We start from the raw sequence: 72089 nt of genomic DNA, 5'->3' as shown, positions 1-72089 counted from the left end.
ACATGGCACAAGTATACATATGTAGCAAACCTGCACGTTGTGCACATGTACCCTACAACTTGAAGTTTAATAATAATAAATAAATTAAAAAAAAAAAAAAAAAAAAAAAAGAAGGAAATTCTGACACGTGCTACAACATGGTGAACCTTGAGGACACTATGCAAAGTGATATAAGCCAGTCACAAAAAGACAAACACCATGATTCCCACTCACATGAGGAGCCTACAGTAGTCAGATTTACAGAAACAGAAAGTAGAATAGTGCTTGCCAGGGGCTGGGGCAGGAGAATGGAGGGTGAGTATTTAATGGAGACAGAGTTTCCATTTTACAAGATGAAAAAGTTCTTGAGATGGATGGTGGTGATGGTTGCACAACAACACAGATGTTCTTAATATTATTGTACACTTAACATGGTTAAAATGGCAAGTTTTATGTTATGTGTTTTTTACCACAATTTAAAACTTGAAAAAAAAAAAAAAGAAAAAGAAACTGCCCATATGTTTGGCAATAACAGAACTATTAGATGACTCAGGTAATCTATGATATACTTTTGCTCTGCTGGGGGTGATTCTGATGCAAAGTGCACCTGCAGAATCAGCCAGGTCACATGGCACCTACACTTACTCTGCTATGGAACAGACATTTCCTGAGGCAGAATGGATGAACACACACAATTTGAATAATTTTATCTAATTCTCCAATACATGCTACTTCATATCCTGTTTCTTTCACTTAGCATACTTTCATCATGTCATCAGAGCTCCATTTTAAGACCACATAGTGTCTTGGCCAATGGATGGAGTCCTGCCCTGCATGGGTCTTTTTCAAATTTCACTTCTCACTCCAACCCTATTCACCAAGTATCCTGTGAAAAAAGCCAATTTCTCACCCACACTGATTCATGGCCTTAGCTCTGAATTAACTCTCTCCCTTCTCCACATTATAATTGGTCTTGATTCTTTGGTTAGGACACATAGTCACCACATGTGGAATGAATGAGTGAACAGGCCAACATCACTGCTGTCCAAAGTTGGAATGAGCTTCTATTAGCTTCTGTTCAAGATGTTCAAGCACGGACTAATCAACTACTTGGAGAGGTGGGGCATACAAAAATCACAAAACCATAACAGATCATATGAGCCTCTTAGACTTTAGGTATCATCTAATTCAAATATGTATAAACAGGTAATCAAACTATGGTCCCAAAGTAAAATGACTTGATCAAATGCTATCAAGCAATTGCAAAGCTGACAACAACAGAATTATGTCCCCCAATTTCCAACTCAGGGCAGTCTCCCACCTTTACAATACACAGCAGACTCTCACAATGCTGGGGAGGACAGACTACATGCTGTAAGGAGCTGCTCATCCTAAAGATGCTAAGAGTCCAGTAAGGGGTGACAGGGGTGACATTAGTATGTGGAGATGGTATCTCTTGTAAAAAAAAAAAAAAAAAAAAAAAAAAAAAAACTTAGCCAAATTAAATTTAATAGTTAATTTAACAGAGTTTAATTGAGTAAAGAATAAGTCATGAATCGGGCAGCCTCCTGAGCCACAGTAGGCTCACAGACTCCAGCACAGCCACGTGGGGGAAGATTAGGAGGAAGAAGATTTATAGGCAGAAAAAGGAAAGTGACCTACAGAAAAAAGAAGTGAGGTACAGAAGCAGCCAAATTGGTTACAGCTTGGCATTTACCTTATTTGAACATGGTTTGAACAGTTGGCCCCCTTTGATTGCCCAAAGCTTGGTGATTGCCACAAGGGTAGATTATAGTCTGTTTATATCACCATTTAGGTTACAGTTTACTATGTACAGAGAAACCTTTAGGCTGAACTTAAAATATGTAAGAAGGCACCTTCAGGTTAAACTTGACTTAACACTTCCTACCGTCTCTGAAATTAGAACTTGTTTTCATTCATCCTATGTACATGGCTGCTGTGTTAGTTTTAGTTGCTGTGTAGCAAATCACCACAAACTCAGTAGCTCAAGACACTCCCACTTTTAACTCATAGTTCTGTAGGTGAGAAGTCCAGGCAAATGTAACTGGGTTCTCTTCACAGGGTCTCAAAGGCTGAAATCAAGGTGTCACCTATGCTGGGCTGGGCTCTCCTCTGGAGGTTCCACTGGGGAAGAATCCACATCTGTCCTCATTCATGTTGGCAGATCTAAGTTCCTCATGGCTGTGCAACCACAGTCCCTATTTCTTTGCAGGTGTCAGCCAGGGACTGTCCTCCACTGCAAGAGGCAGCCTACATGCTCTGCCACATGGTCCCCTCAATAATCCAGCAACAGAGACTCTCTCTCATGTGTAATCTCTCCCATGTCTCAATTCTCTAACTTCCTTTGTCTCTGACCTCTAGAACCAAATTACAATGGTCATGTACTAGGTCAGGTCATCTCTCCTTCTTAAAGTCAACTGTGCTGTGTAACCTCCTAATTGTGGGGGTAAAATCCATTATTCACACAGTCTCATACTAAGCAGGGTGTGTACACAAGGGCGGGATCTTGGGGTCATCTTATGATCCCGCCTATCACACTGCCCCAAAGCAGCCCCAAAAAACCTAAAGCCTGGTCCACAGACAGCACCACACCGTCATAGCTGTGCTTAGTGTTGAAAAGGTCCTCAGAAGTCAGGGAAGAGAGTTCCCTAGATCTCCAGGTAACGGGGAATTTGACCTTGATTCTGGTTAGGGGTAAGCAGCTGTAGTTCAATGAAAGCATAACCACTTCCCTGCTCTGCCTTATTGGTTAGACTCAAGTTTTCAGCATTCCCAGATCTTTCCTCCACCTGCAAGAACCCTGTGGAAATTATGTCTAATGGTCCATGAAAAGATCAAGGACCAACCAAACTCAGATGTCTTCAGCTGCCATGTTATAATTTATTGGCAATATGTTGAGTAATGTTTTCCTGATTATTTCCTGGTTAAGTTGTTTTACCAGATGAAAAATGGCCAAAGACAGTTATTAATTAAATGAGAATGCAGCAACCAAATGTGAAGAGCTCAAACTCTTTCATTCTGAAGCATCTTTTTTAAAAGAAATGGTGGGTAGAACAGAAATGTGTCATACCTTATAGCTTATAAATTTACTTTCAACATCCATATGCAACTAACTTATGGTTTCGCTTCCTATCAAACGATTCTTTGAACTTGTTTTCCTTCTAAAATCATCCCAATAAACTCATATTAACTACTAGTGAGTCAGACTGCTTTTGTTAAAGAAAAATGGTGGAAAGAAAATTGAATCCATCTCCAAATTTGAAGAGGAAACAGCAGTGAAAGAATAATTTATAAAATGTACTGCACTGCTAATTGGCAATGTTTGTCTGTTTTAGACAATGCTCTAAAATCCTAGCATTTTAGAGACATAAAGAAAGCAGAGGATGCTCTGATAAAATCTCTTTGTTTGACAGATAAAAAATTGAGACAGAGAGATGAAATGACTTTCTCAAAGTCTCATGGCTTGTTAGTGGCTGACCCTGAGGCTCTGGATTCGCAAGGACCCTTCCCACTGCCAGGTCATCTCTCTGACCCCTGGAATAGGGCAAAGGAACAATCCCAAGGAATCTCCAGCTCACTTATGGTTTCATGCAGAGGATGTTGCTAACAGAAATACAAAATGACGTAAATTAGGCAGACTTTCATGTGTTACTGTTTTGAACAAAGACAGAACATGTGTCTTCACTTTGCCCCTTGCAGGAGAATCTTCTGCATGAGCATGCTTTGCATCTACTCCAGTGATCTTTTGTAGAATGATCCAAGCAGAGAGAATGAGGTATCAAAGGGAGCTCACTGAGGGGGACCCCACTGCTGGGGGCCATGATCCCAGAGCCTTTCTTCCTGAATCTGTGGACTGTCATTTCCAGGAAGGTAGGGTAGATATCCACAATGACTTTCCAAGCATGCCATTCCTTTCCTTTTGTCCTTAAGATATACTGTCTCTGATAATTAAAGATTTGCACGTCTTTTAATAAGTTTTTCAAGGCTGTTTTTTTCTTATTAACAAAGAACATTTTGAAGCTTAATAATTATTGTAAGAAATCAATTTAAAAGTTATGTGTTGGCATAAAAGGCATTGATAGTACTTTTTCACAAACAGAAAAAATGATAAACAATTACAAAAGTATATGGGTTTTGTAAGTGAGAGCTTTTAAATACTTCTGTGTCTAAGCCAGGGTCTGTCAACATTGGCAATACTGACATTTGGGACCAGGTAAGTTCTTTGCTGTGCATGGCTGTCCTGTGCATGCAGGTTGTCTAGCAACATCCCTGTCCTCCACCCACTGGATGCCAGAGGCACAGCAATCCCCCACACTCCATTGTAACCATCAACAATGTCTCCAGACATTGCCAAATGTCCTCTAGCAGCCAAAACCACACAGGTAAGCATGTAGTTGGACATTGGCTGTGCATTTCAGATTTGAATGCAGACAGCACCTGCTGTCATCCAGAGCCAGGAAGACTTCAAAGATAGTTTTACAATAAATCCAACAATCAATATCACCAAATACACTTGCAAAGTTGTTTAAAGAAGAACCTCCTAACAGACAGAGCTGCCCAATGGAACTAGCTGCCTGAGGTGTGTGCAAGAGAAGAGTCAGAAACCACCAAGGACAGATTGATGTGGAGGTAGCAAAGCTGCCAGCAGCAGGTGGAAGAAGGGCTAGGAGGGCATGTAGTTATGCCTCAGGTCAGACGACTGGCATGGGCATGCAAAAAATGTTGCCTTTCCACAGAACATTTACTGCTGAAAGCCCTGCCTTCCATCACTTAACATTTCTATATTAATTATAGTCATAGTGTCACATTGTGGAAAATGTGGTAAGTTCATAAAAGTACAAAAAGACATAAAAACGATCTGCCCCAATCTTATCATCAAAGAAATTGCTCTTGACACACACAGAAATTTCTGTCCAGTTGATATTCTACACACATTTTGTCATTATTAAGAGGCCACTTGTTTTGCTTTAAAATTCTGTATTTCAGGAGCATTTCCCATCAAGAAAACCCTTCAGAAACAAAATGTATTCTAGTTTAAGTAACCATCCTCCTTTTGTTGAACATTTATAAAATTCACCAAGATGAAACAGTTTTGGCTCTTGATAGATATGCGTAATGCCAATAATGTACTTAGCTCAACACATAGTAAGTGCTCAGTAAGTCCGTCCTTGGCATTATTGCATTGTTAGATTGCTATCTTGAAAAGCTAAACTCCCACCAGCAGTAAGAGTGCTGATATCATAAACCTTCACCCACATTAAATACTATCAGTGCTTCATTTTTTGTAATTTAGTGGGTATAAAAAGTATTCCTTGTTGTCTTAAGTTAATTTGCAATTCTTGACTCAGTGAGGTCAAATAATTTGGTTGTTTATTAAACATTTTCTGCAATACATGCTCTGTCTGTGACCCTGTTTTGAATTTCTTGGGGACTCCTTTATCTACTTGCATGAGCCATTCTGTCAATGAAGACATTAGATATTAACCTTCATCTTTCACTGGTGTTGGTTCACAACTTTCCTTTTTCTTTAATTACAGAATTACACACAAATTTGCTCAAGGTCCTTAGTGCACTCCCAGGTAAGGTGAGCTTTTAAATAAAAAGTATAAAACACTTGACTAAAATCTATTGCAGTAAGGCACAGTTAATGGAACCAACTCATGGGAGTAGGAAGTTCAGAGGGAAATTAAAGTGTTTCTAGATTCCTATCTCCTTTATTAAAAGAATTCAGAGTACGTGAACAGTTAGAGGTGAACACTAAATGAACAGACAAAAAATGTTTAATTCTCAAATGGAAGAGCAGAGAAATAAAGAAAACTTTCAGTCTAGCAAAATCAGGAAAGAAAAAAGAAACAAGGAAAAATAATGATCAAAAAACAAAAAAATGCTAAAAATAAGTTCAAATGTATTAACAATCACAATAAATGTAAATGAATTAAATTTACCTTTCTTAAGGCACAGATTTTTTAACTACCACAGATACTAAAATTGAAGTTTTGAGTCCAATTTAAAGCTATGTAAAAATGCTAAACGAAGTGCCAGATTTACAAAGGAAATGGTTAAGAATCTGTCTCCTGCCTTTGAACCTGCACTCATTCAAGAAGATAGAATTACAAGAGTAGAGAGAGCATGAAATTGTGGAGGTGTCTTTGATGAAAGTGGTGCTTGTATCTCAAGCCCTCCAGAGAAGGAAGAGTGGGAGGGGCCAGACCTCCTTTACCTCAAGCAAATGGGTACAGCTCTATCCCTGGAAGAGCCTGATGTAACCTGTAATCCCAGCACTTTGGGAGGTTGAGGCGGGGGGATCACAAGGTCAGGAGTTTAAGACCAGCCTGGCCAATATAATGAAACCCTGTCTCTACTAACAATACAAAAAATTAGCTGGGCTTGGTGGTGGGCACCTGTAATCCCAGCTACTTGGGAGGCTGAGGCAAGAGAATAGCTTGAACCTAGGAGGTGGAGGCTGCAGTGAGCCGAGATCATGCCACTACACTCCAGCCCAGGTGACAGTGTGAGACTCCATCTCAAAAAAAAAAAAAAAAAAAAACCGAGTCTGATATCGATTTGATGCTGTGAGGTATCACTCTAGGCTGATGACTTCATCCTTCCCTAAAAAGAGGGGTTGGTTAGCTGCTTTGTCAGGTGTGGAAAAAGAGGGATGCCCCTTAGAGAATGCTACATAGAGATTGCTTTGGTCAGGCATGAGGATGCCAGAGAAGTTTTCCTGCACCAGATATGGGCCACATAAAAAAGATAGAATCAGAGGGTGGAAAAGAGACTGAGACAAGATACAGACAAGAAACAGATCACACACAAACATACAGAAAGACGTTTTAGGTCCTGCCCCAGAGGACCACCTGAATGGGAGAGCAGGTCCCTGAGATCCCGGCGCCGAGGCAGAGTAACCAGGGGAATGGACCCCCAAGGCACAGCCCAAGAGTACCTACAAGAGCACAAGCAACTCTGAAAGACTCCAAAGTGGCCCACGAGAAAGCCAGTTAAAAACATCTGCTAGGCCTGCGGGGCAGAAACACCCACCCATTCCTCTCTCCCCTTCACATCCAGCCCTGCGGGACCAGGACAGAAACCCTTATCAGCCAGCTGGGCTGGAGGTAGAGCCTCCCTGAGGGCTGTAGCCTCACCAGCCACAGGCTTAGCTAGTGTGGGAAGGAGATGGTAAATGAATAAAACGTTTCCATTAATGGTTCAGGCTACGCCCTATTTGATTTCTGAACTGAGATATGTTTAAGGATGTCAGGCGGTAATCTGGGATGAGGCTGGGACCTGGCCAAGCCCATAACTGAGCAAGATTACCACCGATGAACGGACTTTAAAGAGGCAGAGAACAGAAATTAAGTCATGCTTTAATTACAGCATGAATTGTGTTCACTCCACATACTAGTCATACAATACTCGGCTGTAGACACTTTATGAATAGAGATACACCCCAAACACAAGGAAAGAGCTACTGAAAGTAAAGAGACAGAAAAAGATATTGTCAATTGCTCAGCAAAAGAAAATTTAGATGGCTTTATGAATATTAAACAAAATAGGTTTTAAGGCAAAAAGTCTTAGTAGGAATGAAAAAGGCCATTTTTAATGATAAAAGCAATAACTCTCTAGGAAGATTAATAGTCCTCAACCTACACACATCTCCCAGTATAGCCTCAACACATACAAAGAAAAATTTAACACAACTATGAGAAGTTGAAATAGCCATAATCAGGGGAAGAAATTGTAGTTCACATCTCTTGCTAACAGACAAATTAAGCTTTCAAAATATCAAGAAGAAGAGAAAATATAAAAATACCATTTCATATATACATATACATATATCCCCAGGCTCCCACAAATACAGACTACATATTTGTTTCGAACACAGAATATTTTTCTAATTGGCCACATACATCATGGATCACAAAAGACGTCTTGAAAACATCCAAAGATTCAAAACCATGCGGCCCACAGTGAATTTAGAAATAAAATTTTAAAGTCAGCTAAAATTCACCCATACATTTGGAAACTAAATAACACTGTTAAATAATTCATGGGTCTGGAAGAAATTGTAATGGCAATTATAAGCACTGAGAACTGAAGGACAACAAAAGAACTATGCACAAAAGCTGTGGATTGTACATGAAGGGCATATTACAGGGAATTTAAAATAGTAAATATATGCAGGTATTAGAAAACAAAATGATTTTAAATTAATAAGCTAAAAATTCAATATAAGAAGTTAAAGTTAGATAAATAAATTAGTGTAAAGCCAAAGAAAAAAAAAAAAGAAAAATTTTTTCAAAAAAAATTTTTTAGACAAGGTCTTGCTGTCACTTAAACTGAACTGCAGTGGCATGATCATAGCTCACTGCAGCCTCAATCCCCCAGGATCAAGTGATTCTCCCACCTCAGCCTCCTGAGTAGTTGGGACTATAGGCAAGTACTACCTCACTTGCATAATTTTTATTTTTCATTTTTTGTAGAGATAGGGTTTTGCTTTGTTGCCCGGGCTGGTCTCAAACTCACATGCTCAAAGGATCCTCCTACCTCAACCTCCCACAGTGCTAAGGTTACATGTGTGAGCCACCATGCCTGGCAGAAAAGTTAAAATTATTGAGATAGTAAACAAAAAAGCAATAGTGAGAAATAAAAAAATCAAAAGTTGATTCTTTACAAAGAACTAATAAAAAAGACAAACTTCTTATTTTCTTGGTTTATCAAGAAAAAATACATGAATAAAGTATATTCAAAATTAAATAAAAATAATTACTTATAAGTAGTGATTAAGAAACAAAAATAAATGAACAATTTTGGACTAATATATTTGAAATTTACAATAAGTGATTTTCCTAAAAATTAAATTACTGAAGCTTCTATTTGATATTAAGTTCTAAAGACTAGAAAAGGAGGGGAAACTATCCCCTTTTTCCTATGGCATCCCTCTGGTAACAAAACAAGGTAAGGCAGGAAAAAAAAAAAGGAAAATTATAAGCACAGAGTCAAAAACCCTAAATTAAATACTAGCAAATAGAATCCCAAAATGCATGGGAAATAAATATAAGTCCAAGTTAAATGTATCCTAGGAATGCAAGGATGGCTTAATATTAGAAAATCTAGTAATGCAGTTTGCCATGAAAACAGATTTTTAAAATCATATGCTCATCTAAATGAATGCCAAAAAAACCTATAGAAAGGAATTCTTGCAACATAGGAATAGAAAGTAATTTTGTAGTTTATTAATAGATATCTAATGAAAACCTCCAAGAGATATTCTAATGGGGGCACAATAATGTGTTCTCTTTAAAAATACAAATTAAGAGTCACACCACAAAAAAAAATCACTGCCCTAGAGTCTTCGAAAAGATCCCAAATAAACAAAGAAAGAAGAAAGGGGTCTAGGGAACTATTTTCAATTAAAGGAGATTGAAGTATGACAACTAAATGCAATGTGTGATCCTTGACTGGATGCTAGTTGAAGAAAAAAAAACAGCTAATAAATAATTTTATTAGGACAGTTGATAAAATTTGAATACATATGGCATAATAAATAATAGTATTATCATTGTTAAATTTCTCAATCCTGTTTACATAGAAAAATGCCTTTTTTCTTGTCTATAATTACTGAAATATTTAGGATGAAATATCACAATGTCTGCAACTTATTCCTCAGTGGTTAAAAATAGTAAGAGAGAACAAAAAGTCAAATGTTAAAACTAGATTAATCTAGGTAAAACGTTTGTATGTGTTCCTTCTTTCACTTTTCTGAGGTTTTAAAAGTGGCTGAAAATTAGGAGATGTTTTCTTATCTTTAAATGAACAAGATAAGGAAATGCCTCCCGTGCATCTACTGAACAGTGTTCTGAGAGTAGGGCTAATCCAATAAGACAAGAAAAATAAATAAGATAAATGAGAGTTGTAAAAGAAAATATTTTTCACATGTAATATGATTCCATATGTGGTTTTATATATAGAAAAATCTAAGAATGCAAAACAAATACAAATTAACAGTTTCTTACGCATAAGCAGCAACCAATTAAAAGCTGCAAAAATCAAAGCATGCTATTCAAAATAGCAATAAAACTATAAAGAAAAAATCTGGCCGGGCGCGGTGGCTCAAGCCTGTAATCCCAGCACTTTGGGAGGCCGAGACGGGCGGATCACGAGGTCAGGAGATCGAGACCATCCTGGCTAACCTGGTGAAACCCCGTCTCTACTAAAAAAATACAAAAAACTAGCCGGGTGAGGTGGCGGGCGCCTGTAGTCCCAGCTACTTAGGAGGCTGAGGCAGGAGAATGGCGTGAACCCGGGAGGCGGAGCTTGCAGTGAGCCGAGATCCGGCCACTGCACTCCAGCCTGGGCGACAGAGCGAGACTCCGTCTCAAAAAAAAAAAAAAAAAAAGAAAAAGAAAAAATCTAACAAAATTGGTGCAAGATTTACACAAAGAAAAGTATAACATTTTACTGAAGGACACAGGAGGATTTAAATGAGTGTCACCATGTTCGTGAATAAGAAGACATGATATCACAAAGATACCAGTTTTCCAGAAATTAATCTGTACATTAAATGCACTTTCTGCCAAAATCCCAAAGAGTTTTTTTCCTAAAAATTTGCAGGTTGTTCCTGGAAAGTAACAAGGGCAAAGATGAACCAAAGTTCAAGAACAGCCATGACTATTTAAAAGAATAACGAAGAGAAGAGATATGTCCTGCCGGATCTCAGGGCTGATTTGGAAATACGGAGACTGTAGTATTAGTACCAGGATAGGTGAACTGATGTGAGGACAGAAGAGAAAAGCCAGAAACAGAACTTCCTATATCTGAAAACTTAGCATGAAGATATCATTTTCCTATCAATGGGGATAGAATAGGCTATTATTCAATGATGGTGATGGGAATATTGAAGGAAAACAATAGATCTCTTCCTTATACCACTCACCAAAGTATCATTATAATCCTGAAAAATATTACTTTCAAATGGATCAACAAACGACAAGTGAAACCAAAACTTTAAAAATTCTAGAACAAAATATGGAATATAATCTGGATTGTAGACCAGGGAAGATTTTCCAAACAAGCCATAAAATGCACAACACGTACAGGCAACTAGCCATCCAACCAGCGTTAGAACACACCCTCCTGTCCAGCTTCAGATTGATTTCAAGGAAACTGCCAATCTTTAGCTATTTTTTTAAACTACTGTTGTTGGGGACCAGCCTCAATATCTCCCGTAGGGAACCCAGAGTCTGGTGGCAACGAAGGAATGAGAAGAGACAGGTTAAGAGTGCATAAAGGTGGGAGCCAAGGGGCCAGTTGCACAATGGAGGCTGCAAAAGACCCAGAGCTCTGGTCTCCACACTATTTATTGAGTACAATCACTTAGACCTAAGAAGCAGAAGTTCAGGGCAAAACCGTGAAAGGGAAGCAGTGCGTCACACGCATAATCTATAGTAGTGGCAGTTTAAATGAATCTCCTTTGTGCTCAAACAGCGTATCTTTAACATATTGGAGAGTGGCTAGGGGGAGCGGGCTTAACTAGGAACCTGCATGTCTGGCCATATTCCAGTGCTTCAAAGGAGTGTCTTTCTCCTTGAACACAGTGTTTATGGATAAGAGAGCAGGCCTCGCTCAGAGCATGGGAATATAATGGCGATAAAAAGGCTTTCCTCCTCAGAGGCCTCTTGTGGCTTTCCACAACTTATTGCCCCATATTTTTATGGCTAGTTTATGCAGGCACCACACAAGCCCTTTTCCCAACAATTGTCTTCATTATTCAGAAGAGGGCACCACACCTCCTGAGGGCCAGAAGCAAGGGATGAAGCAAGTTCTCAAAGAAAGGGGTGATGTTTCAGCCCAGCACCCACGAGGAATGTGACCAGGATCAAGTCCCCAGTGGATGGACTGCAGCCAGGCCCAGAGGATGTGAGAAAACAGTGGTGGAGGCACCAGTCGGTCAAGCGAGGCTACTTTCTCCAACAGAACTCAGTTCTCCAAGCACGTCCACCATGAGAACGGCCAGGATTGACCTGGATGTGGATTCTCACCCACGCCTGGGAGAAGCCTTGGAATTAGGGAGCTAGTAAGAGAGTTTGAACTTGGGCATTGGGTGTGAAAGAAAGAAAGCTAGAAGGCAAGGAGGGTCTGGAGGCTGGCATGGAGGGGAGGGGACCTGGAGGTGATGGGGCTGTCAGGGTGGGGGCAGCTGGGGTAGGTGGTGAGGCCCAGTGTGTCCAGGAGAGCATGCTATGGAGGCCGCAGGAGGCACATGGAAGGCAGTCAACCCATGGGCTCCCTAACAACCTCCTTTCACAGGTGAGCTCAGAAAGTCTCCTCACCCTGTCCTAGCTAGTTTCTGTGGAGCTTTGAAAGGACAGACACTCGTCGGTAGTCAGCCAGCCTAGTTGGAGAACCATCCTAGGAGAGACTGCCTCAAGTGCAGCCTCTGCCATTTCCTGTGGTCAATCCTAAGCTTCATAAATTAGAACCCTGGATCTGGTCCTACCACTTAAATGGTGCCCTCCTCATTCCTGGGCCCCAGCTGTCTTGGGCACTTTTCCCTCCTGCGTAATCAGCACCTTTCTCTTCTTGTAACCCCTGCCTTCAACCCGCAGGAGACAAACAGAGCAAGCTGCCAGCCTGCTACGATAGATGCAAGCACTTCTGGGGTGCACATTCAAATGTTACAGTCTCCAGGGAGAAGAGGGCCCTGCCGCGGCACCCAAAGTTGTTTTAAATGTGAGACATGTTTCAGGTCCCCTTTGCAAGGACACAAAAAGTCACCGGAGCTCTCCGTGTGCCAGCTGTCCTGCAAAGAGAGTGACCGACCATCTGAATCTCCTACTGTGACCTATGTGGAAGCAACTAAGCCCAGAACAACACAGCAAAAGGAGAAGGGCACAAGCTGCCTCTCCAAGGCCCTGGCCATTTTGTCATCATCTCTCTCAGTCCCCCTCGCGTCATCGGAAGCACAAAGTGTCCCTTTAACTCTCGTCCCATTTACTCCGAGTCCTCCCCAGGCAGGGCTGTTGCATTGCACAAGTGGATGGGGCACCTGTGACCTGGCACACACAGTGACCGGGCTCCCTGGTGCTGTACAGAGCCTCTCCTGGCCTGTGTGGGCTGATGGAGGCTCAAGGTCTTCCCTGCAAAGGCTACTTGAAAGAGACCTAAAACTCTGAAAGTTCTAAGGCGTAACAATGGAGACAGTTCAGGCAGTGGGGTCATGCAGAGAGGAGATCCCCAAAGTGAGAACCCTGTTCCCATCCAGCCCACAGCCTCCCACCCGGGCCCTCTGCTGGAAGAGCTTCTGCCGATGTGATGCGAGTCTCTGTGCTCAGTGGGAAGAGCTCTGCTACAACAAGGAATTCAGAACACGGGGATGTCACAGGGCCAGAGATGGGGCGAAGAGATTTTGGCAAACACTCAGGAGGTTCCAGCTGAGCTGGCTGAAACCTGGAAGATGGAAAGACATATTTGTTTGCTCCAAATTATTAAGACCAAAGAGATTTATTCTCAAACTGTAAAATCCTTCCAGGGAAAGCCCCACATCTCACAGGCACGCATGGGATTCCTATTAGCATTCATAATCATTTTCTGCAACAGTCTGATGAGATGGCTCCTGTGAAACCTTAATCTCCTCCATGTGGCCTCCCACTTGGCCAACTTCTCAGCTAAAAATAAAATCTGTTCATCAACAAATACTTTAATATTGACTTTGTTGCCTGCGTGCATGCTGGTTACCAGATTACGTAACCATGTAGAGTGCAAGGCCATTTGTACTGAACTATTAAATCAAATGACACTTGGAGACATGTGCTTCTCTAGAACCTTTTTAAATGTGGGAAACATAACGGACTTTAATTGTGAAGCTCTCGCACCCTGAACAGAGAAGCAGACCTTCCCGCAGCAGACACGTCAGTGTTTCCCTCCCCACAGTGACCCACTCAGACCACAGTGCTGCATGGGTAGCCACAGGCCTGACAATGCATATTCCACACACACTAATAGAGAGGGATGACAGGAGAAAGTATGCGTCTTTGAAGAAAATGGACTTAAGATTTTATGGATTTTCATTTTGAGGGTTTGTCATGGAAAACCCAGCCAAACGCATTCTAATGATGAAGTCAAGTTAAGAAGGAGGCAAAGTTAAGACCCTCTCCTCACCTTTTGCCAACCCATCTATGACATTTCTCTCTTTCAAACTCCTTTCCATGAGTTTTGTGGAAAGTCTGTCCTCATTAGCCCTTGTCTGTTTCTGGATCTGTCCTGATTGGCTCTTGCGTGTCTCTGGGTCTGTGCTCATTGGCCCTTGTATGTCTCTGGGTCTGTCCTGATTGGCTTTTGGGTGTCTCTGGGTCTGTGCTTATTGGCTTTTATGTGTCTCTGACACCTTCAAGTTCATTCAAATTACATTCGTGGTGTACCCGCTCTGGGGCAGGCCCATACTGAGGGCTGGATCCCCAGGTACATAGTCTATGAGGTCTCTGCCCTTGAGGAGCTCTTGGTCTGGTTGGGGGTGGAGCAGGTGAACAGAGAGACAGGTTACAGGCAAAGACTGCAGGAACGCCAGGAGGGAGGAATTTGTACCCACAGGCTGGGAGATGGGGCCAGAGCAGGGCAGGCCCAGAGAACACAGCACTGGAGCTGGTCTCAATGGAGCCTTTTCACTACATTTTATTTGCACATCAAGGAATCATTCTAACTTTATTAAACATCCCATGTTCTTTGCTGGGTTATCAGTTTCTTTGTTTCAGCTTCCTATGTGATTGCATCATCACTCTAAAATGATTCTAAATCTTTGGGGCAGTAGTCTCAGCTGCCTTCAAAGCCCCAGCCACCATCAACACCCACATGAACGCTGCACAATCACTGTTGGTTGACTTAGCCACCCCTAGCAATGGGGAAAACCTAAAGCATTTGGCTTTTGTGTTTGACGAATTACATGAGCAAATGAATGTCCATTCTTGAGTTTGACTTTGGGGACGGAAACCAGTGGCACCCTCCTGATGCTGTTACCACTTGCCGTGCCCGCATGCCTGAGCGTTCCTGTTTTTAGTGCTGGAGGAGTTACAGAAGGCAACCCGTGGCTGCCTTACACTCCTCCTCTGAGGTCTTGTTTCTCCTCGCCATTCTCTGTGAGGCTGTGAGTCTTCCCCCACAACTGTAAACCCAGGTCCTCACAGGGAATGAAGCAGTTAAAGCACACCAACTTCACAGAATAGACAAAGAACAGGAGTGAGGTGCCAGGGTGTATAATGTAGTAGACAGTTGTCACACAGGAACTAGGAACTGGTCTACTGGTGACCTTCTCCAAGCGATTTAATCCCTGTGTGCCTCAGAGTCTCATCTGTTCAACGAATGAGCATGGCTAAGGATTCAGAGGTCATCTTTCGGTCTGGTTTTTAGGACTCTTGATAGGAGTTAGAAGCCAATGTGCCTCATAGAGTGCTTACATATTTCTAAAATATGCATTGCTGAAGCTGATTGGTGAGACCTCAAAATCCAGCTCTAGGCTTCTTGCACCTTATGGGTGTTGGGTGGAAAGTAATCTTGATGGCCATAGGCCCCCGTTGCCCCTTGAAGAGGGACAGTGCTAGAAACAAGCTGTTCAAACCTGAAGTCCTGATGGGCAGTAGGGAGTATCAGCTTCCCTGGAGGATGAGATGAGAGGGAACATGCAAACCGTGGCTGCTTCCCGGGGCAGGACCCAGCATGCCTGTCCCCACACGGGCACGGTGGAGAACAAGTGACTCGCTAGCTGGCCATGGCCTACAGCAGAGGGAACAGCCAAGCGCAGGGCCCTGCAGGTTGCTCTCAAGAAGTCCAGAGGCCCTGAGGAAGAGCAAACCCTCAATTAACTGGTCCTCAGGGGGGCTGCATTCTCATTATCTGAATGTTCTGACAAAAAGGTGAAACCAGTCCTCTTTTGTCTTGATCTTTGCTATTGGAAATCTTATAAAATTGTGTGATTCCTTTCCAAGCCTTGGTAAACATGGAAAAGAAGCCCAGTTGGAGCTTTCTTTGATGCCAGAGCATCCTGAATTGCCTCCAGATTTTCCTTCAGAATCTTTATCAGGAACTCCCTGGGCTGAGGGCAGGAGGGTGGGCTGTCCTGGGTTTACATTAGTGTTTCTGGCAGAGGGGCGGACCCTCATTCACCCTTGGTCTTCCTTTGGGGAAAACACTGTCTGGTCTGAACCAAGTCACTTGGGGGCTGGCATGGGAACAGGGGAGAGGCACAGGCCCAGGACCCCAGCAGGTGAGCCAGCGGAGGGCTCATATGTCACAGATGCCCCACCAGCTCGCCTTTGCTTCCAATGCGTTGCCACATCCTAACCCCCACGTGGTTCCTGGGGCCAAGAAATTGTTACTAAAAAATGTGAATGTTGACATTCAATTGGGAAACAATTTGAAAGTCAGCTTTCTTTCTCATGCATTTACTCATTTTTCTAAAGGTAAGGAAATGAACACAGTTTAATTAGATACGTCCACTCCTTTACCATAACCAAAACCCCAGGGCTGGGCAGCTTCCCTGCAGGCAGGACAGGGTGGCCAACAGAAAGGCAACTTTGGCTGCAAAGGGTGAGGGTTTGGGGAGTGTAATGGAGGCTGGTGGAGGTGGAAGAAGGGGCTGCTGAAAGGAAAGCTCAACTGTACCCTACATGTAAATCATTGGCCAGGGCATCAAGCCTGGGCAGTTTCATTTGGTTGTCAGAGGTTTTTGTAAAGTAAGTTTGATTACTTTACACCTTATTTCACAAGGAAAATGAAAAGAACAAAGCAACTGCGGATCAGAAGAGAAATAAAGTCCTTGATTGTAATCTTGTGGCAACACCGTGTGGAGAAGGCATTCGCTATTTAGCCAGCATCCCCCAGACACGAGCTGCCCCCACACCACACAGCTGTGTGGAACCCACAGAAGCCCCAGGCTGCGTGGAAGAAGAGCAGGCCAGAGCCATCGCCATCACTGCCTGGCAGAGCTCGAGCACCCAGTGCCATTATGGGTAGAGGGAGAGATTTGGAGACTGCCACGACCAGAGGTTCCCATCCTCCCCCCACCCACAGTCACCTGATGGGCTTGCTCCTTGCTTCGGGAGGTGCAGGACGGCCCTTTGAAGGTTTGCCTCTGCGGTGTGTCATCTGAGCAGACACAGGTGACCTCTCCAGTGCCCACAGACGAATCCAGACAGCACAAGTGCATCGGTGTCTTAAGGCTGCCGTGACAAATTCCTACTCTCTCACCAACTGCCTTACAGTTCCAGAGGTCGGAAGAGTGAGAGGGTCACTCGCATTGGGCTAAAATCTGGCTGTGTTCCTTCTGGAGACCCTAGGGGAAAATCTATTTCCTGTTCATTCAGGGGTTGACAGAAGTCAGCTCCAGGCAGGTGGAGGATTGAGGCCTGTCACCCTGCTGGCTGTCAGACGCCTGCTCCATGGATCTCAGAACAAGCAGCATGGCGTTGAAGCCTCCCACATCACATCATGTCACTTCTCTCTACTCTTCTCCCATTGCTCTCTCTCTCCAATTTCAAGGACCCTGGGATGACATTGGGTCACCTGAGTAACCCAGGATAATCTCTCATCTCAAGATCCTTAAGTGAATCACATCTGCAATCTCCCTTTGCCATGTCAAGTCACTGGTTCTGCAGTGGACCACAGGACCAGTGACACACCGTGGTCAGAGAGGCAGCCTGTGGCAGCGTGGGCCAGGACCAATGACGTGCCACAGCCACAGAGGCAGCCCATTTGACCACAGGACAAACCTGCCCATTCCCGGCAGGATGCTCTTCTGCATCCTGGGACCTGCAAGGACCATGAATGTGTAAATATGCCCCAAGCAGCTCGTTCTCTCCCCACAGGGTCTGCTCCTTCTGTACTCTTCCCCTCCCCCTTGATAGAAGACCTCCCCCTTCTATCAAGATTCACGTCTCAAAGATGACTTCTCTCCTCCCCACTGTTGCCACTGCCCAGCCTTTGGCCAGGTGAGAATCCCCACACCACTACTGCTGATTCAGTAACCCGGGAGACCCCATGATGTATCTCCCAAACTGGGCCACTTTTGAAAATGAAAAGGGCACCATCAATAATGACATCAGGACATCGGCATAAACCAGGACAGTCCTGGGCCAGGCAGACTGAAGGTCACTCTATCTTAACCTCTCAGCTTCCCTGCCCATGAATGGCGGCTGGTGACGGCCATCCGCCAGGGCTCAGGAAGTGAATTCCATTGTTTACATTGGTGGTGGTCTCCTGACTGCTCCCCTGCCTCTGGGCAACCCCCAGTCCCATCACAGAGGTTTCCCACGACTGAGCTGACTGTGTTGCTCTCCAGGCTCCCCACTACCCAGAAGGTAAAGCTGAGACTCCTTCATATGGCAGCTGTGCTGGTTCTTCTCCACTACAGGCTCTGTTCAGGTTAGACTCAACCACAGGGAGCCATGAGGAGAAGCAGAGGGGACCTGGCTCCCACAGGACTGCAGCTCTCCAAGGCAGAGTGCTCTCGCTAGTCCCTGGCCCTGTGCTGTAGCCCCAGGGTGGAAACGGCTCCCCACTGTTGCTAGTCAATGGTGTGCACCAGCCTGCGGTCCGGTAACACTGCCCACTCCTCTCCAGTGACTGTGTCGTCAGAGTCTCCTCGTTTGAACCCCTGGAGCCTGTGATGGTTTGGATATGGTTTGTTTGATTCCACTAAGTCTCAAGTGGAAATTTATCCCCAGTGCTGGAGGTGAGGCCTGGTGGGAGGTGTCTGGGTCGTGGAAGTGGAGCCCTCCTGAGTGGCTTAGTGCACTCCTTGTAGTGACAAGTGAGCTCCCACTTAGTTCTGGGGAGAACTGGTTGTTAGAAAGACCCCGGCCCCTCCTCTCCTCTTGTGTCCCGTCTTGTGATGTGATTTCTGCACTCGCTTACATCGTGGGCTTTCTGCCACGAGTACAGGTAGCCTGACAGCTCGCCAGGAGCAGATACTGGTGCCATGCTTCTGGCACAGCCTGCAGAAACGTGAGCCAAATAAACCTCTTTTCTTTATCAGCTGTCCAGCCTCAGGTGTCCCTTTGTAGCAACACAAAACAGACTACGGCAGAGATGAATTCTGATATCTTCTGGGAACTAGCTGGAAGCATCCAAAAATGGGCTTCTGGGGCCAGGCTACTCATATCCTTGATGAAGGCATAGATGACCCTTTACTAGGGAAAATAGGATCCAGGAAACCTGGGCAGGCAGTGGGGTCACAGTCACCTTAATTGTCATCAAGTTGGCATGGGATGGCGTGCAGGTGGTGGGCAAAGAGGGTGAAGCTGCCAGGCTTGATCCCTCCGACAATGGTGGGTTCACTAATGGGAGCTTCACCCCAGAGGTGAGGCAAGTCCAGTTATCATCAGGGATGGACGGGGGCAGGGACGGTGGGAGTTTCCCATGCTGGGTGCACACAACAAGGGAGTGGTTTTTTTGGCAGATAATTTAGAATAAGAATAAAACGGATGCAGTCTGCTTTGTACTATGGCCATGTGATGGCAGATCCACAACATAGCAGTGATAACACACTCCTCTGCCGGGCAGACCTCTCCTGGCACTGCCCACCCTCAGGGCACAACACATTGACCACAAGAGGCCACAAAGACATAAGGCCAAGACTGAACCTCATGAGGGGTCTGGGGCTGTGAGTGGCAGTCACAGGTTTCCAGGAGTGAGTGATGGAAGGAGGAAGCTATGATGATATATGTTGGCTTGACGACCAGCTATGGTAGGAGCTAGGAGAAGGCCAGCTATGGCAGGGGGTAAGGGGCTCCCCAGCTATCAGAGGAAGATGGCCAGCTATGGGGGTGGCTGGAGCGGACAGGCATGCATTTTTTTTCTTTCATCCTATTCTTTGCTGCATCCTACATGATGGGCACCAGTGGAACCAGGTGTCAGGTTCGGGCAGAGGATCAACTGCCTAACATCATCCCACAATGAGGGGTGGCCAGTGAGCCTTGGTGTCTCCTGGGAGGGGACCGGGAGTTTCTCCATCTGAACAAAGGACAGGAATGCATTCTGGGGTCCTGGGGTCCTGAGGACACTGCACATTCTTCAGCCGATGCCCCCACCCTCTTTGTCCCCCTTTCCCTTGGGGCTCTCGCCTTGGGTTGTGCTTGGGGAAGGCGTAGCAGGAGCAGAAGGGTGGACGGAGAGGTCAGTGTTTCTCTCATACCCTCCTGCTTTGGTGCTGCACCAACCTCCCCACCCAAGCTGCAGCTTCTGCCAGGAGGCCTCTCCTTGTGGGCCCGTTAGCCCTGGGGATACAGCAGCTCCCCACTGTTGCCAGCCCCTGGGTGCCTCAACTTCCCTGTGGGCCCCCTTAACCCTGCCCTTCCCACAGGAATCCTCGCTGGACCCTGGGTTGACCCCTGTTTCCTGCTCAGCCCCTAACTGATCCTGTGGGGTACAAGGCCTGGATACACTGGCCCCAGTGGCAGCCCAACGTCAGCCCCTGGAGCCCCTCAGCCAGCTGCCCGCTCCACCAGGACGTCGGAAGCTGTACACGGAGCCTGGCTCTGTTCCTCTCGAGGGAAGCTGGCCTGCCCTGGTCCCTTTGCCATCCATTCACACTGAACCACCACTCTTCAGACCTTCCCTGACTGCACACCCATGCCCACGGGCGGATTGGAGTTAAGAGTGGCCTGAGACCAGATGCAAGATGGCATGACTTCCAAACTAGAAGTCTATGCCCAACCACATTTTAATCACTTATGAGAACAGAGCAAAGAAACTTTCAGACATCAGAAAGTTCACTGCACGCGGACCCTTTCTTAGGTAATATTGAAGGACGTCTTCCATGGTCAAATAAGGGATTCAGCCTCAAAGAAAGAAGATAGGAAATCCAGAAAACAGAGAATCGCACCCAGTGGAAAAGCACAAGGAATTCCCAGGATGATGGTGAGGAGAAGCCCGGGGTCACCACTGTGCAGTGGCCTGGGGCACCCAGCCTGAGGCAGGAGCTGGAGGACACTAGGAGGGACGACCCCAAAACAGAAAGTCACAGAATGTGACATTGAAAGGGGTTTAGGTTTGTTGCAAAGTTTGAGGTGGAATTTAAAACAGGTAAATAGAAAAAAGTATTTTAAAAGAGGAAGGAAAGTTTCAGGAAAATCGGAGTTGACTTCCCAAAAAAGATTACATGTTTTTGGTACAATATGTGCCTTAACTGTGAAAAATATTTACATGATAGTAATAAAAAAACACCAAATATTGATTTAGCCAACAATTATGAAATGACTCCATGGGAAGTACTTAGTGGTGAAGGGATGTGTGGGCAGGTGGGCACAGGGCGTAATAGAAGGAGACCCATTCTCTTCCACAACAGGAAATCAGTCGAAGCCAGAAGAGAAAAGCCATGAGCATGTCACTTAGAAACATGCAGTCAGCACCGAAGAAAACAGCACAAAAACTTTTCAAACAGAAAAGATCCGCCCGCCTCAGCCTCCCAAAGTGCTTGTATTCCAGGCACGAGCCACCGCGCCAGGCCTTGTTTGACTTTCTAAACCAAGTATTTGCATATTTTAACTAGAAAGTGTTTTTTAAAATAAAAGAAAAAATCAAGCTACCTGAGACTTTTCCTAATTAATATCACTTAAATGCCTGAAATTTTAATTTCACCTATAAAATAACATAAAATATAACTTCCCATTTTCAGAAAATGTAAAAATATATACATTATTATATTCACAGAAACAAGACCAGAACAGATTCCCCAAAGTATTCACAGTTATCCTTGTAAATCTTTATAATCTTTCTGCAAAAAGAAAACAGCTCAAAACAGCCCAAAACCCAAAAACTCTGGGTGCAGGAATGAGAGATGGAAAAAGTAGAACAATCTTGTTTGACTTTTTTTTTTTTTTTTTGAGACAGAGTCTCACTCTGTTGCCCAGGCTGGAGTGCAGATCTCTGCTCACTGTAACCTCTGCTTCCCGGGTTCAAGCGATTCTCCTGCCTCAGCCTCCCGAGTAGCTGAGACTACAGGTACACACCACCACGCCTGGCTAATTTTTGTATTTTTAGTAGAGACAGGGTTTTGCCGTGTTGGCCAGGCTGGTCGTGAACTCCTGACCTCAGGTGATCCACCTGCCTCAGCTTCCCGAAGTGCTTGGATTACAGGTGTGAGCCACCACACCTGGCCGTGTTTGAGTTTTTAAACCAAGTATTTGCATATTTTAACTAGAAAGTGTTTTTCAAAAGAAAAGAAAAAATCAAGCTACCTGAGACTTTTCCTGACTAATATCACTTAAGTGCCTGAAATTTTTACACTCTCAGATTTTTTTAAAACCTTTGAGGGAAAAAATTGTGACCAGAGAATCTTTCCACCAAGTATGAGGATAGTATGAAGACACTTTTGGATATGGAGACTCAAAAACTATCTATACACACATATATATATGTACTCTAAAAATTACTTAAACATTTTCATAGTTGAATAAAAAAGATTCCATATTGAGAGTTCAAAAATGTGGAAAAGTTAAAAAATGGAGATCAATAAAAGCAGTTTTCAAAAATGGATGAGTTTAAATAAATACCATTAGAATATTTATTAGAAGTAATAAAATTATTGTAATTATTCTTGGAAAATAGGTTGCTTATGCTATGAAATTCGATAACATTTTTGGATATAAAAATCCCCGGATATAGCACTAAAGGTTGTAAGGAAAGAGGCATGTACAAAACCAACCAAATTATCTAAACATAAAGGATTAAATAATTAATTTTGGTAAATTCAGGTGATAGAACTGTATAGAATCATTTTTTTAATTTGATTTAGGAGAATATTTCAAATCATCATTAATGCTCAGAATAGATCTCTCAGTAAAAATGGCAGTCACCAAGAAACATAATGTAAATCTAAACATAACATAACCTAGAACATAAGATAAAATAAACATAAGATAAATAAACATAATAAACTAAAACATAACATAAAATATAACTTCTCATTTTCAGAAAATGTAAAAATATATGCATTATTATATTCACAGAAACAAAACCAGAAGAGATTCCCCAAAGTATTCATAGTTATCCTCGTAAATTTTTATAATCTTTCTGCATTTTCCAAGTCTTCTATAATGATTCTGCTTTACTCCTTTTAGACAACTAACAAGCAAAGCATGAGTCCGTGGCCACGCCCACAGGTCATACTAGACACACAAGTCCCCAGGTCAAGGTTGAGCGGCTTGGAGCCTGCTTTTTCTTCTCTTTTCGGGACATCTTTTCTTCTCCTTTAAAACATTGAAATAAAAAGTCCAACATGTACACTTTGTACTCAGTAGCAACTCGACTTTTGCCAAGATGGTGGTCTTGTGATGGCCTAAGTGGGGAGAGAGGGAATGGGGCCGAAGGGTACAAGATAGACGATGTACTCAAATTGGGCTTTGGAAAGCATTTTGAAATTGTCAGTCATGGCGTTGTGGAAGGACTGATGGACAAGAATCCAAGCAAGGGCACAGTCTAAACTATGAGAGCATCGTAGACCCTTCCAAGTCTTGGTGTCTATCCCTAAAGCAGAGATAATATGGTTCTCACCTGACTGGTGGAGATGTGGTAAGGCCATAAGGATATAGCAGGCATCTAGTGGAACCCTCTGCATACTTCAGGCTTCCAGACCTGGAGGCTCTCAGGCTTACTACCCGGCATGAGGGCTGCCAGCCCCACCTCCCTCTACCTGTCTCTTCCTGGACCCACCATTTTCACTCCCACCTCCCCGCTCCCCTCTCCCTCAATTGCTAAGATGAGCTCGTTTCACTTTCTTCCTTCCAAAGGCAGTTGCAAACTTTATAGTCCCATTGTTTGAAATTATTGAAGATGCTAATGTTTGATATGGAAGTTTAAGCCTGTCGGGAAATTTCACTTTCAAAGTCCTTCAGTTGGTTCAAAAATTCCTCACATGCGATGTCCTCTTGATGGTGTTTTCAAACCCCTTGGAGCCTGTCTGGAGTGAAATGGTCCACACTGAAGCCTCTCTTGGGGATATGACAGAACCCTAAAGATTGTTAGCACTGTCCATTTTTAACCATGGTCTGACATGCACATACTGTCTTAGGAGTGATTGTTAGTGCTGAACTCACCAGCGAGCGTTTCAGAGCTAAATAATCCAGAGGTTTCCTGCAAAAGTAAATATAGAGAGTGCTACAGCCTGTGCTTGTGACAAATGTCAAGGCTTGGCAGACCAGGCCTCTGCTGGGCTCTGGACTCAGGGCTCCAGCCTCCGACAACCAGAAATCCCACCAACACCAAAGAGACTGTACACAGAAAAGCTCGCCCAGAAATCCCATCGCTTTTGGACCATGGCAGAATATTTCCCTCTACAGAGGTTGAAACAGAGTGTGAGTCACTTCCAAAATTATTTTGCAAAAGAAAAGTTAACATGTTTCCTTTAAAAAGAAAAATCCTATCAACACAATGCAGATTGGTGGTTGCCAGGGTCTGTGGGGGTTGAGGAATAGGGAGAAACTGCTTAATGCATAACAGGTTTTGCTGTGGAGCGACGGGAATGTTTTAGAACCAGGTAGAGAGGGTAGCTGTGCAGCATTGTGACTGTACTCCCTGCCACTGAATTGCAAAAATTGTTAGTTTTATTTCATGTGAATTTCACCTCAATAAATTATTGTAAAAATCATTTCAAGTGATTTTTCTCCCCTCTGGCTGGCAAAGCTCATCATCTTTGGGTGAGGGTGGTGGCACCTACAGTGGATGGTATAGCAGACAAAGCACAAAATTGGCACCAGCCTGACTAGTGTGCCCACTGGATGACCTAGGGCACGTTGTTTACTTACACTGTGTGGTCAAATGAGGCCGGTGATCTAGCTGTTTATTAAATAATCTGTACATTTTTCTGATGAACAAAGCAATCCTGGTATATTATAAAACAGCGGTCCCCAAGCTTTTTTGGCAGCAGGGACAGGTTTTGTGGAAGACAATTTTTCCACAGACCTGGGGAAGGGGGTTGGTTTCAGGATGATTCAGGTGCATTGCATTTATTGTGCACTTTCTTCCTATTATTGTTACATTGTAATATACCATGAAATAATTATACAACTCGCCATAATGTAGATTCAGTGGGAGCTTGTTTCTTTTCAACTAGATGGTCCCATTTGGGAGTGATGGGAGACAGTGACAGATCATCAGGCATTAGATTCTCATAAGGAGCATGCAGCCTAGATCCCTCACATGCACGGTTCACAGTAGGGCTCATGCTCCTAAGAGAATCTAATGCTGTGGCTGATCTGACAGGAGGTAGAGCTCAGGTGAGAATGTGAGTGATGGGAAGTAGCTGTAAATACAGATGAAGCTTTACTCACGTGCGCAATACTCACTTCCTGCCGTGAGGCCCAGTGAGGCCCGGTTCCTAACAGGCCACAGACAGGTACCAGTGCCAGTCCATGGCCTGGGGGTTGGGGACCCCTGTTATAAATTTGATATAAAATAAGGCAAATAAAAATCATCCAGAACTTCACTACTCAGAGGTGACATTTTGCATTTTGTTGTCTAGCCGTCTAACCCTTTTCATATCCATGTATATTTTTAAGTATTTTAGATCTGCATGCTTTTCTTAGCCAGTCCTTTGTTCTTGGACTCTGCCTGTCCTGGGCCATGTCAGTAAGAAGCTTGCAGACACCTCCCTCCTTCATGCTTAGGGAGCATTTCCTGGGGTGGGAGTGGGAATTGGAAAGATGTTTGAATCGCCCACCATTGGGATTTGCTCTTTTAAATCTCTCAGTTTCTGTTCCTTCCTTTGTCTTCACAGTTTTTATTAAAACAATGCCAGTTTTCCATCTCCTCTGCGGCATCTGTTTATTCTCTTTGACTTTCAGAAAGCTTAACATATGACTCATTTGAGTGTGCGTGTGTGTGCGTCTTTGTGAAGCAATTCAGAGTAAAAGAGAAGTGAAGTCGGGAATAATTACTGAACCTGATTCTTCTGTGAATGTTTCAATGAGAAATAAATCTTGTTTACCATCACAGGAATTTGCAAGTTTGCTACAAGCCAAACAGAAAGACTGGTCCAGGGCTGTGAATGTGGTCAGAGCCCCTTCCAGTTGGAAGCAGCAGCTCTTTGCAGCCCTAGTAACAGGAAGTCCACGTGAGTGCGCTTGGGCCCTGCGGGACCTGACAGACCCAGGTACCTTTCACGCGGCAGGTGCGGAGCAGGTCAGCCCTGTCAGCCAATGGAGTCAGACATTCCCAGGCTCATCTCTCCTTCTAGGACTTACTGCCACCTCTCCAAGTCCCTCTCTTCAGCTTGCTGGTGCCCTCCTTACCCTCCTCCCAGCCATTAATATCCATCCATAGCCTCCTGTCACCAAGGGCAGCTGATAGCATCCGACTCACCACAGACAAGTGACTAACCCCCACGTGAAGGGTCGCTCCTCTCCAGCATGAGACAACAGAGTGACTAAAACAACTAGATCTCCAACAGTGGAGCCTAAGGCACCGGTGAGAGCTCAGTGAGGAGGAAGCCACCATTCTCCTTATCCAGTGAGTGAGGAGGCTGCTAAGTAGACTTCAGGAAGCACAGTCTGGGATGGTCCCTGGATATCTGTCTCCTGGAGTCACACTGGAGCCTGCTCTAGGACCTGGACCAAAGTCTCCTGCCTAGGTCTCTTCCCACCCCGCGCTACCTCTACCAGCGGATTTTCTACCTGGATTATTAACCACTCAGAGCAAACCCCACAGAGAAGGGAGTCTCCCTCCAGGGGCACTCAGAGGCCCAACGTGCCAAGCTTCCTGAGATGGACTGTCGCGTATTTGTCTCAGTCGACTTCATTTGTGGCTCTTTGTAGCTTTCAGTTTACCAAAAAAAAAAAAAAAAAAAAAAATCAATGAGCAAGTCCACATCATCACTGGCTTCTAAGAGTCCCCCCAAACCCCAGTGTAACCTTGCCTTCCACAGCAGCAGCCCTCATCCACAGTTTCACTTTCTGAGGTTTCTGTTACCCACAGTAAACCAAGGCCTGAAAATAGTAAATGGAAGATGCCAGAGATGGACAGTTCATGTGTTTTCAATGGTATTCCATTCTGAGCAGTGTCATGAAATCTCACACCGCCCACTCCATCCCCCAGACAGGAATTGTCCCTTCGCCCAGCTCATCCACACTCTGGATCCCACTTAGCAGGTGTCTCAGTGATCAGATTTTCAAGCCGCCCTTATTTTACTTAATAATAGCCCTAAAGCACAACAGTGATGGTGCTGGCAATTGTTATAATTATTCTATTTTATTATTAGATAATAATAAAATTATCTAATTGATAAATTAAGCTTATCGTAGGTATATATGCATATAGGAAAAAGCACAGTACAGGTAGGGTTTGGTACGCTCTGAGGTTTCGGGCATCCACAGGTATCTACAACTGTACATGGAATGAAAGTTCCGATTCTGAGAAGCAACCTGGAACAAGACAGGCCATCAGCACTTCCTGACTCCGGCCCTCAGTGGGGTGGCGCTCCCCACAAGCAGGGATCCCCGACACCACCTTGCCAGACACTGTGCATCTGGGAGGCTTCTCAGCGAGACAGACCCCGGAAGCAGGAGCAGTGGAAATGAGGCCCCCCAGTAGCGGCGTGGCTTTGGTGAAGCAGCCTTGGAAAAAGCGGCTCTGCTGGGGGCTTTCACAGAGTGGCTGCCTCTCCTCCTAAACCCAGATCCAGGCCTTGGTGTCCAGTCCTCCCTGCACAGGATGGTCTCACTGGAAAACTCCTAACTTAATGATATCTGCGTGCCCATGCTGGGAGCTTTCATAGAGTGGCTGTCTCTCCTCCTAAACCCAGATCCAGGCCTTGGTGTCCAGTCCTCCCTGCACAGGATGGTCTCACCGGAAAACTCCTAACTTAATGACATCTGCGTGCCCACCATGGGGCAGCAGCCCCATCACACCTTGGTGAAAAACTCTCTCTCCAGCGAGTAGAGGGACCATGTCTGGAGCCCAGGATGCTCTCTAGGATGTCTCTTAGCACTTCCACCCCCTGTAGCAAAGGGTGATATAAAATTACAGCAACCAAAGAAGAGGCAGCAGGATCAAAGATCCAGACACTTTATGAATGAATGTCAGGGTCACTACACTAGGCAAAGGACCGCACGAGTGGAGTTTCTAGCTAAAGCTGGGGAAATGCAGAACAAGTCATTGACAAACAAAGCCAAATATGTCAACTATGGCCTCATAACCAATACAGAAACAAGTAGTTTTGCACATTTTTTCTTCTCTGTGTGTTTTTATTTAGATGTCCTAACCATTTTCTTTTTCTCTCCTACCTGTATTTATTTATTTTTTTATTTATTTTATTTGTTTTTTTTTTTTTTTTTTGAGACAGTGTATGAGTCTGCCACCCAGACTAAAGTGCTATGGTGTGATCCCGGTTCACCACAACCTCTGCCTCCCAGGTTCAGGCGATTCTCCTGCCTGAGCCTCCAGAGTAGCTGGAGTTACAGGCGCCTGCCACCATGCCTGACTAATTTTGTATTTTTAGTAGAGAAGGGGTTTCGCCATGTTGGCCAGGCTGGTCTCGAACTCCTGACCTCAGGTGATCCACCCACATTGGCCTTCCAAACTGCTGAGATCACAGGTGTGAGCCACTGCACCTGGCCCCACCAATGTATTTTTACATGCAAGTTGATTTGGCCTCTAAGAACAGAATATGCAGTGGTCCTGGGCCACATCCTTTCCCAGGGGTACCTGGGGTGGGGTGCTTTTCCTCAGTGTGTTCCTTCCCCAGGGCCCTGCCTCAACCCTGGAGGCAGTACTTGCTCCCTGCACTGCTGTTCCGTGCATTCTTTATCCATTAGGAGCTCGTCTCTTTTCCGAGTTAATAATTAGAGTAAATGCTCCCTGGTCAGTTAACGGATGTGATTTTTCTCATGACTAGGCCTTCGTCTAATACAAATGGTATTGTATGAATGTCTTAGTATAAAGGCAAACTTTATAAAAAAATAAAATAAACCTCCTCAAATGCAAAAATACCTACTGAGAAATAGAGAAGACACAAATTACAAAGACTGAATAGGGAAAGACAATTTATACAGATAATCTGGTAGAACCGAGGGCACACATTAATCATCTTAATAAATGTCCATTTTCAATCACTCTGCATCCTGTAGCCATGCTGGGGACAGGGAAAACGCCAATGCTTCTTCCTTCTTCTTTGCTTTCTGACTCAAAGAGATTTTAGTACACCGTGGGATCCTGAATGTGGCCACAGTTGAAAGAAATAATGAGTTGCATAGTTGGATTTCAAAGTGCAAAAAGCCTGTAAGACAAATATTCCTTTTAAGCATTTTACAGATGAAGAAAATGACTTCCCAACATTTACAGTTGGTTAACAGCAGACCCAGAATTTAAAACTAGAACTTCTCTATAAATCCAAGTACAGAAGCTTGTCCTTGTACCTCAACCTTCCTCGAGAGGGAGAGTTGCTTGGCACTTTCCGCTCACCACAAATGGAATCATCTCATGGATTATTTTTATTGTAATGAGAATTATCATGAAATCAGAGAGAAATGACATTCATAAATTGTTTGTGACTTTGGCATTTTATTTCTCCATCTTCAAATCCCCAATTCCTCTAAAGTATAAGCCATATTTGTCTTGCAAATCCTAGCTCTGTAGGAAAAACAAACAAAACAAAACACAATCTTTGAAACATGTGTGTTGCCCTTAAAAACAAACAGCAATCATGGCTGCCTCAGTCATGGAAAGTCTGAATATCTTCACAATGCATAATTCAAACACATCAGAATATGTTTTGTTTTAAAATTTTTCCCCAAAGTTGTCTCCTACTGGTTTATATCTTCAACATGTGCATTCGTCTGATTTTTAGCAACTGGTGCTCAGTGTTACATATGCATCGGAGGAGGAGGATTTGAGGAGAATTAATTAATTTTCTAAGATGTTCCATGTGTTCTTGTTTGCTGAGAATTTCTTTAAGGGGCATATGTGTTGAAAAAAAAACTGTCTACTTTTTTACTCAGTACTTAGCACGACGTGACCTACCAGAAGCGGGATGACCACAAAGAGCAAGTTATGCTTCCTGGCTTTTAGGAAACAACTACCTTCGTGGCGTTTTGTCGGGATGTTGCATCTGGAAGGTGATCCGAGGGGCAGGCTCCTGGGATTCAGTAGTGCCTTTCCCCTGCACCCCATTCCAGGCAGGGCTCTAAGGACAGACCCATCCAGTTCTAAGCACCGAAACTGACCAGTCCAGTAAGGAAGCCAAGAGCATCCCATGCATCACTAGAGTGACCCCGGACGCCCAGGAAGACAATGAAAATCTTATTCCACATCCTTAGGCTCACGACTGCAAGCCAACCACAGATGGACAAATGTGCCAGAAATCACAGTGCCTGGGGACGTGCAGGTCACAGATTGATAGAATTTTCTGGAAAAGTGGAGCTACCCAGAAAACTTTTTTTTTCAACTTTCTCATTTAAAATATTTTAATTCACTTCTCTGCCTTGATTTGTAAAGGAAAGGATTTATTTTATAATCACATATCTTAAGTGGTCCCAGAGAACTAGGGAAAGAAACATTCTCACAGCACCAAACAGGTAGCTATAGAGATGTAGACATTGGACTAAATGTGTCAGAGTTTTCTTTCTTTTAATGAATCCTCAAGATAAATTTGATTCCTCATGCTTTTCTTCTTTCTCCTGAAAACAGAATGTACTGACTTTTGGCCTGGCACAGAGGCTCACGCCTGTAATCCCAACATTTTGGAAGACCAAGGCGGGTGGATTACCTGAGGTCAGGAGTTCGAGACCAGCCTGGCCAACATGGCGAAACCCCATCTCTACTAAAAATACAAAAAATTAGCCAGGTGTGGTGGTGGGTGCCTGTAATCCCAGCTACTCAGGAGGCTGAGGCAGGAGAATCGCTTGAACCTGGGACGCGGAGGTGGCAGTGAGCCAAGGTCGTGCCATTTCACTCCAGCCTGTGCAACAAGAGCTAAACTCTGTCTCAAAAAAAAACAAAAAAAAAACAAGAAAACAAAAACAAAAAAAAAGAATGTCCTCACTTTTTTCTTCCATTTCATTGAAGGCTTCCAACATTTGAATTCAAAGAGTTTCAAGGTCTCTTGCCTATAAATCGAGTTGTACATGTGGGCTAACATGAATCTTTCCACAAACATTAGATTCAAGGTGGAGATGGACCAAGAATTCTATTTTAATAACAACTGAAGCATTGGGAAAAGTTAATATTCAGAACCTGAGCTGTCAAGAGCTGCCAGGGAAAGTGCTCTGAAGACAAAGAGATGCTTTGTTCTTATTCTCAATTGCACCTCGAAGCTGAGCACATCTCATTCAGACAAACAGAAAACTGAAGAAAATTCACCTCTGAGTGAGATCAAGTAGAGCAAATTTGAGCCTCAAAGGGAAGATTTGCCAGAGGCCTCAGGCGAGGAAAAGCAGGTAATCCGAAGGCAGCTCTGAACTGTGCCTAATATGCTCAGAGCTTCTCAAAAGAATGGGAAGGCTGTCCTTCCAGTGGGGACGGAAATGTTGCTTTTCTTGCTTAAGCCACCTGGCGATGCAGTTTGTTTCATCTCTGGGCCCCTCTTCCTCACCCGCAGAGTGTCGCGGCATAGTCATTCTGGAACCACCAGCGCCCTTGAGTCGCCTCAGGTGAGGCATGGACTGAGGTGCAGAGTGGGTGAACACCTTCCTTCGCTGTGCGGCACCAGCAACGCTGCATCTGTGCAGGGACTCACCACGGAACACAGCCGCCACGACCCTTGGCAAACACTGCTCTGGCTGAAGGCTCCCGGACCCAGCGACAGCACTTGACTGCAGGCTGTGAGGCATCTGCAGCCACGGTCTCTCACAACGGGCATTCTTCCGGCCTTCAGATATGTAGGCTCCAACCCACAGTGAAGGCAACACGCAGAGGATGCTGCCCACCCCTTCCCTGGGACCTGCCAGACAGCCCTGCCCTTGGGCAGAAGCGAGTCCTGCACCCAGGGGAGGGCCACGTCCTGGATCCCGCGTGTCAAATGTCTCCTGGCTGAGCTGGAAAGTCCTTTGCTCACAGGTTGTGACACCTTGCATCGTGGTGCCTGCGGCTTCCCCAGAGAAACCACACCGTCTTTGGGATCCCCAACACACAGCGCCCAGTGCTGTCTCCTGATATTTCACGGCCACCCTTCCTTCGCGGGGCGTCAGCTCTCCAAAGACAGAAGACGTTCAATGGCCACCGAGGCAGGCAGCACCAGCTACAGACCATCAAGCCTATTAATCAACCGCTGCCTAAATCACAGTTACTCACATCCACACATGACTGTCACGTGTCCAAGCGACCGTTTTCAGGACAAAAGAAAGGGCTCAGGGGACAGATTCCCAAAGTCTTCGAAAGTCAAGTGCGCTGCTTCTGCGCCCATCTCACGCAGAATGCCAAGCGGGACGTGTATTTTCATCCATGCCACACGGCTTTACCATAAAGCAGTACGTGGGCCCCAAAATGAACCAAAACACACTGGGCTGCAGAGGCCGTCTTGGGCCGCCACTGCCTGCCTCTGAGACCCTGGGCAATTTACTGGTCTGAGCCTCGGGCTCTAGTCTCCCAGGATAAGACCGGCCCACCAGGCTAGCAAAGGACTCACACAGGACGCTGTAGGTGAAAGGCCTGGAGAATTGCAACTTGGACCACAAAAAGATCCTCTGGGGTTTCTTTTCATTTTTTTTTATATTGAATGACTTAAATGTATTTGGAAGCTTAATTGGAGAAAAGCAAATTCCAGCCTTGCAGGCTCTGTTTTTCTTAGAATGCAGGTCAAGCAGAGGTAGACCAGGCTTAACCACCTGCAGCGATGAGGCCTCACGCCAGGGACAAACCCGCAGACAGACAACGCGATTTTGTGAATCACGACCACAGACACACTCAGTAAAGCACTGCAAGTGCAGGTAGAATTCTAGAGCCAAGACACCTCTCACACAGATGTGTCTGTAGATTTGAGTAATTTAGACATAAAAATTAAAGCACCATGGCCATCAGGCAGCATTTTGTCCACTGCTCCTCACCCAAAGCTCATCTGGGAAACAAACTGCCCCATGAGACTACTGTGTCCCGTGTAGACCTGTTAGGGGAGCCGCCCTGGCTTCTCAGCTGCCTGCGCACGTGGGCACGGCCGGAGGCAGAACGATCCATGAGCAGGCGGTCAATGTCTTTCCAATCCATTCTCACTTGACGGAGTGTGTGGAGCACCCTCTGACCGTCATCTTGATTTTCCTCTTGCCCCACTGGACACCACTGGACTTTGACTTTTGCTGGCGGGACTTGGGTCACCCACCTCAAGACACCTCTTCCACTCTTGACGTGAGATCCTGGGTCTCGCTGGGTCTGGCAGCTGGGTGCAGAGGCCATTCTGTGCCCCAGGCTCAGCGCTTGCCCTCCAAATGTCCACCTCAATTCCAGGCAACTCCATTTTCCTGCCTTAGTCCCTTACTCCTGGTTTCCCAGAACGTTCCTGCAGTCCCTCCTCCCAGTTTCAACCTTGTTCCCTTGCCTGACCCCCGGGCTATTGTTGCCAATGTGTGGATGATCTGAGCCACCCCCAGCCCCCTCTGCTTCAGGGCTTGCCCGAGGAGCAGGCTGCCCTCGCTGCCCCAGGAGCAACCCATCATGGTCCCCACTTCCGGCCAATACAATAACCAGTCCTCTGGCTTACGTGCCCTGTGGGGACTGTCATTCTTTTGCTCCCATCTCCACACCTTGCCTTCAACATGGCAGGAGCTTAGGTGATGTCCTTTCTTTTTTTCTTTTTTCTTTTTTTTTTTTTTTTTTTTTCTGAGACAGAGTCTCACTCTGTCACCCAGGCTGGAGTGCAGTGGCACTATCTCGGCTCACTGCAAGCTCCGCCTCCTGGGTTCACGCCATTCTCTTGCCTCAGCCTCCCAAGTAGCTGGGACTACAGGCACCTGCCACCACGCCTGGCTAATTTTTTGTATTTTTAGTAGAGACGGGGTTTCACTGTGTTAGCCAGGATGCTCTTGATCTCCTGACCTTGTGATCCACCCACCTCGGCCTCCCAAAGTGCTGGGATTACAGGCATGAGCCACTGCGCCTGGCCGGTGATATCCTTTTCAATCTGAACAGCATGAGCCTTCCTGAAGTGCACCTGAGAGACTGGCTCTCTGCCCAGGCTGCCACTGGACTAGGGCCACTGTGGGCATGACCAAGTGTCCATTGGATCAGTGGGATTTTTTGCTGAGTAACAAATCACCACAACCTCAATGGCGTTAAACAACACACACTTGTCTCACAGTTCCTTTGGTCTAGGAGTGCAGGCACATCTCCCGGAGGATGGGCACGGCTCATGCCACATGGCCCTCTCCATAGACATCCCACAATGTGGTGGCTTCCTTCTTCCAGGTCAGCAGGTGAACATCTCCCAGAAGTCAGCTATGACAGAGTCTCATCGAATGAAACAAGAGGAAGGCACCTGCCAACCCTGTGCCATATCTGTGGGTCAGAAGCAAACTGCAGGTCACCTTCACCCTCAGCGGAGGAGATCACACAAGGAGGCAGGAACCAGGGGCACCCTAGGGCACACCCACCACACCGTTCTTCCTGGATGAGGTATTCTTGGTGGTTTCATTGGTCTTCTGGGTGTTTCCTTGTTGAAGGGTTCTGGAATGCAAGCTCTCAAAGACCACAGAGTTATACCTGGAAAGTTGGAGGGGCCTGGGAAGTGATGGAGTCCGCCCCCTCCATATAGACAGGAGGACTGAAGCTAAGGGGAGTGAAAGCACCTGTTACAGCTCACAGATCTTGTTGGAGTCAAAGTTGGGATTGAAATCTAAGCACCCCCTTCTATTGCACCCCTCTAAAGAAGCACTACTGCCGTATCTCTAATTCAATGTCACTTTGCCTTCTGCCAGAGGAGACGAGTCGGCATTCTCCATCATTTCCAAGCCGGCACCATTTGTCCCTTCTCAGCTACAGCACATCGCTCATTCCAGGTCCCAATACTTTGCTTTCTGAAAGCTCTAAACTGATAGAGATATTATGGAGGGCTAAGATTTGTGTCACTTGTTCTGCTGCACATCTGCATGGATAATAACAGTCACGGGAGGCTCAGCTGGGCGCTCCTGGAGGGAGATGCGTTACATGGGAGTCATGCGAGGCAGGGGAAAGTTGCATAGGAAATAGCAATCTCTCCTGGGATCTGATAATAATTTAAACATTCCTTTGAGACATCTGAGATTCGTAGAAAGGAGGGGAAAGTTGCTAACACAGAAAGAATGTGAGCAATAAAGCAAGCGTCCGGGAAAGCACTGGCTGCCTCCACTGGGGAGCAGATGTCCCTGCTGCAGCCTGGCCACTGTCACCACATGCCAATGCTGTATCACTCACACAGTGTAGCCGTTACACCTGCAGGCCTGAAACAAAACAGGAACCAACAGGCAGGAATAAGCAAGCAGCCGCCATGCCGCATGGCAGTGTTCTCCGTCTACAGTGGCTGCAGTAGCTCCATGCGCGTGCGTGGAGTTGAGATCCCTCAGAGGGTCCCGTGAGCCGTGGGCCTGGCCTCGCCTGTCAGGCTGGCCAGGGTCACATGTTGATCCTGCTCCAGTTCTTCCTGGTCTTTTCAGGAAGACAGAGAAAATGAGCAGATGGGAAACAGAAACCCTCCTTGTGGATGAGGACTTGAAAAACATTTTTAGATACCTAGCTCAAGCACCCAAATTAGGTGTGTTTCGATTAAAGTAAATTCTCTGGCCATTCTACTCCCCACCCCACAAAACAAGAACCTCATAAAAAGCCTTCCGGCAACTTCTAACCAGTGTTCACTGTGCCCCCTCACCCCCACCCTCCTGGGACATCTGTTTGTGCGAGCAGATTGCATTCCGCTGATGTATTCACCAGATGAGTGGGACGTGCCCCTCGGCCTAAAAGAGTTGAGTGTGTGCTGGGGTGGGTGGTTGCGGGGGACACAGATGTCAACCAAACGTTTTTAGTGCACAGAACCTCTGACGCACAAGTGTCTGCTGATGTTAATTCGGGGTGGCATCTCTCCCCATGACTCACCAGTGGGTCCAGCCGCCCACTGACCTCTGAAGCCGTTTGGGCCCTCCAGAGTGTGAAATTTCAATTTCTACATCAGAGCTTTGTATGTCAGTCCTGGAAAAGATGCTTTATGTGAGAGCAAGGTTGATGTTTTCCAGGTCAGCATTTCGGCTGGGGAAAGCGGAGAGAGAAAGAAAGCACTCATGTCTGCCAGGCACACATCAAGTTTGTAAACACAGCATTCTCCCAGCACTGGGGTCTACTTGAGAGTGGAGGGTGGGAGGAGGGAGAGGAGCAGAAAAGAGAACTGTTGGGTACTGGGCTTCATACCTGGGTGATGAAATCATCTGTACAACAAACCCCCATGACACGAGCTCACTTATGTAACAAACCCCCATGACACGAGCTTACTTATGTAACAAACCTTCACGTGTACCCCTGAACCTGAAGTAAAAGTTTACAAAAAGACCCTGTTCTCCAAACTCACGTGAAAGTGCTGAGCTGCATCCAAACACTGGGGATTCCCCAAAATGCCAGGTGCCTGCATTTGACCCTCTGTCCAGCTGGACGTGAACGCAGGCCCAAGAGAGAACGGAGCCCACAAGAGGCTGGGTTGCCTTTGCGTTGCCCTCAGAAGAGGGAGGGCGGGTTGGCGTGGTTACCCAAGATGGTAGCCTCGGCAGGGCCTTTATCCCACGTGGGCCCAGACAAATGGCTTCACCTCTCTGTTTGCTCACTGCAAGGTGCCCCCACGCCTGTGCCCGCCCGGCCTCCCAGTGTGTGCTGTCTCAGGCCCAAAGGAGCTCTTCCCTCCAAACGGGACCAGTCAACACAAAAACCACCTGACTCTTTACTCTGGGGAAGGACGTTAAAGATGCCCCGTCCATGTCTGTGGGATGAAACCACTATGTGCCCTCCTTCCAGCACTCGTAGTGCTGCCACGATGGAGGGGGAATGGGACGAACTGGGAGACATCACTCTCATTGGAGGGGCAACCTTGGCCCCTCCTCCCTCTGGTCACATCCACTAGTCTCCAAGAGTCCCTTCCTGGCACTGAGCTCTATGATGCAAATCTGATGGCTGCAGGGTCATCTGTCCGAAACAGTGGAGTTTGTGGGGCCTCCCTGCATTGTGAATGGTCACAGTCACTCTCTGCTGTCAGAGGGGACCCCAGCACAGCTGGAAAGTCATGTCAGCTCTTGGAGAAAACTCTGTAAACCAGCCGGTTCTGTCCACAAATGGAGGATTCTGGGGCATTGGGTACCCAGGCTAGACCTACTGGCATCTGAAACTAATGTCATGCTGGTAATGATGGGGTCACCTGAAGAATATCGAGGCAGTAAATTAATCAGGACTCAATGGTTAACCAGACAGAGGGAATGAGGAAGGAGAAAGAGTTTAGGGTCCCTCTTAGCAGAGGGTCTCAGCCACTGAGGAGGAGAGTGCACAGAGGGCAGGAGGAGGTGGTGATGTGACCTTCCCAGGAGCTGCAGGTGTCTCTGTGACAGCTAATTCCCCAGAGCTGGAGAGCTCGATTCTGAAGCCGTTAGACTCAAAGGATTCAGCCAGGGTGTTTTTTACTGTAGGTTTTTTTCATGAGTAGTCTGGCCTGAGATATGTTATTTGCATTTTACTTAACTATATTTACTGCTGGCTAGGAGGTGAAAATTCAGTGCACATGAATCTAAGGTGATGTAATTAGAAGCAACAACACGGGACAAGTTGAGTTCCTGAGCCAGTGGCCCCCAAATAAGAAGCGACACCCTGCAGGCACAAGGTAACTCTCCAGGGTATGGGAAAAATATTAGGTTTTTACAAACAAGAAATTAAGCTTTACCAATATCTAAAATATACATTGAGTGACGTATGTGTAAAATGTATACAAAACTGAATGTAATGCGCACCGGTAAGGATCTGCCGTGACCAGTGTCTAGGAAGGGCGAACTGACTGACAAGGAAGGTGACGTGCTGGGCATCCGGCCGCTGCCCCGGTGAGCACTCTCCGAGCTTCATCTAGTAAGAGGAGGAGAACAACAAAAAAGAATATGAGTAACAGAGGGGCCTTTTCGTTTATAAAAGAGTAAGATTCTACTTTGGAAAACTCTAGGAAAAAAGTTAATATTGAATAGAATAATCTCTCACACCCTTGGATCCCGAAGCTTCCGTGGCCTCTCAGCACAGCAAATATGGCTGCTTGTTGGGGCCTGAGGGCTTCTGTGTAGTATCTGGAGGATTCCCCCACACACACCCCCTTCATGTATGCACACCCCTCCACACCCACCCCCACACACAACACATACACAACACACAACCCATCACACATACACACCACACATCCCATACACACTGCATACACCACACACATCACACACTACACACACATCACACACCCATAGCACACATACTGCACACACTACACACACATCACACACCCATAGCACACATACTGCATACACCACACATATCACATACTACACACACATCACACACACACCCATAGCACACATACTACATATACCACACACATCACACTCACACACATCACAAACACACCGCACACGCATCCCTGGTTGGGAGAGTGTCGGGATCTGGCTAAGCCGATGGAGGGGGCTCCAGCCCCACACTCTGTACTTCAAGTGGGAAAGGAGAGACGTCTACCTGAGATCCCACCTGAAGAAGGGGTCCCGTGGCCACATGAAGTGGTCCCGGAGAGGGACCCCCTTTGGGCATGGCCAGGTCCCTGCACATGCTTTCCAGGTGCATGGGGCATTTTGATGGTACTCACCATCCCCGAGGCTGGCGTGGGTTTCCCCTCCCCAGGGCCAGCGCCCTTGAGAGCCAGCTCAGCCTCATTGCCTTCTCCCTGGCGTCTGGGTGGACAGGTCCTGGCCCTGGCCCCTAAGGACCCCCTCACCCTCGGCACTGCCAGCACCACCGCTGGTCACTGGAAGAGCATGGAGCTCCCCGTGTTGGCAGAGTCCAGGAAGGTCGCTCTCTTGCACAGTGCAGGCCGAGAACCTCTGCTGCAGGCAGTGGTCAATATTCCAGGCATGGAATGATCTCCAAGTTGGGTCGAGCCCTGGTTCTGCCACTTCCTGGCACGTGTACCTGAGCCACAGTCTTCTCTGTCAAATGGGGGAGCCACTACTGTGCCTGGCCACTGTGTTGGTGAAGAAAATCACGCTCAAAGCCAAACCAGCCCTCCGGAAATAGCAACCATGTCATTCCTTCAGACACTTCTAAATACACACAGAACTGGGGCGACGTAAAAGCAAGTAGAAATCAGCTAAAAATAAAATCAAAAGGTTGGTGACATGTGCTCAGGTCCTGGATGGTCCTAAGGAGACAGGCGGCCTCAGCCTGGTCTCCTGCCCATCAGCAGTGGAGCCGGGGAGGGGCGCCAGTGCCCGGATTCCAAGGCCTTTCTGCCGTTGGTGAAGTAGTTGATGTGCCATCAGTTGTGCTTAACCTCCCTCATGCCTGTCTCTGAGTAATATTCAATGTCAGCCCTAATTAAATCCAGGAGCACTTTTCCAACTGAAAGAAGAGATAATGGCCTGTGCTGGGCTGAACAACTGTCTCCTCTGGGCCCAACAATCCCATGTTTGATCAATAAACTGAGCAGCCAGAGGCACTGACCAAGGGTAGGAATTTCAAAGTCTGGTTGTTGTCCCTGCCCAGGAGAAGGCCTGGCAGGAGGCAAGGATGTTCTAGGGAAACATCCTCCCCAAGGCCCCAGCCTGAAGAGATGCCACATAGTCAGTCTTGCAGCGTGCCCCGTCATCACGATGCCCAGGCTTGTAACATCCATTTCCTCCTCACAATAACCTGCAAGGCAGAAGTTACCATTTGCTATAAATGCCCAAACAGAGCTACAGATGGTCCCGTGACCTCAGCCAGGGTCTCACTGTGGGGAACTGTCTGTTCAAACCCAGGTCTGTCTGGCTTACAAAGTTGTATTTCTACCCACAGCACTGCACTGATGATCCGCACATTAGTTTAATCAATTGTATGCCCGGCTCTGCAAAGAGCCTGGGGAAGCAGAGATGGCAGTGGGCACCTGGGGGGAGGAAGCAGTGACCAAGCGCCCCTCCCCCATCCCAAATCGCCATCTTCCTCTGCACTGTGTAGTCCTGGGCCTCTTTTATTAACCCTCAGCCACCCCTTCTGCCACTATTAGGCATTCTTAGACTTCACCACGGACAGGTGCCTCGGGGCTCAGCAGGGAAGGCCAGGCCGGAGTCAGCTCCACACCGGGTGTGTGCTGTTCACTCTTAGGGGGCTCCAAATGCCTGCCCAGCCGGCCCTCCCTCCCTGTGCCTGCAATGGTGCAAGCCCCCCTTGCAAGCATGCCCCTAAACACAGATTTCCAGCCGACTAAAAACTATTATCAGGCCCAGTGCAGTGACTCACACCTGTAATCCCTGCACTTTGGGAGGCCGAGGGGGTGGACGGATCACTTGAGGCCAGGAGTTCAAGACCAACCTGGCCAACATAGCAAAACCCCATCTCTACTAAAAATAAAAAAATAGCCCACCATGGTAGTGCACACCTGCAGTCCCAGCTACTTGGGAGGCTGAGGCGGAAGGATTGTTTGAACCCGGGAGGTGGAGGTTGCAGTGAGCCTAGATCAGGCCACTGCACTCCAGCCTGGGTGACGGAGTGAGACTCTGTCTCAAAACAACAACAACAACAACAACAACAACAACAACAACTATTGTCATGGTGGTGGTAGTGTCTGATAGATTAACAAAGATGAGTTTATTTCATTCAGCAATGAACTATGTGTTCCCCATGAAATAACAAGGACAATTGTATTTTCCCAATAAGTGAATAGGAGCATAAAAAGTAATATGCTGTTTAAAGTAAAATATTGAACAAATTAAAAATTATCAAATGCCAAGAAAGTCCAGGCTTTCACCCAGTTGAAACTAATACACCCTAAACAGAAAAAGAGACTAGATTTCATGGGAGAAACAACATTTTTAGGACACGGGAGTGGAACATGGATTGCGTTCCAACAGTGCTTCCCACTCTGGAGTCTGCAGAAGAGTTGATGCTCGCTGTGGTGCTATGGAAAACAGTATGTTGGCTCTGAAAAGGTCGAGAAGGCTCCCGTAACCCAAAGGTAAACACTTCACTGCAGGATTGCTGTAAGCCTTCAGCATGCTAACGAGCACAGTCAAGCTGAGGGAGGCAAATGGAATATACGGTTTCCAGATTTGTTTGACCGCAAGGATCCTTTGCATGTGAGTAGTAGTGACAGCGGGGAAGCCATCTGTTGATGGATCCCAGAAGACCGTTCAACAGAACCGAGTTTAGGAAATTCTGCATTGGACTCATGCCAGTCCCAGAGGGTACAGGACGATGCAGTCTCTCGGAATCACTGGGCATGGTCTTCCCAGATCTGCTAGAAGATGACAAGACCTCACCTGGAACAAGATCTGGCCTGAAGCAAGACCTGCAGTTTCCCAGGAGGGAACAGCCACAGTCAGCCTTGAACATCCCCACTTCCTGCTGCTCTCACGTGAGCTTCTGCCTTACATTTACTTAGAGTTAGTAAGTCTAATGCCCTTACCTTGTCATCAGCAACTAACAAAGGTGATTGGCATGGCCTTAGTGAACGGCCCAGGCTTCCCAAAGTCACCCTCGTTGCCAAGTGCTGCATGATTTTTTTTATTTTTTATTTTTTATTTTTTTGAGGCAGAGTTGCCCTCTTGTCGCCCAGGCTGGAGTGCAATGGCACGATCTCAGCTGACTGCAACCTTCGCCTCCCAGGTTCAAGCGATTCTCCTGCCTCAGCCTCCTGAGTAGCTGGGATTACAGGCACCTGCCACCATACCCAGCTAATTTTTGTCTTTTTAGTTGAGACGGGGTTTCTCCACATTGGACAGGCTGGTCTTGAAAGCCTTACTTCAGGTGATCCTCCCACCTCGGCCTCCCAAAGTGCTGGGATTGCAGGCATGAGTCACTGCACCTGGCCAAGTTCTGCATGATTCAAAACACAGGTTTAAGGGTTTGAGTGTGTGAGACCCCCGTGCTCTGCCACTCCTCCTAAGCCTCCTGCCTGCACTTGCCACAAGGCCTCCAGGTGGACATGGAGTCCAGGCTGTGGTTACAATGCCAAAGCGATTAGGCTCTCCATGAGTGTCGGTGCCATTAAGGGACATTGATTAGGACACTCTACTCTTTCAATAGATTTTCAGTTAAAAGGAAGAAAAGATTGAAGACCATTCTGCCCTTAATTACCCATGTGGCCACTGGATGAGCCACTGAAATCCTCAGGCTCTCAGAATTCTAATCCAAACACTGATTCTCACAGTCCCTTAATCAAAATAAATGCACACACCCAGATACAATGGGATGTATCTCTTCCAACAGCTTTCCCTCTGCCGTAAGGATATCCATCACTAACTGAGCTGTCACTGAGAGCCAGGCTGGGTGGACATTTTAAATCTTTATTTTACTTAACCTCTCAGCCGCTCTATCAGGAGGCGAATGCGACCTCAGAGCCATTTGGCCTCAATTTGAGGTGCCCCGGCAATGTGCTGTGCAAACTGCAATCCTCTTACTCCAAGGAATAGAATCACGCTGTTGTGTGGATGCCTCATCGCTGCTGTTCCCCGACCCGGACTCCCAATATTCCAGAGACCCAGGACCTGTGGACTGTGAAATTAGGAACCAAAACAGACACACCACTCAGAGCAGAGCCGTGCTGGAGGCTGGAGAAGTGTTGAGATTTGCAGGCATTTAAAAACTAAACAATTAAAATCATCTGCAATGAGTGTGTTATGAATAAAATCATGGATTCACTGTAATTTTTTTCTAAATACAAAACAGATTCAGGCACACTGTGTGTTCCTGGTCCAAGCCGACCTTCCAGTTGGTCTCTCCAAGGTCGGCGCCCCCTCCTCCTGCCTGTTTCCACAAAAGCTTTAGCTGTTACGCCCAAATGCTGGCCACATCTCCTCACTCACCTGGTGAAACTGAATAACCATTTCCTCAGAAGTTATGTGCAACACACATTACAACCAGGGGATTTTGCATGTAGAGCTTCCTTGTTTTAACCTCACACCATCACATTATCGGGGTAGAGTCAGAAGGAGGCCGCCGTTTCCATTAGATTGGAACTCACAGGGTCAGGCTTTCAGAGGTGGAAGGGACGTCAGAAGGATACTTCTCAGAGGGTCCATCGTACAGAGAGGAAACCAAGGTCATGTGGGGGACCCACCTGAGCTGTAGTCATGGAGTGGTTCTGTTACTGGGCCACGAACCCAGGTCTTCAGACTCCACAACCAGGTCTCGTCTTTGGAGATTACATGAACACTTTCTTCAATCCACATGAAAACTAGGTCACAAAACACAGGTTAAGAAACATTTCTGGTGTGTCCTCTGTTGCTTAGGATGACTCCAGTTGGAGAAGGCACTCTACTCTGTTTATGGAAAATCACCTCCTCAGAAACTTTTTTTTTTTTTTTAGCCATCATCATGTGCTTATGGAAAAACATCATTCAATAATAAACACCAGAATAGACACTCGGGAGCAAACCAGAGTTCTTTGCTTTGTTTTTGGTTTTCATTTTCTTTTGTTATATAAAGAGGATTTTCATTCTTGCCACCCTCATAAACTGTGTTCAAACTTTTCATCTCCAGCTGCGTGTCTCTGAGCTAAAGACAACTGCTGCCTATACTGGACATAGAGCAGAAGTGGAAACTTTTTCTCTAAAGGGCCAGATAGTAAATATTCTAGCTTTGCAGGTCATATGGTGTATTAGTTAGGGTTCTCCAGAGACATAGGACCAACTGAATACACACACACACACACACACACACATATGTGTATATATATACACACACATATACACACATATACATATATATACATCTACATATATATTATATATACACATATACAATTTATTCTAAGGAATTGACTCACATGATTAGGAAGGCTGAAGGCTGAGCCATCCCATGATCTGCCACCTGCAGGCTGGAGACCCAGGAAAACCCATGTAGTTTGAGGGCCTGAGTGTGGGAGAACCGATGGAGTCAATTCCAGGCCTGGTCTAAGATCCCGAGAACAAGGAGTAGTGAGGGCCGGAGAAGAGCCATGTTCCAGCTCAAGAGATCAGGCAGAGAGCAAAGTCAACCTTCCTCCACCATTGTATTCTATTCATGCCTTCAGTGGATTGGATGCACCCACCCACACTGGGGAGGGCCATCTGACTTAGTCCACCATTTAAATGTTCAACTCTTCCAGAAACATCCTTGCAGACACACCAGAAATAATGTTTAACCACATATCTGGGCATCCTCTGGCCCAATCAAGTTGGTGCATAAAACCAACCATTACATCTGGTCTCTGCTGCATCTACTCAACTCCACCCTTGTGGCATGAAAGCAGCCAGAAAGTATAAACAGGTAGGTATAGCTGTGTACTAATAAAACTTTATTTATAAAAATAGGCCATTGGCCAGATTTGTCAATCCCTGCTATAAATAATGACAATGTTTTTGTGTAGAACGCTGAGTGAATTATTGTGGCATCAGTGGATGTATTTTTGAATTTTACAAGCATTAATTAAGCACTTTAACATTTTACTGACTATCAACGTTTTGCCTGGGCAAGCTGTCATTGTGTAGTCATTTGAAAAAAACATTTCAAGAACACTGTCGTGAAGACTTGTAGAGAAGCCAACATTCAAGAGGAAGGGTCAGGAATGAGTGAGCTGTGAGTATTTCTTCCAGTCGTTCCACAAAGCTAAGAAGCACCTAGAAATACACCAATAACAATAAAGGTCTTGGCTACAGGAATTTTTTCTCTGTCACTACCACTTTGTGAAATAATTCTACATACCCTTCTTCCACATTGGGAATATTGCCAGTGGTCTCTAGAAAGCTGTGCCCCTGCATTTCTATGGCATGGATTGTGTTACATTCTTATAAAACACAGCACAATACCCATCCCCTGCTGCAAACTACATGTTAGGGAAAACCTGATCAAAAGTTTTCTGAAGGAATTTTCCAGGCGTGGTGGCTCATGCCTGTAATCCCAGAACTTTGGGAGGCCGAGGTGGGTGGATCACTTGAGGCTGAGAGTTTGAGAACAGCTTAACTGAAGATGATGGTGAGCTCTGACACTGAGGTGATGCACGGGGTCTGGTTCCTGGCAGAGGAGAGAGTGTGGGACGGGAGAGGAAGGAACTACTTGAAGAACTGAGGAAGACAGGTGTGACCAGAGAGAGAAGAACCAGGAGGGGCAACGAGAGAGGTAACAGAGGTGATCACAGAAGGAAGAAAGATGAATGGGCCTCAGGTGAAGCCAGAGAAAACTCCAGAAGCCCACGAAGCACATTCCAACAAGCTCTTCAGGGATATTGTGCCCAAGAATTCCATACACAGCCCAGGTGTTGGCCACAAGAAAAGGCTGTGGAAAGACAGTGTCAGATGGAGAGGCCGGGAGGATGCAATACCCCTGCACCGCTATTCCATCTGCAAACTCCAGCCAGCAGAGGCAAGTTAGAGAAAGCAGCACAAGAGGGGGCGAACATGGCAGCAAAGGTGGTGATAAGTAAGAAACCCCATAAACAGAGGCATTCGGTCCAAGAAACTGTAAATGGGAATAATACAATCAATGCAGGCTGGGCGCAGTGGCTCACACCTGTAATTCCAGCACTTTGGGAGGCCAAGATAGGTGGATTGCTTGAGCCCAGGAGTTCAAGATCAGCCTGGGAAACACGGTGAAACCCCATCTCTACAAAATATACAAAAATTAGCCAGGAGTGGTGGTGCATACCTGTGCTCCCAGCTACTAGGGAGGCTGAGGCAAGAGCAACACCTGAGCCAGGGAGGTGCAGGTTGCAGTGAGCTGAGATCATGCCACTGCACTCCAGCCTGGGTGTCAGAGCAAGACCCCATCTCGAAAAATAAAATAAAATCAATGTAAATGCCAAAGCAATTATTCTTAGAAGGTACAAAAAAAAATCTCAATATACAAAATTGTGATTTAAGAACAGTCTGTTTCTAGAATCCCAAAGTCACAGAAATAGGACTGGTAAAGGGGAAAAGTGAATGCATGCTAAGTGTTTAATCACATGTGGGTTCTCCTCAATAGGAAGAAATGAGAGTGAGAACATCCCAAGTGCTGGCAAGCAGTGAGGGGTGTGTGCTTAAAACAAACAAACAACAAAAAAGCATAAAAACCAAAATAAAGAGGGGCAAAAAAAGACAATATGCATATAAGGTAGAATAGTACACTGCATTAAAAATCATGTTCTAGGCCAGGCGCGGTGTCTGATGCCTGTAATCTCAGCACTTTGGGAGGCTGAGGTGGGTGGGTCACCTGAGGTAAGGAGTTTGAGACCAACCTGACCAACGTGGCAAAACCCCATCTCTACTAAAAAATACAAAATTAGCCAAGCATGGTGGCAGGCACCTCTAATCCCAGCTACTCAGGAGGCTGAAACATGAGAATAGCTTGAACCTGGGAGGCAGAGGTTGCAGTGAGCAGAGATCGTGCCATTGCACTCTAGCCTGGGTGATAGAGCAAGACTCTATCTCAAAAAAATAAAATAAAATCATGTTCTAGATGAAAACCTAATGACGTGAAATTATTTCTATAATTTCAACTTTTATTTTAGATTCGGGAGTACATGTTCAGGTTTGTTACATGGATACATTATGTGCCAATGAGGTTTGGTGTACAAATGATCCCACCCCACCCAGGCAGTGAACACTATGGTTTCTCAACACTTGCTTCCTTCCCATCCTCCCCTAGTTAGAGTCTCCCTCTTTATTTCCATGTGTACCCAACGTCTAGCTCACACTTATCAGTGAGAACATGTGGTGTTTGGTTTTCTGTTTCTGTTAATTCACTTAGGATAGTGGACTCCAGCTGCACCCATGTTGCTGCATGGGACATGATTTCATTATTTTTAAGGCTGTGTAGTATTCCATGGTATATATGTACCATATTTTCTTATTCCAATCCACCATTGATGGGCACCTAGGTTGATTCCATGCCTTTGCCATTGTGACTGGTGCTGTGATGAACATACCAGTGCATGTGTCTTTTTGATAGGATGATTTCTTTTCCTTGGATATATACCCAGCAATGGGATTGCTGGGTCAAATCTCCAGACTGCTTTCCATAGTGGCTGAACTAATTTACATTCCCATCAACAGGTATAAGGATTCCCTTTTCTCTGCTGCTCGCCAGCAGCGAACCTTTTTTTTTTTTTTTTTTTTTTACTTTTTTATAAGAGCCATTCTGATTGGTGTGAGATGGTAGCTCATTGTCATTTCGATTCACATTTATATGAAAATTAATGATGTCGAGCATTTTTTCATGTTCGTTGGTCACCTGTGTGTCTTGAGAAGTGTGTGTTCATCACTTTTAAGCCTTTTGGCTAAGATCAAGTGTGAGAAGTGTGTGTTCGTGTCTTTTGCCCACTTTTTAATGTTCTTCATTATTGCTTGTTGAATTATTTAAGTTCGTTATCGACATAGTGTGGATGTTGTCTCTGCCCAAATCTCATATAGAAATGTCATCCCCAGTGTTGGAGGTGGAAGCTGTTGGGAGGTGACTGGATCATGGGGGCAGATTTCTCATGAAAGCTTTAGCAGCATTTCAGTTGGTACCGTCCTCATGATAGTGGGTCAGTTATTGTGAGATCTGGTCGTGGCAGAAGGAGAAAGGGGAGCAGGCACACCCCATGGTGAAAACAGGGACAAGAGAGTACAGTAACAGACTATAAGCTTCCTGAGGCCTCCCCAGAAGCAGATGCTGCCATGGGTGCTGTACAAGTGTATTCTTGCACTGCTATAAGGAAATACCCAGGCTTAGGTATTTCCTTATAGCAATGCAAGAATACACTAATACACTTACAGAAAAAGGTCTGGATACTAGACATTTTTCAGATGCATACTTTGTGAATATTTTCTCCCATCCTGTAGGTTTTCTGTTTACTCTGTTGATAGTTTCTTTTGCTGTGCTGTGCAGAGGCTCTCTAGTTTAATCAGGTACCACTTGTCAATTTTTGGTGTTGTTGCAATTGCTTTTGAGTACCTAGTCATAAATTCTTTCCCAAGGCCAGAATGGTATTTCCTAGGTTTTCTTCTAGGATTTGTGTAGTTTGGAGTCTTACATTTAAATCTATAATCCATCTTGAGTTACTTTTTGTATACAGTAAAAGGTATGGGTCCAGTTTCACTCATCTGCATATGGCTAGCGGGCTCTCCCAGCACCGTTTATTGAATAGGAAGTCCTTTCCCCATTGCTTATTTTCGTCAACTTTGTAGAAGATCTGATGGCTATAGGTATGCATCTTTATTTCTGGCTTCTCTATTCTGTTCCTTTGGTCTATGTGTCTGTTTTTGTGCCAGCACCACGTTGTTTGGGTTTATAGCTTAAAGTTGGGTAATTTGATGCCTCCAACTTTGCTCTTTTTGCTTAGAATTGTCTTGGCAATTTGAGCTGTTTTTTGATCCCATATGCATTTTAGGATTGTTTTTTTCTAATTCTGTGAAAAACGACGTTGGTAGTTTGATAAGAATAGCATTGAATCTATAGATTGCTTTGGGCAGTATGGCCATTTTATGTTATTAATTCTTTCAATCCATAAGCATGGAATATTTTTCCATTTGTTTGTCATCTACTATTTCTTTCAGCAGTGTTTTGTAGTTCTCCTTGCAAAGACATATTCCTAGGTGTGTGCGTGTGTGTGTGTGTGTCTATTATAAATGGGATTATGTTTTTGATTTGACTATCAGCTTGATTATTACTGGTGTATAGAAATGCTACTGATTTTTTGTATATTGATTTTGCATGCTGAAACTTTATTGAAGTACATATCATTTCTAGGAGGCTTTGGTGGAATCTTTAGGGTTTTCCAGGTATAAAATCATATCATCAGCCAAAAGAGATAATTTGGCTTCTTTCCCTATTTGATGACTTTTATTTCTTTCTCTTGCCTGATTGCTCAGGCTAGGACTTCCAGAACTATGTTGAATAGGAGTGGTGAGAGTAGGCATCCTTGTCTTGTTTCAGTTCTTAATGGAAATGCTTCCAGCTTTTGCTCATTCAGTATGATGTTGGCTATGGGTTTGTCATAGATGGCTCTCATTATTTTGAAGTCTATTCCTTTGAGACCTAGTTTGTTGAAGGTTTTTTATCATAAAAGGATGTTGGATTTTATTGAAAGCTTTTCCCATGTCTATTGAGATGATCATATGGTTTTTGGTTTTCATTCTTTTACGTGGTAAATCATATTTATTGAGTTGTGTATGTTGAACCAGCTTTGCATCCTGGTACTGAAGCCTACTTGATCACGGTGAATTAACTTTTTCATGTGCTGTTGGATTCAGTTTGCTAGTATTTTGTTCAGGATTTTTGCATCTATGTTTATTAGGGATATTGGCCTTTAGTTCTCTTTTTTCAATGTGTCTTCACCAGGTTTTGGTTTCAGAGTGATACTAGCTTCAGAGTATCAGTTAGGGAGGAGTCCCTCTTCTTCAATTTTTTGGAATAGTTTCAGTAGAATTGGTACCCACTGTTCGTGTACGTCTGGTAGAATTCAGCTACGGCTCCATCTGCCCTGTTTTTTTTTGTTGTTTTGTTTTGTTTTGTTTTGTTTTGTTTTGTTTTTTGGTAGGTTTTTTAAATTACTGATTCAAGTTTGAAACTTGATATTGATCTGTTCAGAGTTTTGATTTCTTCCTGATTCAATCTTGGGAGGTTGTGTATTTCTAGGAATTTATCCATTTCCTCTAGATTTTCTAGTTTGTGTGCATAGCTGTGTTCAGAATAATCTCTGGGAATCTTTCTTATTTCTGTGGGTCCAGCTGTAATGTCACCTTTCTCATTTCTTACTATGGTTATGTGGAGCTTCTCTCTTTTTTTCTTTGTTAATCTAGCTAGCAGTCTATCAATCTTATTTCAAAAAAACAACTTTTGGTTTTGTTGATTCTTTGTGTGGATTTTTGGATCTCAATTTACTTCAGTTCTGCTCTAATTTTAGTGTTTCTTTTCTTCTGCTAGCTTTGGGATTCGTTTATTCTTGCTTTTCTAGTTCCTCTAGGTGTGACTTTAGACCCTTAATTTGAGATAACTTTTTGATGTAGGTGATTAACACTATAAACTTTCCTCTTGACACGGATTTTGCTGCCTCCCAGAGATGTTGGTTATATTGTGTCTCTGTTTTCACTTATTTCAAAGAATATTTTTATTTCTGTCTTAATTTTATTGTTTACCCAAAAGTCATTCAGGAGCAAGTTATTTAATTTCCATGTAATTATGAGGTTTTGAGAGATCTTCTTCGTATTGATTTCTATGTCTACTCCCCTGTGGTCCAAGAGTATGGTTGGTATGATTTCAATTTTTTTAAAATGTAATGAGACTGGTTTTATGGCCAAGCACTTAGAGTACTGGATGTGCACGTGAGAAGAATGTCTATTTTGTTATTAATGGGTAGAGTATTCTGCAGATATCTATTCGGTCCTGTTGGTCAAGTGATGCAAAATTTTAATGTTTATTGGGAGTTGTTTTCACTGGGAATTAGTTTAACTTACAAGCTGGAGAATGTAAGTCTTTACACACTCAATGAAAAACAAAGATTAGAAAACCATATTATATTGAAATTTCATTCTGGCCGGGCGCGGTGGCTCAAGCCTGTAATCCCAGAACTTTGGGAGGCCGAGACGGGCGGATCACGAGGTCAGGAGATCGAGACCATACTGGTTAACAAGGTGAAACCCCGTCTCTACTAAAAAAAATAGAAAAAACTAGCCAGGCGAGGTGGCGGGCATCTGTAGTCCCAGCTACTTGGGAGGTTGAGGCAGGAGAATGGCGTAAACCCCGGAGGCAGAGCTTGCAGTGAGCTGAGATCCGGCCACTGCACTCCAGCCGGGGCGACAGAGCGAGACTTCGTCTCCAAAAAAAAAAAAAAAGAAATTTCATTCTTATACATAAAACTATACATTACATAGTTATGAAAAACTTCAACAAAGAAATAACAAAGTTAGTGGTGGTTTAAGAGACCATAGGAAAATTATATTTTCTCTTTTTTGTTAATTATATTTTATAATGTCTCTGATAAATATGTATTCTACCACAAGGAAACAAGTTATTTTAAAAATAAAATTGTAAAATAATTTGTATGGTGTAATTTGTAAGTCTATACATAAATTATAAATATATTCATAAAAATATAACCAGATGGCAGAGGAAGGATCAAATATATCATATATGATTAAAATTGATAAAAGTTAGAATACAAAATATGATAGCCATAAATACTTCTGTGCCAAATAACATAATGTTAAAATATTTAAAATGTAAACTCTTCAGAACATAAGGAAAAACTGACAAAAAACATAATTTTAGTCACCTGTAGTCCCAGCACTTTGGGAAGCCAAGGCGGGTCACCTGGGTCAGGAGTTTGAGATCAGCCTGGCCAACATGGTGAAATCCCATCTCTACTAAAAATACAAAAATTAGCCGGGCATGGTAGTGCATGCCTGTAATCCCAGTTCCTCAGGAGGCTAAGGCATGAGTACCTGGGAGGCAGAGGTTGCAGTGAGCAGAGATCCCGTGACTGCACTCCAGCCTGGGCGACAGATCAAGACTCTGCCTCAAAAAAAAAAAAAGGAAAAGAAAAACATAATTTTAGTGGCAGACACAATTACACATCTTAAAGTCAAGAAGCAGACCTTAAAGTCAAGAAGCAGATCTGAGTATCTAAATAATATGAATTAAGAAGCCTTCTTTAATAGATATATTATGATTTGCACCTTTTAAAGATGGAATACAAATTACTTTTTCAAATTCATGGAACATTCACAAAAATATACCATATACCAAACAATGAATTATACTTCTGTAGATTTAAAAGAAAATGGCATATTACCAAATACTAATTTATAAAATTATGAACAATTTAAAAGTTATACCCAAAAAATACAACTTCTTGAGAACAATATATATGACTACATAAATAGTTGACAAATAAATATTTGATTAAAATAATGCCATCACAAATGCAAATTATTAAGAAAGTAATTCTAATTATAATACTACACATCAGAGTGTATGAAATGGGCCCAAAACTGTACTCAGGAAAAAAGAACATGTCTTAAAATATTTTGTTTGTCCTTATTATCATGTTTATTAGTAGCCACAATTTATGGAGTATTTACTATGTTCCAAGCACAGTGCTAAATACTATATACAGATTATCTAATTTAGTTATTTCCTAAATCTTACCAGGTAGATGTTAAATAATTAGCATGAAAGTGAATGAAAGAAGTCTCCAAATCAAGAAGCTAGAAAAAAAGGCATCAAAATGCCTTCAAGGAAAACATGTAAGATATACAAAAAGAATAAAGAAAGATGGAAAACAGGAAACAATGAATGAGTGAAGAGAAAAAGTAAAATTCATAATTCTAAGAGCTGGTTCTCTGAAAAGACAATAAGGAAACCACTGAGAAGCCTAATTATGTAGAAAATAAGGAAAAAACAAATACACACCGTTGGGATTTATCAAAGAGATATAAATGATATGGAGGAGATCTTAAAATATAAACAATGTTATAGTCACCCCACACTACTATATTTGGAAAACAGAATCTCAACGCAGAAGGTTCTCTAAAAAAATTACCAACATTGGTTGTTAAAAAGAGATGATTTGGGCTGGGCACAGTGGCTCACATCTGTAAACCTAGCACTTTGGGAGGCCGAAGCAGGTGGATCATGAGGTCAGGAGTTCAACACCAGCCTGGCCAACATGGTGAAACCCTGTCTCTACTAAAACTACAAAAAATAGCTGGGTGTAGTGGCAGATGCCTGTAATCTCAGCTACTTGGGAGGCTGAGAGAAGAGAATCATTTGAACCCGGGAGGCAGAGGTTGCAGTGAGCCAAGATGGTGCCATTGCACTCCAGCCTGGCCAACAGGGCGAGAGTCCCTCTCAAAAAAAAAAAAAAAGGAGGTGATTTGAAAGATTTAGGGGCTTAATAAACACATTATTATTTCCCTCTGAGTTCAGAACCAAGAAAAGAAATAAGACACAGAAGATAGGCAGGTGTCAAGTAAAACATCAGTCTCAATACTGATACACCAATTAGGGCAACCAACTTCAAGGCCAAAAGGGCTTCCTAGCACCACCCCTGCCACCCACCACCCACGGCTAGCTCTGAGGCACCCTGCTGAGGGTTCTGTCACTTGAACTGTCACCTCACATTACCCTAGAGGAAAAAGGGAAGGAAAAGGAAAAAAACCCAGTGCAAAAGATTAGCAAGAGAGGTGCGACCGGTGGGGCCTGCTGGGACTCGCGGCTGGCATGCCCTTGGGCCGCGGCCGGCGCCCGCTCTTCCTTCCGCTTGCGCTGTGAGCTGAGCCAGTGTATGTGCGGCAATAACATGCCAACCCCGCTGCCCGACATCATGCCCGCCGCCCGGAAGGACACCGCTGCGGTGATTTTCCTGCATGGATTGGGAGTTACTGGGCCTGTTAGGCCTGTTACATTAAATATGTACATGGCTATGCCTTCATGGTTTGATATTATTGGGCTTTCACCAGATTCACAGGGGGATGAATCTGGGATTAAACAGGCAGCAGAAAATATAAAAGCTTTGATTGATCAAGAAGTGAAGAATGGCACTCCTTCTAACGGAATTATTTTGGGAGGGTTTTCTCAGGGAGGAACTTTATATACTGCCCTTACCACGTAGCAGAAACTGGCAGGTGTCACTGCACTCAGTTGCTGGCTTCCACTTCAGGCTTCCTTTCCACAGGGTCCTATTGGTGGTGCCAATAGAGATATTTCTATTCTCCAGTGCCACGGGGATTGTGACCCTTTAGTTCCCCTGATGTTTGGTTCTCTTCTGGTTGAAAAACTTAAAACATTGGTGAATCCAGCCAATGTGACCTTTAAAACCTATGAAGGTATGATGCACAGTTCGTGTCAACAGGAAATGATAGATGTCAAACTATTCATTGATAAACTCCTACCTCCAGTTGATTGACGTCACTAAGAGGCCTTGTGTAGAAGTACACCAGCATCATTGTAGTAGAGTATAAACCTTTTCCCATGCCCAGTCTTCAAATTTCTAATGTTTTGCAGTGTTAAAATGTTTTGCAAATACATGCCAAAGACACAGATCAAATAATGTCTCCTCATGAGAAATTTATGATCTTTTAAGTTTCTATACATGTATTCTTATAAGAAGATCCAGGATCTATATTAAAATAGATGAAGCAGGTAGCTTCTTTTTTCTCAAATGTAATTCAGCAAAATAATACAGTACTGCCACCAGATTTTTTATTACATCATTTGAAAATTAGCAGTATGCTTAATGAAAATATGTTCAGGTACAAATGAGCAGTTAAGATATAAACAATTTATGCATGCTGTGACTTAGTCTATGGATTTATTCCAAAATTGCTTAGTCACCATGCAGTGTCTGTATTTTTATGTATGTGTTCATATATACATAATGATTGTAATGCATAATAAGAATGAGGTGGTATTACATTATTCCTAATAATAGGGATAATGGTTTTCATTGTCAAGAAAGAGTAAAATTCTCTTCAATTAACGGCCCTTTTATTTGGGGATCAGGCTTTTATTTTCCCTGATATTATTTCTATTTAATACTCTTTTCTCTCAAGAAAAAAAAAAAAAAGTTTGTTTTTTCTTCATTATCCTTCATAGCAGACCAAGTATTGCCTCTCTGCCATAGACAGCTACTGTGAATACATGCTATAATTTGACATTCTGGGTCACAGATATAAGGTATTTAAAATCTATGCTTTATAGAGAAACCAGACATTAAAACTTCATGCACTACTTATTTCAAATTAGTGTACCTTATCCAAATTTATACCTAGCTATTAGGATCTTCAACCCAGGTAACAGGACTAATTCTGTGGTTTTATTTTTCTATAAACAACTGAAAGAATAATTAGATCATATTCTAGTATGTTCTGAAATATCTTTAAGACTGATCTTAAAAGCTAACTTCTAAGATGATTTCATCTCCTCATAGCATAGAGTTTACTTTGTACATATGTTTGAAACCAACTACTACAGAAGATGAGGAATCTATTGTAGTTTTTTGCTTTATTTTCATCTGCCAGTGGACTTATTTGAAATTTTCACTTTAGTCAAATTATTTTTTGTATTAGTTTTTCGTGCAAACATAAAAATAGCAATCATTTTAAATTGTCAAAATTTCCAGATTAGTGGTAAAAATTATTTGGAAACAAACTTGTGGGTAACAAAGGCTAGTCAGAACCCTATACATAAAGTGTAGTTACCATACAGATTAATACGTAGCAAAAATGTATGCCTGATATTTCTGAACTGTGTCAATTTTTCTGCTATATTCCAGCTGACCAAAACAATATTAAGAATGCATCTTTATAAATGGGTGCTAATTGATAATGTAAATAATTTAGTAATGGACTATATAGGATGTTAATAATGAAGTCATATGTTTATGTCTGGATTTTAAAATTTGAAACAATCATTTACTACATAATTTTTCTTTACCTTGAAGAATATAAACTGTTATTTCCGTTCTATAAATCTGCAAGATATTATTTATGGCAAGAAATATTCCATTGAAATGTTGTGCTGCAGCATCGGAAAATGTAAATGTTTTTCATGGTTTCTATCAATGTGAAATAAAATTTAATTCTGAAAAAAAAAAACAGATTAGCAAAAGAAATGGACAATACTGTCATCTCCCTAACCACAGGCCAGAGCCCTCCTCTGCCTCCACAGAGAATCAAGAACAAGTGATATGTTTTGGCTGTGTCCCCACCCAAATCTTATCTTGAATTCCCACATGTTATGGGAGGGACCCAGTGGAAGGTAATTGAATCATAGGGGCAGGTCTTTCCCATGCCGTTCTCATGATAGTAAATAAGTCTCATGAGATCTGATGATTTTATAAGGGGGAGTCTCCCTGCACAAGCTCTCTCTTTGCCTGCTGCTATCCATGTAGGATGTGACTTGCTCCTCCTTGCCTTCTGCCATGATTGTGAGGCTTCCTCAGCCATGTGGAACTGTAAGTCCATTAAACACTTTTTCTGTATAAATTAACTAGTCTCAGGTATGTCTTTATCAGCAGGGTGAAAACAGACTCATACAGCAAGGGAGGATTGAAAAAGAACAATAGCCTGGTGCTCACGGGACTGGGGCCCATGAAACAAGCTGTCCTCTCTCCAGCAGTTTGGCTAGAATAATGATGAAGGGAGAAGTTGAGAGAGAAAAAAGTCTGCCTCTTAAAAAGGTACCCCATGAAGATTATCTTACTGGCAAATTATTTTAAGCTTTCAAATAACACAGGACCAGTGCACCAAATGAAATCTTTTGAAGAATAGCAAAAAAAATTAATTGATGAAATAAATAGAAATGTTTACAATTCATTTTAGAACCAAGCATAATTATTTCTCTAGCGTTCTCTTTTATAAATACATACAGCAAATTCTTCTATTAAAAACTAGGGAAGGGAGGCAGAGACGGGCGGATCACGAGGTCAGGAGATCGAGACCATCCTGGCTAACACGGTGAAACCCCGTCTCTACTAAAAAATACAAAAAAAAACTAGCCGGGCGAGGTAGTAGGCGCCTGTAGTCCCAGCTACTCGGGAGGCTGAGGCAGGAGAATGGCGTAAACCTGGGAGGTGGAGCTTGCAGTGAGCTGAGATCATGCCACTGCACTCCAGCCTGGGCAACAGAGCGAGACTCTGTCTCAAAAAAAAAAAAAAAAAAAAAAAAAAAAAAAAAAAAAAAACTAGGGAAGGAAGACCAGTGCTCTATAAAGGAAAAAATACACCATGGCCAAGTAAAGATTATTCCAGGAATGCAATGTAAGACATCTATGAATATAAATCTTGTCAATTGGAAAAAGGATAAAAACCATATGATCATCTCAATAGATGCCAAAAGGCTTTTGATAATATTCAGGATGCACTCTTCATTGTATATGTGTACACACACACGCACACACTCCAAGATTGGGGTTGCTTACATGCAGGGAAGATCACATGTTATTACCCGGTTCCACTGCTACTTGGAATGTGATGGTCAGGTCTGCTCATATCTAAGAAGAAGAAGAACAGAGCCAGAAAGTCATGCAAGAGAGGTGAGGTGGGTCATGCAGCAAGAAAACACACCTCCTAGGTCAAGAACCATGTTGCCAGAGCTCACCCAGAGGGAAGCTTGCTGGAAAGAGCTGGTGAAAAAAAAAGATGAGGTTGTCAGATTAAATACAGGACACCAGTTAGATTTGAATCTCAGGTAAATAACAAATAACTTTTTGACTACAAGTATGTCCCAAATATTGCACGGGACATACACTAAAAAAAGTATTGGCCAGGCACAGTGGCTTACGCCTGTAATCCCAACACTTTGGGAGATCAAGGCGGGTGGATCACGAGGTCAGAAGTTCAAGACCAGCCTGGCCAAGATGGTGAAACCCCATCTCTACTAAAAATACAAAAATTAGCCAGGTACGGTGGTGTGCACCTATAATCCCACCTACTTGGGAGGCTGAGGTAGGAGAATCACTTGAACCTGAGCGGCAGAGGTTGCAGTGAGCTGAGATCGCGCCACTGCACTCCAACCTGGGTGACATAGTAAGACTCTGTCTCAAAAAAAAGTATTAATCATTTATCTGAAATTGAAATGTAACTAGGTATCCTGTATTTTATTTACTAAACCTTGCAAATCTATGAAAACACCAAGCCAGAGATGTGGCTCCCATGTCAGAGAACATTGCAGCAGGTTGGCCCCAAGAACTTGCAAATACCTAGCAAGGAAAAAGAGCCATTTGTTCACCTGCTGCATGGGATATCAGTGACTAATGTGATCAGAGCTGCAACCAAGCAAAAGAATAGATTGTAGTCGGATGACCGGTTAAAAAAGCAACATCTGCACCTTGCTGTCCCTTCCCCCCATACCCCACAGAGCATAGAGGTTAAACTTTGGCAAGGAAGGAGAAGGCAGACATGCTGCCCCGTGGGCATTCCAGGAAGAAGGAGTTGGGGCAGAAGAGTAGAACATCAGACCAAGCCCCTCCTCACTTCAAGACCCTCAGATCACAACAAGGGTAAGTTGGGGGGGAGGATGCAGGGAACTTTAATAGGGCAAGAGGAGGCTGGAGATACAAACTGTAGATTTAAATAACCAACTGACCAGGAAGTTGAGGAATCTGCCCAAGATGCTATTAAGATATATGCCACCATTCAGCTTGTGACTGGAGAAAAATAAAACCTTTTTATTATTTAATATATTAGCCAATGTTTTGATTAATGATGAAGCACTAGAGCTATTCCCATTATAGTAAGAAATAAAACAAAGCTACCCCCACTGTTGTTATTAAATATTCTTCTGGAATTTGCTTGCTACAGCAATTAGAAAAGAAAAGAAAATAGGAGATAGTGTATTGGAAAGGAAGGAGTAATTATTTTTATTTGACAATCATATAATTTTCTAACTGAAAAATTATAAAAACGAGAGCTCAATAAGCTGCCAGAAGAAATGAAAAATATGAACAAATTCCTTCTGTCACACCAAGGCTTACAGACTGCCGAGACACTCAAATGCATTCCCTAGGGTCGAAGACTCATCCACAGCTGTGACAAGGATGAAATCCGCGGAAACGCATTCACATGCTTCCTTCTCTTGCCTGTCCAGACATCTGACCTCCTCCTGCCCTGGGGAGGAAGGGAGAGAGATTAGGATTATTATAGCAAGGGATATTTTTAAAAGATAGAATATTCATCTCCTACTTGAAATACAGGAATTTTGTATCTGCAGGAAGAAAGCAAGATTTTGTTGAGACAGAAAAGAAACTGCCCAAATTGATCTCCTTTAGAACTCAGGGGGCGAGTCCATGGAGTTTCAAAACAGTTGTGCCTAAGGTAGACTATATCCCACCTGGAGACGCAAGAGAACGACCCTGTCCTCTGAGGAGAAGTGCAGGTAAGAGAATGAAGAGAAAAGTAAATAGAAATGGGTGGGTATCAGGTGGGCTGAAACTCCGGCATGAAGAGGGTTGTGTTGGCAAGGGGAATACCAAGGATGGGGGCTTCTGCCTACCTTCCTGCTTGGAAGCCCCTGAAGAAGGTGCCCTCACATACTGACTGGCACCAGTGGCCACATCCTGTGTAAGCCCAGTGGCGTCCATGCACAGAGGCCTTCCTCAGAGTGACTGTGCCACCAAAGACACTAGGGTCCCCTAGGCCTGTGGAGGCCAACAGAGGAGTACTCAATTGCAAGCCAGTGATCCACCATTTTGGGGAGCTCTGGGGGCTGCATGGCCCTACAGCAAAGGCCATGGGATAAGCTTAAGGGACAGATGCAGAACGCCTCCAATGTGCAGTAGCCAGAACGGGTCCCAGGCAGCCAGGGGTGATGACAAGGACCACTAGGAGTGTGACCCAGGACAAGAAGCAGAACTGGGATGATCCATGCCACCCTGTTCAGCAACACTTTCAGGGCAGCAAGTCCCCAGAAACCCACAAAGACCCTCTACACCCCCGCCCTCAACTCTCAAAGCCCACTCAAAGAGAAGCAGGGCACAGATTCTGACATTCTAAAGATTGAGAACCAGAGAGATTGTTGACATTATTGCAAAATGCTTTCTTGCTTTTCTCTGCAAGAAAAGCAAGTGTAGTGGTGAAGGAATCATTACTGAACAAATAAACTACATTTATATTTACATATAAGACACTAATGTGCAAATAAACTACATTTTATTTGCACATTAGTGTCTTATATGAGCAAATTTATAACCCTACTCACAATACGTTTTGTGTGTTGTTCCTCTGGAAGATACACTATAAATATTAGAGTGAAAGCATATCCTAGGCCGCAAGGATAGGTACATTCTGACCAGGTAATACCATGTGACCTCAGTGCCCATATTTGTTTGGATGTTAAAATCACATTGACACTAAGAACTTTGTTTTAGGTAACAGAGAAAATAAGAAAGATAAGCTTAGTATTTATTTGTCTATAACAAATATTGGCCAAATCTATGTCAAGCACTGTACTAAGTGTTAGAATACAACAGTAGTGAGACAGATGCATGGATAAGTGACTGAATGGGGGTAGATGAATGAATGGGTGGATGGGTAGGTGGGGGGTGGATAGGTAGATGTGAATGGATATGAATAGATGGAGGGATAGGTCGATGGGTGGGTGAGTAGATGAGCGAATGAGTGGATGGATGGGTGGACGGATGGGTGGGTAGATGTGGATGGATAAATGCATGGATAGGTGAATAGATGGGTGAGTAAATGAATGGATAGGTGAAAGGGTGGACGAGTTGGTGGATGGTATGTGGATGGATATGGCTAGATGGACAGATATGGATAGGTGAGTAGATGAGTGAATTGATGAATGGGTAGATGGATGGGTGGGTAGATGAGTGAATGAGAGGATGGGTGATGGAGAGGTGCGTGGGTGGATGGGTGGGTTGGTGGATTGATGGATGAGTGGTTGGATGAATGGCTGAGTGAGTGGGTGGGTAAATGTGGATAAATATGTATAGATGGATAAATACATGGATAGGTGTGTGGGTAGATGCATGAATGGGTAGATGGGTGGGTGGGTGGATGTGGATGGATAATGACAAATGCATGGATAGGTAGATGAAGAATGGGTAAATAAGTGGATGGGTGAATGGGTGGGTGAGTGGATAGATGTGGATGGATAGGGATAGATACATGGATGAATTGGTCAGTTGATGAGTGAATGGGTGGATGGGTGGGGGTGGATGTAGATGGATAATGACAAACGCATGGATAGGTAGATGAAGGATGGGTAAATAAGTGGATGGGTGAATGTGTGGGTGGGTGAGTGGGTGGGTGGATGTGAATGGATATGGATAGATGGATTAATACATGGATGGGTGTGGGTAGATGCATGAATGGGTAAATGGATGTGTGGGTGGTTGAGTGGATAAGTGAATAGATGAGTGGGGTGGAGGTGAATGGATATGGATAGATGGATGGATAGGTGAGTGGATGTGGGGATAGATGAGTAATGGGTGGATGGGTGGGTGGGTGTGTGGATGGATATGTATAGATGGATAAATACATGGATGGATGTGTGGGTAGATGGGTGAATGGGTAGATGGCTGTGTGGGTGGTTGGGTGGATGGGTGAATGGATGAGTGGAGGTAGAGGCAGATGGATATGGATGGATGGATAGGTGAACAGATGTGTGTGTAGATGAGTGAATGGGTGGATAAGTGGATGGATGTGTGGGTAGATGAGTGAATGCGTGGATGGATAGGTGGGGTGGATGCAGATGGATATAGATAGATGCACAGATAGATGGATAGACACCAAGATAAAAAGGTACGTCGTCAGATTCGGAGATACAATTGAATACATAGAAACACAGAGACATAGATAAAGCCCATGAGAGGTTTTGATAAGTACGTGTAAAATTTGAGTAGAATAAGGCTGATACAGATTACCAGTACAGAGGCTGGGGAAAATACTTTTTCATCATTTTGCATCAGATATTGCACATCAGGTGGTCAGGTAGGACCACTGTGATGAGATGGACATTTGAGCAGTGATTGTGAGGAAGCAGGGGCAGAAGCTGGGTAGATCCATCTGGTGTCATGCAAACCAGGACGCACGAACAGACAGCACACACACCAATCCTGCAGGAGCACCATTCACTGGAGAAAACTCCAGAGATTTAGATGAGCAGCAGGTGTGTAGATCTCTGCACAGGAATCTGGTATTCTGGCAGGATGGGGACCTGGAAGTGCCAGACATTAGACTCAAGAATAGGGATCCTGAGTCTTAGGCTACAAAGCTTTGAAGCTACAGGACAATAAAGTGCCTGCCCCAGCCTGGTGGGATGAGTGGAGGATACAATCACAATATGATACAATGGAACCTTGGCCCCAGCACTGGAGCTGGCGGGCGCAGGGTTTCTTGAAGAAGTATTCATATTATATTATTTACTCAGAAAAATATCGAAAAACTATGTTTGCAAAATTCTAAATTTGTATAAATATATAGTATATATACAGTTCTAGATATATATACAGTTCTAGTTTTTTATCCACCTGTTGATTAATGGGCATTTGAGCTGGTTCCATATTTTTGCAATTGCAAATTGTGCTGCTATAAACATCCATGTGCAAGTATCTTTTTTGTATAACAGCTTGTTTTCCTCTGGGTAGTACCAGTTTTCCTCTGGGTAGTACCAGTACCCAGTAGTGGGGTTGCTGGATCAAATGGTAGTTCTACTTTTAGTTCTTTAAGAAATCTCCACACTGTTTTCTATAATGGTTGTACTAGTTTACACTACCACCAGCAGTGTAGAAGTGTTTCCTTTTCACTGCATCCACACCAACATCTATTATTTTTTTTATTATGACCATTCTTGTGGGAGTAAGGTGGTATCACACTGTGGTTATGATTTGCATTTCCCTGATCATTAGTGATGTTGAGCATTTTTTCATATGTTTGTTGGCCATTTGTACATCTTCTTTGGAGAATTGTCTGTCCATGTCCTTAGCCCAGTTTTTGATGGGATTGTTTGTTTTTTTCTTGCTAATTTGTTTGCATTTCTTGTAGATTCTGGATACTAGTCCTTTGTTGGATGTACAGATTGGAAAGATTTTCTCCCACTCTGTGGGTTGTTTGTTTACTCTTCTGACTGTTCCTTTTGCAGTGAAAAAGCTTTTTAGTTTAATTAAGTCCCACCTATTTATCTTTTTCTTGTGTTTGCTTTTGGGTTCTTGCTCATGAAATCTTTGCCTAAGGTAATGTCTAGAAGGGTTTTCTGATGTTATCTTCTAGAATTGTTATAGTTTCAGGTCTTAAATTTAAGTTCTTAATCCACCTTGAGTTAATTTTTGTATAAAGTGAAATATGAGGATCCAGTTTCATTCTTCTACATGTGGCTTGCCAATTATCCCAGCACCGTTTGTTGAAGAGTATCCTTTCCCCATTTTATGTTTGCTTTTTTGAAGATCAGTTGGCTATAAGTATTTGGGTTTATTTCTGGGTTCTCTATTTTGTTCCATTGGTCTATGTGCCTATTTTTAATACTAGTATCATGCTGTCTTGGTGACTATAGCCTTATAGTATAGTTTGAAATCAGGTAATGTGATGTCTCCAGATTTGTTTTTTTGCTTAGTCTTGCTTTGGTTATGCAGGCTTTTTTTTGGTTCCATATGAACTTTAGGATTATTTTATTTCTAGTTCTGTGAAGAATGATAGTGGTATTTTGATGGAAATTGTATTAAATTTAGAGATTGCTTTTGGCTGTATGGTCATTTTCACAATATTGATTCTACCCATCCATAAATATTGGATGTGTTTCCATTTGTTTGTGTTATCTATGATTTCTTTCAGCAGTGTTTTGTAGTTTTCCTTGTAGGAGTCTTTCACCTCCTTAGTAAGGTATATTCCTAAGTATTTTTTTATAGCTATTGTAAGAGGGGTTGAGTTCTTGATTTCATTCTCAGCTCGGTCACTATTGGTGTATAGCAGAGCTCCTGATTTGTATACATTGATTTTGTATCCTGAAACTTTGTTGAATTCATTTATCAGTTCTAGGAGCTTTGTGGAGGAGACTTTAGGATATTCTAGATATATGGTCATATCATTAGCAAACAGCAACAGTTTGACTTCCTCCTTACCAACTTGGATGCCCTTTATTTCTTTCTCTTGTCTGATTGCTCTGGCTAGGACTTACAGTACCATGTTGAGTAGAAGTGGTGAGTGTGGGCATCCTTGTGTTTTTCCAGTTCTCAGAGGGAATGCTTTCAACTTGTCCCCAGTCAGTATTATGTTGGCTGTGGGTTTGTCATGGATGGCTCTTATTACATTGAAGTTTGTCCCTTGTATGCTGATTTTTCTGATGGTTTTAAACATAAAGAAATGCTGGATTTTGTCAAGTGCTTTTTCTCCATCTACTGAGATAATCATGTAATTTTTGTTTTTAATTCTGTTTATGTGGTGTATTACATTTATTGACTTGCATATGTTAAACCATCCCTGCCTCCCTGGTATGAAATCCACTTGATCACGGTGGATTATCTTTTTGTTATGCTTTTGAATTTGGTTAGCTAGTATTTTGTTAAGGATTTTGCATCTATGTTCATCAGGGATATTGGTCTGTAATTTTCTTTTTCTATTATGTCCTTTCCTGGTTTGAGTATTAGGGTGATACTAGCTTCATAAAATGATTTAAGAAGGATTCTCTTTTTCTCTATCTTATGGAATAGTGTCAATAGGATTGGTACCAATTCTTCTTTGCATGTCTGGTAGAATTCAGGGGTGAATCTGTCTGGTCCTGGACTTTTTTTGGTTGGTAACTTTTTTATTACCATTTCAATCTCACTGCTTGTTATTGGTCTGTTCAGGGTTTCTAATTCTTCCTCATTTAAGCCAGGACGGTTGTATCTTTCCAGGAATTTATTCATCTCCTCTAGGCTTTCCAGTTTATGTGCATAAAGGTGTTCATAGGAGCCTTGACCATTTCATTTCTAATTGAGCTTATTTGGATCTACTCTCTTCTTTTTTCTTAGTTAATCTTGCTAATGGTCTATCAATTTTATTTATCTTTTCAAAGAACCAGCTTTTTGTTTCATTTATCTTTTGTATTGTTTTCTGTTTGTTTCAATTTCATTTAGTTATGCTCTGATCTTGATTATTTCCTGTCTTCTGCTCAATTTAAGTTTGGTTTGTTCTTGTTCCTCTAGTTCCTTGAGGTGTGACCTTAAATTGTTTATTTGTGCTCTTTCAGACTCTTTAATGAAGAGATTTAAGGCTATGAATTTTCCTCTTAGTATCATCTTTGCTGTGTCCAAGAGGTTTTGATAGGTTGTGTCAGTGTTATTCAGCTCAAAGAATGTTTAAATGTCCATCTTGATTTCATTGTTGACCCAGTGATCATTCAGGAGCAGGTTACTTAATTTCCAGGTATTTGCATGGTTTTGAAGGTTCCTTTGGAGTAGATTTCCAGTTTTATTCCACTGTGGTCTGAGAGAGTACTTGATATACTCTCTCAGTATACACAATGTGTTCAGTTTCCTTAAACACATTGACTTGTTTTGTGGTCTATTATATGGTCTGTCTTGGAGAAAGTTCCATGTGCTGATGAATAGAATGTACATTTTGTAGTTGTTGAGTAGAATGTTCTGTAAATATCTGTTAAGTCCATTTGTTCCAAGGTATAGTTTAAATCCATTGTTTCTTTGTTGACTTTCTGTCTTGATGAACTCTCTAGTGCTGTCAGTGGAGTACTGAAGTCCCCCACTATTATCATGTTGCTGTCTATCTGATTTTTTGGGTCAAGTAGTAATTGTTTTATAAATTTGGGAGCTCCAGTGTTGGGTGCATATATATTTAGGATTGTGATATTTTCCTGTTGGACAAGGACTTTTATCATTATATAATGTCCCTTTTTGTCTTTTTAAACTACTGTTCCTTTAAAGTTTGTTTTGTCAATACAAGAATAGCTATTCCTGCTCACTTTGGTGTGCATTTGCATGGAATGTCTTTTTCCACCCCTTTACCTTATGTTTATATGAGTCCTTATGTGTTAGGTGGGTCTCTTGAAGGCAGCAGATAGTTGTTGGTGAATTCTTATTTATTCTGCAATTCTGTATCTTTTAAGTGGAGCATTTAGGCCATTTACATTCAATATTAGCACTGAGATGCGAGGTACTATGCCATTCATTGTGTTATTTCTTGCCTGTATACCTTGGGGTTATTTTATTATACTTCCATTTTATACGTCATGTGAAAGTTATACTTTTAAAAGGTCCTGTTTTGATGTGTTTCCAGGATTTGTTTCAAGATTCAGAGCTTCTTTTAGCAGTTCTTGTAGTGCTGGCTTGGTCATGGCAAATTCTCTAAGCATTTGTTTGTCTGAAAAAGACTGTATCTTTCCTTCATTTATGAAGCTTAATTTCACTGGATACAAAATTCTTGGCTGATAATTGTTTTGTTTAAAGAGGCTGAAGATAGGGCCCCAATTCCTTCTAGCTTGTAGTGTTTCTGCCGAGAAATCTGCTGTTCATCTGATCGTTTTTTTTTTAATAGGTTATCTCACAGCTCTTAAGATTCTCTCCTCATCTTGACTTTAGATAACCTAATGGCAATGTGCCTGGGCAATGATCTTTTTGCAACAAATTTCCCAGGTGTTCTTTGAACTTCTTGTGTTTGGATGTCTAGGTCTCTAGCAAGGGCAGGGATGTTTTTCTCGATAATTCCCCCAATATGTTTTCCAGACTTTTACATTTATCTTCTTCTTCAGGAACACACCAATTATTCTTGTTTTATTGTTTACCATAATCCCAAACTTCCTGGAGACTTTGCTCATTTTTTTTATTCTTTTTTCTTTGTCTTCATTGGATTGGGTTAATTTGAAAACCTTGTCTTTGAACTCTGAAGTTCTTTCTTCTGCTTCTTTGATTCTATTGATGAGACTTTTCAGTACATTTTGTATTTCTCTAAGTGTGTCCTTTATTTCCTGAAGTTGTGATTTTTTGTATTTATGCTATCTATTTCACTGGAGATTTCTCCCCTCATATCTTGTATCTCTTTTTTTTTTTTAAGTCCTTAAATTGGACTTCACCTTTCTCTGGTGCCTCTTTGATTAGCTTAATAATCAACCTTCAGAATTCTTTTTCAGGTAAATCAGGAATTTCTTCTTGGTTTGGATCTACTGCTGGTGAGCTAGTGTGATTTTTTGGGGGAGTGTTAAAGAATCTTGTTTTGTCACATTACCAGAATTGTTTTTTCTGGTTCCTTCTCATGTGGGCAGGCTATGTCACAGAGAAGATCCGGAGCTCAAGGCTGCTGTTCAGATTCTTTTGTCCCACAGGGTGTCCCCATGATGCAATACTCTCCCCTTTTTCCTAGTGATGTGGCTTCCTGAGAGCCAAACCATAGTTATTGCTATTTCTCTTCTGGATCTAAGTCACCCAGCAGGGCTACCAGGCTCCAGGCTGGTACTGGGGGTTGTCTGCTCAGACAGTGTGAACCATCTTCAGGTCTCTCAACTATGAGAGTGCTCCGGTGGAGGTGGCAGGGGAGTGAAATGGACTCTCTGAGGGTCCTTAGTTTTAGTTACTTAATGCACTATTTTTGTGCTAGTTGGCCTCTTGCTAGGAGGTAGCACTTTCAAGAGAGCATCAGCTGTGGTAGTACAGGGAGGAACTAGGCTGTGGGTGGGGCCCTAGAAGTCCCGAGAGAATGATATGCCCTTTGTCTTCAGCTACCAGGGTGGGTAGAGAAGGACCATCGGGTTGAGGCAAGGTTAGATGTGTCTAAGTTCAGACTCTCCTTGGGCAGAGCTTACTGCTGCTGCTGCAGGGTTATGGGTGTTGGTCCCAGGTCAATGGAGTTATGTTCCCAGGAAGATTATGGCTGCCTCTGCTGTGTCATCAAAGTTGGCAGGGAAGTGAGGGATAGCTGGCAGTTACAGGCCTCACCCAGCTCCCACACAACCCAAAAGGCCAATCTCACTCCCCCTGTGCCCCACCCCCAACAGCACTGAGTTTGTTTCCAGGCAGTGAGCAGCGGGGCTGAAAAATTGTATTGCCCCAGGCTACCAACTTCCCAGATGAGAAAGCAAGTAGGATTTTCACACCTCCCCACCTGTCGCATCTGCACATGGATTCATGCCCTTCCCTGAGTTCTGGCCAGGAGACTTCACATTTGGTTGGAATTGTTACAAAGTTCAGCCGGAGGTTTCCTTCTCCCTGTGGTCTTTTCCCAGTTCCTCTGGCAGCCTCCCCAAGGACACCTGTGAGAAAAGTAAGAAATGGCTTCCCTGGGGACCCCAGAGAGCCCAAAGGGCTTTTCCCACTGCTTCCTCTACCCCTGTATTTCACTTGGCTCTCCAAGTTGACTCAGCTCCAGGTGAGGTCAAATCCTTCTCCCCTGATCTAGACCTTCGGTTCCCCAGTGAGGGTGTGTGTTCAGGGGCAGGTAATCCCACTTTTCCTCTGTCACAGCTTGGACACTCACAGTATATGGGCTGTCTCCCAGATCCCACAGGAGCAATCCAATTCCATCAGAGGGTATGTGGACTCTCTTGGCTTTCCTGGTATATTCCTGCCACAGTCGTTTTGGAGCAAAAGTTGATGATCTGAGTCTCCACACCCTGCTCTGTCCATCCGAACTGGAACTGCAAGCTAGTTCTGCCTCCTATCCCATGTTCTTTTAATTTCTATTAGATTAATAGTATCCAGTCTTTTTTCTTTTCTAATGAATGCATTTAGGGCTATAAATTTTGTTCTAAGTACTACTGTAACAGCATTCCACAAGTGTGGATGTATGGCATTTTTATTATCATTCAGCTCATAATATAGTCTTATTTTTATTATGATTTCTTCTTTGGATCATGACTTATTTATAAATAAGCTTTAAAACATCCAAATGTATAACTTCATTCAATTTTTTTACTTCAACAATATATAGTGGAGAGAGAACATGGCCTGCATGATCCCATTTTGTTAATATTTGTTGAATTGTATTTTATGACCTAATATGTGATTATAATAACTGTTGCATGTGTACTTGAAAATAATATGCATTATTAATTTTTAGGTATAACATTCTATGTGCCATTAGATATAAATTCTTAATTTGTATTTTAAAAATCCATACACTTACTTTGTTACACTATAAGGGTAGACTTATAAATCTCTCCTTGTAATTCCGTCAAATTTTGCTTTATGTATTTTGAGGCCATATTTTTAGGGGTATATAAGTTTATAAATTTCTCCTAGTGAATTCTGGGTTTTTTTGCCATTTTATAATAATCCTTTTAGACATGACTAATGCTTTTTTACTTTAAGACCTTTTTTGTGTTTTAATGTAGTTAATAACTTTTCTTTTCATCGATCTTTGTCTGGCACATCTATTTCCCCACTTTTACTTTACACCTTTCTGTTTTCCATATTGCTGAAGAATTGGTCTTGTTAAAACCATAAAGTCATTTTTTTCTTTATTTAATCTGTCAGTCTCTGGTTTTATTCAGCAAACTCAATTTGTTTACATTTCTTGTAGTTACTAACCCATTTGGAATTGTTTCTACCATCTTAATTTGTGCTTTCCATCTTTCTAGCTTTTACTTCTTTTCCTATCTTCTATAGCAGGGATTGGTAAATTATACCCTTCAGGCCAAATCCAGTTCATTTGCTGTTTTTATAAATTAAGTTGAATTGGAGTGCACCACCATGCTCATTTGTTTAAATTTTCTCTATGGTTGGTTTTGCACTACAATAGCAGAGTTGAATAGATACAATAGAGATGATATGGCACACAAAATCAAAAATATGTACTACCCGGTCATTTACAGAAAACATTTGCTGCCTTGTTCAATAGGATTAGAGAGTTTCTTTTTTCATTTTTCCTTTACTGTTTTGAAAATTGCAAATTCTACTTTTACCATGCCCCACAACTCCCAGCAGTCATGACTAAAATTTTAACATGTGTACTCAGCATTCCAAGATCTCAAGTTAACTCAATTGTTCATGCGATCATTCAATGATTTTGGAATTCTAGATTATTATCCTCCCACCTTACATATAATTAGGGGACTTGGGTCATTCTCCTCCTGACTTACATGATACTTAATCCAGTATTTCAGGTCCTACATGTTTTTATACATGTGAAATGTCATTACTATTATTGTTGTCATCCATTGTCAATCCTGTTCCAATTTATCCATATGTTTACTAATTTATTCGCTCACCATTCTGCTTTCAGTTCACTTCTTCATTCTGGATTCAGTTTTCTCCTTGATAAAGTGCATTCCTGGAAGTTATTTAGGTGGGACTCTGTTAGTTATAAATTCCTTAGTGCTTTGTTTTTCGTCCTTTCTCCCTAATTCTTGTATGACAGTTTAGTTAGGTAGAAAATTATATTTTCTCTCAACACTTTGAAGATATAATTCCACTGTCCTTTGGTCATCATTGACAAGTGGCAGCCAAATTAATTGTCATTCCTTCATAGGTCATCTTATATTTCTGGCTACTGTTAAGGTATTATCTTTGTACTTTGCATTCTTACATAGCCTACTCTAATCTATCCAGGGATGCATTTCCTTTTATCTATCCTAATACTTAGGACTACACTTTCCTTGAATCTGAGAACTCAGAACTGTTCTCAATTTTGAAAATTCTCAGTCACCATCTCTTTCAATATTGGCTCACTCTCATTCTCTCCTTTCTCTCCATCTTTAACTCCTATTGTGCTTCTATTAGACCTTCTTGTCCTATTCTCCATATTTATTAATCTTGCTTCCAAATTTTCTATCTCTTCATTTCCATGTGCTCACAGTGATTTTCCACTTAACGAATTCTCCTTTTACTTATGTCTAATTTGCTTTTTAACCTAATCATTAAAGATTTAGTTACATTTCAATCACTATATTTTTTATTCCTACACATTTCCTTTTGTTCTTTTCAAATCTTCCCTGTCTTTTGTCTTCCCTTGGTGGCAGCTTGCTGTTTTCTCTTTTTTTAAATTTTCCATTGTGTCTTTAATTCTATTTCACAATCTTTATTTTGATAATATTGTTGCCTGAAGCTCTTAGGAATTTAATCCCACTGTTTGTTATATCTTTGAACTTGCTCAGAATTTATTTTTCTCCCTTGGATTGGCACTTTTGGATTGTGAGCTCATCTTCATTGCAGTTTTTCTGTAGGAATTATTTGTGTACATCCACAGAGATTTTGTGCTTTCTCCTGCCAGGTGCTCCAGGGTTAATTTTATCTAAATTGCTCAGATTGGGGGCTCCATGCCACTCAGATAGTATAAATTCACACCCCAAATACACCTGAGGACAGCCACTACATACAAATTCTCAAAGGCAACCATTTTCTCCTACTCAGAATCAGGCCAAAGTTGACAGGCTTTCTGTTATTTCCCTGTGCCAATGGCTGGATTGTTCTTCTGGTCCACCTTTTCACTGGAAGTGTAATTCTTCATGGGCAGGGGACAACTCTTGTATAGGAATCTCAGTTCTAATTTCCAGCCTCTTATGGGCTCAAAGATTCATTTCCTATTTCTGCATGGCCATTAAAATCCAAAAATTCATTAGTTAAAAAGACTAATGTATAGTAATCTCAGTTCTAATTTCCAGCCTCTTATGGGCTCAAAGATTCATTTCCTATTTCTGCATGGCCATCAAAATCCAAAAATTTATTAGTTAAAAAGACATACAAGGTAACCTCAACTCCCACCTTTGCCATCCCATGCCTTCCCCCAGCATAGCCCTAGTATCAGTTATCTTATATTTCTGGCTTCTGTTCCCTCTTTGGTTTGGGCCTCTACAAGGGATTTCCCTTATTTTTTCATGAGCCATGTTTATTATACTTGCTGTATTTTAGCCAACATCCCTAGACATTTTATATCAAGATGTCTCTCAGGGTATTTGGTTCATCAGACTGCTGAAAACTGAGGTTTAAAATAAACATTTACAATAAACTATTTCATACATTATAAATCCAACACTAATATGCAGCTTAACTCATCCCTAGTTTATTCATGAAAATGTGTGACTTTGGGAAAGGGCCTCTGGCATTGCAAGGAACATTTCTCATCCCATTCCCTGGCTCCCGTGCCCCAGTCTTGCCACTGAGCTTCTCTATAGTTTTAATTCCTGAAAAAGGGATGGGTATATGGGAGAAATAATCTCTTTATGCCTGTCAGTGGTAAAAATAATAATGAGGAAATAGAACAACTAGCGAGGTAGCAGTCTCTCAAATCTTTCACACTGCTAGAATTTGCCCTTTGGAGCATTTTCAAAACACCAGAGAGGTTAGTGCCTGTGGAAGCACTCACTGTCTTCTAGCAAAAGTTCTTTCCAATACCTTGGTCAAAACAATCATTTGTAAATCAGCCAATATTTTTACAGCTCAAAGAACATTTTCATGCCACTTATCTTATGAAAGTTGAGTGTCCACCTCTTACAAATGAAAAAAAGAAAAATGAGACTGAGGAGATTAAGCAAGTGGCTTGCCCTGCTCAATGTTATGCAGTCAGCAGAACTAGAACTTTACTATTTTTAGCAGAA

The 72089-nt window shown here is 43.3% G+C and overlaps 1 long non-coding RNA gene and 1 pseudogene across 1 annotated transcript; one reads left to right on the top strand and one right to left on the bottom strand.

Annotated features, from left to right (window-relative positions):
- Positions 1-28302: 28302 nt before the first annotated feature.
- On the bottom strand, positions 28303-51061 carry LOC119625262 (uncharacterized). The gene is made up of 5 exons (XR_005241387.2): positions 43946-51061; positions 43238-43354; positions 38792-39834; positions 37911-38019; positions 28303-29254 (listed from the first exon to the last, which is right to left on the bottom strand). It is a non-coding gene; the product is annotated as an uncharacterized lncRNA (long non-coding RNA).
- Positions 51062-52007: 946 nt separating this feature from the next.
- LOC119625263 (acyl-protein thioesterase 1 pseudogene) lies at positions 52008-56161 on the top strand (annotated as a pseudogene).
- The last annotated feature ends 15928 nt before the right edge of the window (positions 56162-72089 follow it).

The sequence above is a fragment of the Chlorocebus sabaeus genome, chromosome 10 (assembly GCF_047675955.1).
Source record: "Chlorocebus sabaeus isolate Y175 chromosome 10, mChlSab1.0.hap1, whole genome shotgun sequence".
Lineage (NCBI taxonomy): Eukaryota > Metazoa > Chordata > Mammalia > Primates > Cercopithecidae > Chlorocebus > Chlorocebus sabaeus.
This window is presented reverse-complemented; position numbering and strand designations above follow the sequence as displayed.